The following is a 72,089-nucleotide window of genomic DNA, read 5'->3' as shown; positions in this document are numbered from 1 at the left end:
CGCTTTTCTCCCGGAATGTAAGCAAAAGCTTTGCTTCCAAATACCTTGAGGTGTCCTATGCTTGGTTTTCGACTGTGCCATAGCTCGTATGGAGTTTTGGTTGTTGCCTTGGATTGTAATCTGTTTTGTAGGTAGGTGGCCGTTTGTGCTGCTTCTCCCCAATATTTTTCAGGGAGTCCAGAATCAGTCAACATGCATCTGATCATTTCAGTCAGGGATCTGTTTTTCCTCTCTGCTACCCCGTTCTGCTCTGGAGTATATGGGACAGTCTTTTGATGTTCTATTCCTAGTTCCCTGAGTGTATTCTCAACTTGAAACCCGGTGTACTCCCCACCATTATCACTTCTGAGTACTAATGGTTTTCTGTGAAATTTATTGCTTACTTTGGTAACATAGTCCTTCAGCTTGTCGAATACTTCTGACTTATTCTTCATTAGGTATGTCACTGTAAACCTTGAGTAGTCGTCTATAAAAGTTAATATGTATTTATTTCCTCCTGGGGTGGTTGTTCTCATAGGCCCGCATACATCTGTGTGTATTAGGTCGATCGGTCTTGTTGCTCTGCTTTCACTTGCCTTTGGTGGGGTTACTCTGGTGGCTTTGGCCTTGATGCAGCATTCACACCTTAGCGTGTTTGGGCAGCCTGTTAACTTGAAGCCTTTCGTTAAATCCCGTCTGGCCAGCTCCTGTATGCTGTCAGAGTGCCTGTGGCCCAGACGTCTGTGCCATAAATGAATACAGTTCTTGTGTTTATGTGTGCAGAGCTTTGTTTCTTGCTCAACAACATCAAGTTCATAAAGGTGCTTGCCCGCTTTAGCTGTTGCTATCACTCTTTCCCCATCTTGGATAGTGCATTGGTCACCTTTAAACGTTGTGGTTAGTCCTTTGCTTGCCAGTCGCCTGACTGATATAAGGCCGCCATTGAGTCCGGGAACATACAGTACATCCGTCATTGGTATTTTTAACACTTGTCCATTCTCATTTTTACAAGTGACTATTCCATATCCTGTTCCTTCAGCAGTTGTGCAACTCCCGTCTGCAAGATATATGGCTTCTTTCTTGTCTGGATTGAGCTCTACAAAGAATTCTCTGTCGTTAGTCATGTGACTTGTTGCTCCAGAATCTATATACCATTTATGATTGGTGACGGCATCTGTCACTTTAAAAGTTCCGTGCCACGCTGCTTGGTCGTTGTTTTTCATCATGGTTATGAGTGCCTGATTGGGATCTTTTTCCCTCTGCTCATTCCTCCACAATGGACAGTCGCGCTTGAAATGCCCGGCCCTGTTACACCGGAAACATAGTTTGGCCTTCCAGTTTGGCATCTTAGTGTCTGTTGCTTTAAGTGCTGCTCCTGTATCGCTCTCTTGCCTGTGAGAAGTTTGCTCCTTTCTGCGCTTGTATTCATCTGAAAGTCGAGATTTCACTAACTGTAATGGGAGTTCTGCTTCAGATCTTGTCTCTAATGCATTAATCAGAGGGTTGTATGACTCTGGCAGGCTGCATAAAAGTATTGCTGTCACATGGTTATCTTGGATCTCCTCTCCGAGGTCCCTGAGTTGTGCAACAATCTCCAGCACGCTTCTTATATGTTCTTGCATATCCCCTTCTGGAGTCAGTTTTGACTGGTACAGTTTCCTTAGTAAATATAACTTGTTGTTTAAGCTAGAGCTCTCATGTAGTCTACGGAGTGCATTCCACATACCTTTGGCAGTATCTTCCCCTTTTATGTGGATAAGCTGTTCATCTTCTACCAGTAGGGCTATTGTGGCTCTTGCCTGTCTGTTTTTCTTATCCCACTCCTGGTTGTCTACATCCGGCCTGTCTGTGGTGAGGACATCCCATGTGTCATCTTTGCTCAGCAACATCTCCATCTTGAACTTCCACATCTGGTAGTTGTCACTATTTAGCTTAGTGATCCCCAGTTTAAGATCCCCGCTGCTAGCCATGATTGATGTACCTTGCTCGTATTCCAAACACCTGGATACCTCAGAGCAGATTTCCTCCGCAGCTTGATCAAAGATGGTGTGCAGGTGAAGACTAGGCCTCTGTTCCGGCTGTCTGATGATTCACGTTGTCTGGGCCCATAACCTTTGTTGGCTGGTGCAGATGATGCAAAGAATAATCAGACACATATGGATGGCTGTAGTTTACTTGGATTCATTTGTATTGAAGAAACATACAGCAGAGAGCATGGTGCTCATGTTAGCACACGAGATATAGAAAAACAACGACCATAGATAACAGGAAAATGCAGTAACAGATAGTTAACACAAAGAACATTATGATAGAGTATCTGTGTATAGTGACATCTAGTGGACATACTCCAAATACACAGGGAAATAAACCAAGCAATGTATAACATAGCATGAAACAATGTTCAGTCTCCAACACATGTCAGGGAAGATAGTCTTACCCGGGTTTCAGCAGCAAGCGAGTTGGTTCCAGCAACGCGGGTTGGGGCACAGGTAGTCACTGTGTGGGCTTCAGCGGGACACATTGGGGCGTACGCAGAAACAAGGGGGGCCAAATCATTCCCCAGTAGTACATCTGCTGGCAAATCCTTCATCACCCCCACATTCACATGTCCCGAACCAACCCCCCAATCCAGGTGAACCCGGGCAACGGGTAGCCGGAGCCTCCCGCTACTCTTACGGCTACGGTGTCTCCGGTGTGCTGGCTCTCTGGGATGAGTTTCTTCTGTAGCAGGGTCATCGTGGCCCCAGAATCGCGTAGTCCATTGGCTACCTTTCCATTGACCCGGACAGTCTGCCTGTGTTGCTGCCTGTTGTCCTGGTTAGCTGCTTGTATCGGATCTGCCTCGTGCAGAACGCCCCAATGTTCTTCCTCCTCAACGCAGTGGCATGGATGTGCGGGGGTTCCCCCTTTCTGGCTGTCTCCATGACTGTGACTGCCTGGGTGGATTCAATGGACAATCAAGCTTTCTGTGTCCTAGCTGTTTACACCCAAAACACCTGATGGGCTGTGAGTAGTCCTGGGAGTTGAACCTGGGCTGCTGAGGATAAGTGGCCGCTGGAGGTGGTGTTGTAGGACGGTCCGACTGGGGTTTGTAGGCAATAGCAGGCGGGGTGCCGCTGATCGATAATCCACCCGAGCTGTGGTCTTGACCACAGAGTTGTCCAGTTTGCGGGCGTCTGTGTATTCGTCTGCCAGGCGAGCTGCTTCAGACAAGGAGAAAGGGTTTCTGTCCCGGACCCATTCTCTGACTTCCCAGGACAGTTTGTCAAAGAAGTGCTCCAGTAGGAACACCTGCAGCACCTCTTCCCCGGATTCTGCTTGGCATCCATCGACCCAGTGGGATGCTGTGCGGTGTAGGCGGCATGCCCACTCGGTATATGAGTCTCCAGTCTGCTTGCTCGTCTCTCGGAACCGCCTCCGGTGTGACAGCATACCTGGCCAAAAGTGCTTCTTTTACCAGTCCATAGTTCATAATATCCTTGTCTGGGATGGCCCTGAATGCTTCACTGGCCCGGCCGGACAATTTCCCAGACAAAATGGTAACCCATTCCTCTGTGGGCACCCGGTGTAGGGCACATTGCCGTTCAAAATCCGCCAGGTACCCATCAATCTCCCCTTCAGTTTCAATGAAGTTCTTAAAAGCAGCAAAATGTATCTTTCTCCTTTCAGTTGGTGCTGCTGTGACTTCTGCTGCTGCAGAAAGTCTTTGCCGTAGCCAATTTGCGTCCACAGCAGCTATAACTCGATCTATGATCTCCGGTGGAGGGTTAGGACCATAGTGTGCCAGTCTTAGTTTGACAGCCCGATCAAAGCTTGCCTCCTCCGGGGTCCTGTCTGTTACGCTGGGCCTTTGCGTTAAGTTGGGTCTTTCCGCTCCATCCATTTGGACAAGTTCTGTGATCACGTCCATCTTCTTATGGTTGCTGGCTGGTCTGCCGCGGTTCTCCAGTAGTCCTTGTAGCTGTCCTTTAAGCGATGGAATTATCCCACTGCAGTGCCACCACTGTAACGGTCACCACCGTTTACGACCTTCCATCCCATCCAAGACAGCTTATCGACACTCCACAATCAGGCAAACGAACCCGACCCATAAGAATTCCCCCCAGAAACGAGACACAGCTCTGTTTGAGGTTTAAAACAGGGAATGAATCTTTATTATCTGCACATAGTAACACATTTCTCCTCAAAATACATCCCTCCCACCCTTGGGAAACAGGGTGGGTTAAATTGTCCAATGACAATGGTGATACAGGTCAGGTGTGTTCAAACTTCTCCTTCAGTAAACCGTCTTAGCGGGGGGGGGGGGGGTTGCTGGAGTGATTCCCCCCCCCCTTTCCTCACAGCAAGACACTTAAACATCCCATAATAGGTATCCAGACTGACTACCAAGCTCCAATCCACATAGCAGACTTAATTACCACAATAGACAATGGAATGCAATCACACCCCACCCCTTTCATCACAGCAAGCTTACTAGTATACATCAGCCAACACACAATATATATACAATATATACAATATCTGACCGCATTAAATGTGACTAGCACAGACCATAGTGGGGTTCTCATTCACCCTGTGCCCCTAAAGTTAATCCTGTTACAACGACTTTTTAACATTGCCGGCCGCCGTCTGCATCTGCATGTCACGGAGTATCACGGAACAGGACAAGGAGCGCGACTTTTTAATACTGCACGGCCGCCGTCTGCATCTGCATGTCACAGACTATCACGGAACAGGACATGGAGGAGCACGACTTTTTAACACTGCCCGGCTGCCGTCTGCATCTGCATGCCACGGACTCAGGTATATGGCAAAGTGATTCTGCAATAGGCACAGTGAAGTCTGGCTGCAATGGGCACGGTGAGATCTGGCTGCAATGGTCCCGGTGAGGCATTCAAATGGGCATTGTTGACCCTCTTTTCCAGTAGCTGCTGCATTCTCACCCTCGGGTAATATGTAAATGGAGTTGATCCGCGCTATCCCCAAACAAAAAAGAAAGTGTTGATTGGTGCCACAAAGTGCATGGTTTTAACACAAAAAACACAAGTGTGTGTTCCAATTAAGGACACAAATTAGACGTGACATAAAAATGTGACAAGGTGCTGCAATTAAATATTAGTTCGAATAGTGAACTAAGATGATATGCGAAAAGGAATAAATAATAATGCGCAACCTAAAAATCGCATATACCAGCGACTCTCATGATACAATGTGAATGTGTGAAGATAATCATTTAAATTAAACCAGATAGGTAAAGGGGATATCAATAACCACAAAAAGCAAAAAATGAAAAAAAAATGAAAAAGGAGCACACAACAATGTCCCTTTAAACCCTCAGCATTCATGGTGAATGGTCATTCAAGTCCACATTAGCACAAAAAAGTTGTAAAAAGTGAAATTGGGCGACTAGTGACACCTTGGACCAAAACAAAGACAAAAATGGAAGTCCAAAAAAGATGTAACACTATAGCAAATAGACCGCAGATATTCAATCACAAGACATGGGAGCAAGGGTGTATATCTTCAGATCTAGACGCTTCTCTCACATAAGGTAGACAAATGGCCGCTTACCAGAACAGGTGGACCCCTATTACAGAGATCATGTCAGCTCAGCACATAAGGAATTGTTCATCAGGCTCCAAGCGTGGAAATCAATCCCCAACCGAGACAGATCTTTGCTCTTCTTCCAAGGAACACCAAAGATGAATCCCCCATATCAGTTGAATCCTTAGTGCACCTGCACCGTCTCCTCTCAGGACAGCAGAGGGGGCAGTCAGTAAGCGGTAGGTATGGTAGTAAAGAGGAGATAAAACTTCATGGTGCAGTATGAAAAAATTGGTACCCTTTATTTTGAATTATGCGGGTTACTGACATCCAAACAGATTAAAATAACAGACTTCCAGTGTTGGCTCACGCCAGACCAGCTGGAGTGTGATGACGTCAGTGTGAAAAAAAAAAAAAAAAGAACAAAAATTTCATATGGGTACAGTGTTGCATGACTGAGTAATTGTCAGTCAAAATGTGAGAGCACCGAAAGCTGAAAATTGGTTTGGTTAAGAAGGGGGTTTAAGTGCCCAGTGGGCAAGTGGTTAATGTTCTAAATGTTATTGAAGTGTTATATTTACTGGCTAACATTAGAGATAAAGTAGAGAAGGAGCCAAGACATGGCAGAATAAAACTGCTTGCATTCATTCTAAATTTATTGTCTCTCACTCGTTCATGTCCGAGACTGGTAACATTTTTGGGTGCTCCGTCCAATATGTGGTACCACCAGTAAGATGGAAGCGTGACACCAGCACAAACCTGTGGGCGGAGCTAAGGAGAACTGTTAGGCCGGGTACTCACGACCAAACATGTATGGTGAAAGCGGTCCGTCGGACCGTTTTCACCATACATGTCTGCCAGAGGGCTTCTGTACGATGGTTGTACACACCATCGTACAGAAGTACGCGCGTAAACAATACGCGGGGCGTGTCCGCGGTGTCGCCGCGTCGATGACGCGGTGTCGCCGCGACAATGACGCAGCGACGTGGGCGGCCCGCCTTTAAAATGCTTCCACGCATGCGTCGAAGTCATTCGACGCATGCGAGGGACGGCGGGCGCCTGGACATGTACGGTAGGTCTGTACTGACGACCGTACATGTCCGAGCGGGCAGAATTCCAGCGGACTGTTTTAAAACAAGTCCAGGAATATTTGTCTGCTGGGAAAAGGCCCGGCGGGCAAATGTTTGCTGGAATTCGGCCCGCTCGCGCCCACACACGACCAAACATGTCTGCTGAAACTGGCCTGCGGACCAGTTTCAGCAGACATGTTTGGTCGTGAGTACGGGGCCTAAGTGCCGCCTGCCCCGTGAGGTGCAAGTATTCGGGTTTCAGCAGAGATGGTATCTCCTCTTCATGCACTGTCGTGGAACATTGAATGAATGAATGAATGAATGAATGAATGAATGAAAACTTATATAGCGCAGCACATGCGAATTTAATCGCCTCTGGGCGCTTGTTGTTCCTGTCTCCTTTGGTATCAAAAGAGATGAGTCTTGATCTTTCTCCTGAATGCTAAGTGATTCTCCTCCAACCGAATGCTGGTTGGTAAAGCGTTCCATAGTCTAGGCCCTTGGACCGCGAATCTCCTTTCTCCTTTGGACTTGTATCTGGCTTTGGGTATCTGAAGCAGATTTTGATTGGTGGATCGCAGAACGCGATTGGGATTATGAGCTTTTATTTTTTCGCACAGATAATGGGGAGCGTTCCCATGGATACATCTATGCGTTAGACAGAGTGCTTTAAAAGTGATTCTGTCTTTTACTGGTAACCAGTGAAGGGCTCTCAGTGAAGGTGAGATTGATTCCCAAGGTTTTTTCCCAGTCACAAGTCTAGCGGCCGTATTTTGAACGACTTGTAGACGAGCGATTTGGTACTTGGGGAGTCCGAGGTAAAGGGCATTTGCATAGTCCAATCTTGAGTTTACAATAGCTCCCACCACGACCGCTATGTCTTCCTTGGGGATAAAAGGAGTAAGTCTGCGTAGTAGGCGCAGCAGATGGTGAGATCCGCTGACTACTGACCCTATTTGTGCGTCCAATGTCATGTGAGAGTCAAAGATGACCCCGAGACTTTTGACTTTGGCGCTAGGGGTGATGATTTTGCCCAGAATGGGCGGGGGGGTCCAAGTTGTTGTAGGTTGATTCATACGCTTGGCGTGAAACAGGAGAAGTTCTGTTTTCTCTCCGTTGAGTTTAAGATAACTCTTTGTCATCCAGTCCTCTATCAAAGAGAGGCATGTCTCTAGATTGATGTGATGATCCTTTTTATTGAAAATGCGGAAATATAGTTGCGTGTCGTCTGCATATGAGTGGTAGAGCAGTTTTTGACTGCTAATAATCTCAAAAAGAGGGCGAAGATAGATGTTGAATAACACCGGCGACAGGGGGGATCCTTGAGGGACTCCGCACGATACCGTGCGTTTCTCAGAAGTGAAAGGTCCTAACTTCACTATTTGCGATCGGTTTTCCAAAAAAGAGGAGAACCAAGATAAATCGCCTTCTGCGACTCTGGCTACTTCAGCTAGCCGAGTCAATAAAAGCTTGTGGTCTACTGTGTCGAAGGCTGCGCTCAGGTCCAACAGAACCAGAAGACAAGATTCTCCTTCATCTGCGGCCTCGAGAGCGTCGTCCCATATTTTGAGAAATGCGGTTTCTGTCCCGTGTCCAGGCCGGAATCCCGATTGAAATGGGTCAAATAGGTTGTGGGTATCTAGATGATGTTGCAGCTGTTGTACCACTACTTTTTCCATTACCTTTGAGAGTACATTTAGACCTGTTATTGGACGACGGTGGAGTGGGTCCTTAGGGTCCAGGTTGGGTTTCTTCAAGATGGGTCGAATTATACCCTCCTTCAACTGGGAGGGCACTATGCCTTCCCTGAAGGATTGGTTGATAAGCTGCGTGATAGGAGGTGCCAGGATGTCGGCGCATTCCTTCAGCAGTTTAGTGGGGATGATATCATTCGGCGCGGTGCTGTTACGCAGAGTACCGATGATATTTTTAGTGGCATGGATAGAGATAGGTTCCAGCGTGAACTTACCTGGTTGTGGTGAATTGCTGCAGGTATTGTGTAAATCATTACGGGGAGAGTTGAGGGGGGAATTATTTTGCTGAATGCTTTGTCGGATCCCCTCGATTTTATTAATGAAGTAATCCGACAATTCACTGCAAAATTCTTGTGAGTCCGAATTGGGGGCTTCAAGACATCTTGGATTCATGGTCTGAGTGACCAATTTAAATAGTTCGCGTGGGCGATTAAGGGCGCTGTTGATAGCCTCGGAAAAATAGTTTTTCTTGGCTTTGAAGATTTCTTTGTGGTATTTTCTTGTTGTTGCTTTGTAGACGATAAGGTTCTCATCTGAAGAGCTTCTTTTCCAGGCGGCTTCCGCCCTTCTACGCTCTTGCTTCAGTAATGCCAGTTGGTTATTGAACCAGCTGGAGTTATTTTTCCGGATGCGGGTTTTACGTTTCGGCGCTATTAAGTCGGCTGACTGTAATAGGGCTGTGTTTATGGTATCCAGCGTTTCTTCAGCCGTTTGATGCGGCTGAATTGTATTTATTTTTTTCCTTAACGTGGTTTTGAAGAGTTCCGAGTGGAGCTTCTTCTGACATCTAGTCCAGTGTGTTGTCACTAGATTTGATGTTTTAGTTAAGGGTGGGAAATCGGAAATAATGAATTTAATTGCATGGTGATCTGTCCATGGCAATGGTTCATTTTCCAAGATTTTTATTTCCAGATGTTGTCTGAAAATAAGATCGAGTGTGTGACCTGAAGCATGTGTGGGCCCACATACTAGTTGCTGTAGCCCTAATCCTTCGAAGTGATCAATGCAGGCGTCGGCAACGGGGTCTTGCGGGGAGTTGGCCCAGAGATTGAAGTCCCCGAGCAGCAAAAGGTGTTTGCTGTTAAGGCTATAGGTGGAGATAAAGTCCGTCAATGATGGGAGAAACTGCGATTTTGGGCCAGGTGGCCTATAGCAGAGTAGAATCCGGACGGTCTCCTGGGAGTTTGTTTGTAGTTGCAGGGTAAGGGTTTCCATAAATGGAAGAGGGTTTTGAAGGACAGGTTTAGTGATTGCAAGATGAGTCTTATGGATCACCGCCAGTCCTCCTCCTCTTTGCCCTATTCTGTTTTCAGTTATGATACAATAGTTTTCTGGCACCAGTTCTCCGAGAATGGTGTTAAAGTCAGCTGTAAGCCAGCTCTCTGTAATAAAGAGGCAGTCTAAAATCATATTGTAGAATGAAATCATGGATTTCCAGTCGGTGTTTTACTGCCGATCTTGTGTTGATCAAAGCACACGATATATGCTTAGGCTGGGGTAAACGGCTGAGATTTTTGATAGTCGATCGTCGATCGATTCTCAAAAGTCGCTCAGTTCTTAGGGCTTTTTTAGTGATGGCTGGTAGTATTGCGGCAAATTGTCTCAGATCCCCAATGGTTTCTGCAGAATATTGCAGATTAACCATAGTCGCCAAACACCAGGGGGAGGAGGGAGGGGGGATTAATCAAGGATTAACTTAATCCTCGATCCTGACTTGGTCCAGAGGAAGGCAAAAAAAAACCTGGTTGTGCTACGCCAATATGCTACGACAGGGAAAAAAATTCCTTCCTGACCCCTTGAGATCGGGCGAACCCTGGATCAAGTACAAATGGTATTTGAGAGAGGGGGAGTGGGGCTAGGGTGTTGCAAGATGGCCACCACTCCGGCTGCAAAGAGCCAAGGTGGTGACCTCGAGGGGGGGGGGGCAGGGGGGGGGGTAGCCAACTGGTAGTTATTGAGTTAGGAGATGGTGGTAGGTGACCCAATTACAAGGGGGTAGCAGGCTGGTATCTGGAGGGGAAGAGTGGGGAGCCACTCGGTCGCGGCGATGAAGGGAGGGGGAAGGGGCCCTACCTATCTACATCCCGTGGGCCACACGTCCTACTCCTAGGAAGCGTGCGCCGGTAGCTGCCGGGATGCAGTTCTGGCCCTAGGGAAGAGGGGGGTCCTGCTGGTGTCAGGGGGGATTGATGTGCAGCTGGCAGGTGAATGGTGTATCGGGGGGGGGGGGGGGGCGCCAAGCCGGGGAATACAGAGTTGCCGCCGGGGGCTCTCGGTATATCAAGAGTTCCAACGTTATTAGCTGCAAGCTTGTTCTGTATCGGTGATTGGAAAAAATAATGAAGACTCCTGTCTTACCTCCTGTTTCAAACTCCAGGTTTTTAACTCCGGCACTTTTGATCAAAGAATGCACTTCTGGTCAGAGAATGCACATGTGAGGCCACCATCAACTGGGAGCCAGTTCAAAAGAACAAAAAGAGTACACCTGTCATGGACATTGGAAAGTCACAAAGACATAGGTAGTGGGTCCTCTGCGACAGAACATGTATCTGGGATGGTTAGACTAGCTGATGTTGCTTTCTTATTACCACGCAGAGAATTCAAAATGCCTGGTGGTGTGATTTCAGATTGTGGTTCAGACGTGTGTTACAGCAATATATGTAGACAAATTGATGAGGGTCTGAAAGAAAAATTCTCAGAATCTGAAATTTTACAGACACTTCCCGCCCGGCCTATAGCAAAATGACGGCCGGGCGGTGGTTCAGTTATCCTGACTGGACGTCATATGACGTCCAGCAGGATTACAGCCGCCAGGCACCCCTGGGGGCGTGTTAGTCCGACACACTAGTCTCCGACGGAGGCTCTTTACCATGTGATCAGCCGTGTCCAATCACGGGCTGATCACAATGTAAACAGGAAGAGCCGTTGATTGGCTTTTCCCTCACTCATGTCTGACAGACGCAAGGAGAGACGATCTGCTGCTCTTCTGACAGGGGGGGGTCTGTGCTGATAGTTTATCAGCACAGCCCCCCCTCGGATTCCTGCCCAGGACCGCCAGGGATGGGCATCCACACTGGACAACCAGTTATGCCCCCTAGACCACCTGGGAAATGCCAATCTGTGCCAAGGCCACTGCCAACCAGTGCCCACCCAAAATTCCTACCAGTGCCTTACTTACCTGCAGTATAGGAATGGTTGAATTTCTGAAATATAGACGTTCTGCCTAATCGTGTATAATTTATATATACACACACACACACATAATAAATATATATATATATATATATATATACACACACACACACACACACACATACACACACACACACACACACACACACACAACATACACACAGGGCTCAACATTTCAAGTCCTGAGCTACTAGCCAGGACTCAATGGTTACTCGCCACCAATATTTTAAATTATATACTTAGTCTAGGTGCGGGAAACCCTTTCTCTCCCTTTCCCTTCCCCTCCATGCTGACCATCATGTGGACTCCTTCCTCCATTACCTGTGACTCCTTGTAGGCTGCTTGGTAACTTTTTCCCTATTGTTCGCCCCTCCTTGGACGCCATCTTGGCGGAAGGTTGACCTGGGATCCTCGGGAATTAGATTTTTAATGGAAACCTTGGTCTCTAAGCCATCCTTGTTAACACTAACCAATTAGCAAAAGCTACTTTATTACAACATTTCAATATATAGAAATTTTTAGGGCATATTTTTTGTACACTGTTGGTCCATCCATATACCATTTCAAACTAATACAATTTGTATGGAAGCATGAACAATGCATCCTATAATAACGCCCTTGATGCTTCACTATAGGTGCCGATCCTATCCTCGTGCTTGCCCCCAGGGGTGCCTCTCTCCCTAGCATGACTCTCTGCAAGTCACATACGGCTTGGCGGCACCACGTTCTGGGAGGTTCAGTGGCCGGGAGACCACCGGGATCTCTTTTTAACATATTTGGTGGGACTCCAGTTATTAATACTGTTCCTACAACACATTTGATTTTATAACTATATATTCTTGTTTTCGAACCATTGGGCATACACCTAGGTATAGAATTTAAATTCATTACTTATTCCTTTACAGCAAACTATAAATTCTCTGAAGAAGATCCCGCATCAGGGATCGAAACACGTCAGCGATGAAACACATACAGATGTCCTTGTTATGTACAACTGTAATTGCAATGTTGTGTTTGTAACTGTATGTATTTTTATTCTTGTGACTGGAGATTATACTTTTTTTTATTATCATGACTGTGTCCAAATGTACACATTTAATAAACCCTTTTAACATATGATTTTGGAATTGTTTGGAATTTTCGCTGCTAAAAAATCCCACTTGGGAAAAATTTCCTTGCCACTCGCCACCAGTTGCCCTACCCAGCCCGCCCGCCTCTAAATGCACCCTCATAAATGTCATGAAATAACACAAATGTTTTATGCAGAATTAGGTTATAAAAATAAATATTAACAACAATTTTATCCGTGCCCATCAATGCAGCCTTGTGCCCACCAATGCAGCCTACCAGTGCAGGGGAGGAGAGGAACAGGAGTCACCCAGGTGATCAAAGCGCAACGCAGGGAACACAGTGATAACAGTTTCATTTCAATTGCTGTGTTCCCTGCCGCTTAACATCATATACACCCCCGCCACCTGGCTGGAGAACTTTGACAGATCACCGTCGCCGGGATTGGACGGGTGATCAGTCTAACAAAGTCCCAGGACCAGGAGGCGGGGCTGTATCTGACAGCGAGCGGCGGGGAACACAGCGAATGAAAGCTGTTATCGCAGTGTTCCCTGCGTTGCGCTCTGATCACCTGGGCGTCCGTCTCTATTCTACTCCGTGATCGCTGGGAAAATAACTCCCATTCCACCCAGGCTGTCAGCGGTGCTCGCCCCCCCCCCCCCGTTCCCGGGCAGCCATACCTCGCCAGCCCTTAAAATTTATTTTGCAAAATAAATATATATACACACACACACACACACACATATATAGATATTGACTTTACAGGAAAGTTTTAGAATTTTTGTGCCATTCAGAAAGTACAGCACTCCCATTAGTGTTTCAATTGGTATTAAATATTTTGTGTAAATTTTATTTTTGTCAACCATGAATAAATCTTCTCTTTTTAGTCTGTGTTCATATTGATTGATCCTGTATCTTAAATATATTATCGTTTAAAAATGACTCATTCACAATCATCATGTGGGAAAATTATTTTCAAAAGCACAACAGAATTAAAGGAACACTAAAGGTTCGTTTTTTATTAGATCAATTGATTGCTGTAAGCAAGAGCATTTAAATATCACTTACCTCGTTTTTCCTTTTGATCTCCAAAATACAGTAATCCAGGTTTGAAAATGCCATTTCCTGTCTCTTTTCTTCTTGCTTTCCACCAGCATCTGAGCCGTTTTGCATGGTGGAAAGCAGAATGTTCTCACCCCCTCCCTATGACTACAGCCCTGCGTGAAGATGCTCTCTTATCCCTCACAGGCATGGAGGCTAAGCCTGATGGGAACTGTAGTTCTCATTAGGCCGTGATGTAGCAAGAATGAATGCGCACCGCAAACCAGGAAGTCAGTGAGAATAACGAATCAGGAGTGCTGGAGGGGAATAAAACAGCTCGATTTCAACAGATATCAAACTAGTTATAATGCAAAACATTACTTTTTACTTTATCAGCTACTGTCAGACTTTAATTTAAGAGGAAAATATTTTTGTCTTTACAACCCCTTTAAGTAAAAAAGAAGGTGCCTGTATGTATCTTCAAGTGTATCTAAACCCAAGAATAAAAAATGTAATATATTATAGCTTACCAGTTCTTGGTGGCTGCATGAATGTTTATATTTTCACCTGGTGATCCTGCCAGTAACATACTTCTTATCCTAGGGTGACAACGCTCACTAACTGTACTGTATCTATGAAGAAGCAGTGTTTTCACATAGGACTACAGAACATATACTGAGCGCAGTACACTCGGGTACATTCGGCCAGGCTCGGCTTCGCTCGCGGTCACGCTCTGTGACGCCTCCTAGAAGCCGAGCGTGCCCGAGTGTACTGCGCTCGGTATATGTCGGCGGTGGCGGCGTTCAAACACAGCGCGGGAAGCGGGAATTCGACTCAGACAGCGCGGGAGGACACCACTGAGGCCGCAGATGGACGCCGGGCAAGACACCGACGAGGGGCATTCAAACTGTAAGTATTTATTTTTTTTCTGAAATTTCCCTTCCAGGTTGGGGGTGCGTGCTATACGCGGGTGCGCGCAATACCCCGATAAATACAGTACTTGATTCCCCAATCCACACACTGCAGGTTGGTTGCACAGAAGTTGACTGGTAGATCATACATGGATCCCTGAAAAAACAATAATACTAATGCGCTGCCAAATTGACTCAACCACCATAAATCATTCTTTGACCCGGCTGCTGCAATCACTGAGTTGTGTGGGGATCACATGAACCAAAAATAACAAAAATAGTATAAAGTGATGCGCTGCTGTAAATAATTCAATAAAACAAAACTACAATAAATATACAGATAATATTATAAATGTACAAATAATATAAATATACAATAAAGTAAAATAATACTACTAAAAACCTTCCACCAATTATTAGAATCACACAAAAGTGAATAAATAATGCAAAATACATAACTAAGTGTAATTCCTGTTTTATAATCTGCTGTCCTGCTGGGGTCTGGCCCGGCACTCCCAGTGCAGTGATCAATGAAGTCTCATAAAGTTAAATAGTGATTCAGTCCTTCACCAAATAAACTTTATGTCAGGGGAAATAGCTGGTAAATAAACCAAAGTCCCAGTGCTGTAAAACCCAAAAACCTTTCCATGATGTGCAACACCATGCAGTGATTTCAGATGGACCCATACTTGTTATCTCCACTTACCTCCACTCCACTCTCATACAGCCATTTCTTCTGGTAAAGTGGAGTGGGGGACACAGCTGAGAAGGAAACTTTAGGGGATGATTGTGGATTATTTGGCAGCTGTGTGACTGATTCTCCTTAACCACTTAAGGACCGAGCCTCTTTTTCAGACTTGGTGTTTACAAGTTAAAAACAATTTTTTTTTGCTAGAAAATTACTTAGAACCCCCAAACATTATATATATTTTTTTCTAACACCCTGGAGAATAAAATGGCGGTCATTGTAATACTTTTTGTTACACCGTATTTGCGCAGCGGTCTTACAAAAACACTTTTTTTAATTAAAAAAATAAGACAACAGCAAAGTTAGCCCAATTTTTTTTATATTGTGAAAGATAATGTTACGCCGAGTAAATTGATACCCAACATGTCACGCTTCAAAATTGCGTCCGCTCGTGGAATGGCGACAAACTTTTACCCTTAAAAATCTCCATTGGCAACGCTTAAGAAATTCTACAGGTTGATTGTTTTGAGTTACAGAGGAGGTCTAGGGCTACAATTATTGCTCTCGCTCTACCAATCGCGGCGTTACCTCACATGTGTGGTTTGAACACCGTTTTCATATGCGGGTACTGCTCACGTATGTGTTCGCTTCTGCGCGCAAGCTCGTCGGGACGAGCACCGCATACTAGCTCATTATGAAATACTTATCTTGGAACGATGCGTAGGGAACTTACCTGGTCCACGCCGAGGGAGATGTCATCTTGCCTCGGCGTGTCTTGCCTCGAGTATCGCTGCTTCAGCGCTGTGATTGGCTGGAGCGGCGATGACGTCACTCCCGGGCATGCGCGCGGGAGATTTCTTTCCGGCAAGGTCTTTAGCCAAAGATCCCCGCTGCGCATGCGCTGATACAGTCAGCGGCGCAGCATTGCGATGGGAATATCTCCTAAACCGTACAGGTTTAGAAAATATTCTTTATACCTACAGGTAAGCCTTATTATAGGCTTACCTGTAGGTGAAAGTGGCAGTACAGAGTTCACTACCACTTTAAATATGAGATCTGGGGTCAAAAAGATCTCAGATCTCATATTTGGACTAAAATGCAATAAAAAATTAAAATAAATACATTTGAAAAAAATGACAAAAAAAGTCCCTTTAAGAGCTATGGGCGGAAGTGACGTTTTGACGTCGCTTCCGCCCTGCTATCGTATGGAGGACGGGTGGGGGCCATCTTCCTCCCAATACTGGTTGTGGACTGACAACACAGCTTTTTTGTGCATGGATTGCTGTCAGCCACGTGGTAGGGTGGCCACGTGTCCTGGATTGCCCGGGACAGCCCTGCAATTAGCAAGTCTGTCCCGTGTCCCGGACACCTTCATTCCGGGACAATACAGTGTCCCGGAATGATACTGACACAGTAAGAAAACCCAGCGGTAGCGCTGGTGCTCACTCCACCTCTGCCTCCACCTGATACTTTACTGGCCACTGGTTGCTACAGCTGCCCGGCGTCTAACAACCAGTGACGTCATGGATGGGACTCCTTGCTCAGCACTCAAAAGGAGGAGGAGTTAACTTCCTCCTCCTCTGCGCCTAGTGCTCTCCACCATGCTGGATGACCTCTATCTTCTGGCAAGTGACACTGCATCTGGTCTAGGTGTCAGTGAGGGCCCCACTCACGGCATCCCTAAGAAGAGTCTCTGCTTCTTCACTTCAGTCTCCATGGGGATCTCTACTGGGCACCTGACCCTTCACAGCACAGAGCAGCTGTCCCCGATCAGTGTGATCGCACAGTGAGTGTTATTCTAGTGGGGGGAGCCGCCAGCCTCTGCCCCAGGGGTGTATTTAGGTTTTGTGCTGCCCTAGGCCTGGTGAAACTCACGCACCCCCTACTTTATATATGACGCACCCCTTCCTTTTTAAGACCCGCCCTGTCATTTTCATGGGATGAGGACAGAGGGACAGGGTGGGATGAGGACAGGGCGACAGGGTGGGATGAGGACAGGGCGACAGGGTGGGATGAGCACAGGGGGAAAGGGTGGGATGAGCACAGGGGGACAGGGTGGGATGAGCACAGGGGGACAGGGTGGGATGAGCACAGGGGGACAGGGTGGGATGAGCACAGGGGGACAGGGTGGGATGAGCACAGGGGGACATGAGGACAGGGGGACAGGGTGGGATGAGCACAGGGAGACAGGGTGGGATGAGGACAGGGTGGGATGAGGACAGGGAGACAGGTTGGGATGAGCACAGGGGGACAGGTTGGGATGAGCACAGGGGGACAGGGTGGGATTGCTTTTTCGCCGCCCCCCGCAAAGTGCCGCCCTAGGCCTGGGCCTTGTCGGCCTAGGCCATAATACATCTCTGCTCTGCCCACACCATAAGGAGAACTGCCGGGGACACTGGATTGTCAGAGGGAGTGGTAGGAGTTCTATAGTCTGTTGGATAGATGAGCCTCCTTGTCGGTCATTTTCTTCACCTTTTCACCTCCCTAACCTGCCAGCTTGGAATGCTCCGCGGTGACCATGCTAGAAGAATCACAAATCACTGTGAGTGTCAGGGGACCATGGACGAGTGCTCAGGAGGGAGGGGGCAATCCAGGACACGTGGTCATCCTACCTGTGCGCCCTCTGGTTAACCATTTGGAAGCCAATTAGAGCCCACAGGCTGTAATCATGAAGCGTATCAGAGCCTCTGGTTCTGATAGACACTTCCAAAACACACCTACCGCTGTTATTAGGTCATCTGAATAGTGGGCGGCAGCGACGACAATACATAGATTCATGCAATGCATGATACTATGTATTGAGTGAGTGGGTGCAGGAGAGAGAGGGCGGCGCTCCTGCGCTCACTATGGATGCACCGCCACTGTGAGGGAGACTCCAGAGTGTGTCCAGGGCAAATCGATTACCTATATAGTCCTTCCTGCTGTGATATACTATATACCTCCATATAGGGTGACCACATTTCCAAACTGCCATTCAGGGACACCCCCCCCCCCAAAAAAAATATGTTTTTTTTACTAATTTTTTTGCCAGTTTTGGGGGCAGGGGCGTATCATGAAATCAGCCGGCCCGTGACAGAGGGCTGGGTGACAGGGGACTGGGTGACAGAGGGCTGGGTGACAGAGGGCTGGGTGACAGAGTGACAGAGGACTGGGTGACAGAGGACTGGGTGACAGGGGACTGGGTGACAGGGGGCTGGGTGACAGGGGGCTGGGTGACAGGGGACAGAGGGCTGGGTGACAGGGGACAGAGGGCTGGGTGACAGGGGACTGGGTGACAGGGGGCTAGGTGACAGGGTGACAGGGGACAGGGGACTGGGTGACAGGGGACTGGGTGACAGGGTGACAGAGGAGTGGGTGACAGGGTGACGGAGGGCTGGGTGACAGGGGGCTGGGTGACAGAGGGCTGGGTGACAGAGAGCTGGGTGACAGAGGACTGGGTGACAGGGGACTGGGTGACAGGGGACTGAGTGACAGGGGACTGGGTGACAGAGGGACTGGGTGACAGAGGGACTGGGTGACAGAGGGACAGAGGAGCTGGGTGACAGAGGAGCTGGGTGACGGAGAGCTGGGTGACGGAGAGCTGGGTGACGGAGAGCTGGGTGACAGAGGGACTGGGTGACAGAGGGACTGGGTGACAGAGGGACTGGGTGACAGAGGGACTGGGTGACAGAGGGACTGGGTGACAGAGTGACTGGGTGACAGAGGGACTGGGTGACAGAGGGACTGGGTGACAGAGGGACTGGGTGACAGAGGGACAGAGTGACTGGGTGACAGAGGGACTGGGTGACAGAGGGACTGGGTGACAGAGTGACTGGGTGACAGAGGGACTGGGTGACAGAGTGACTGGGTGACAGAGTGACTGGGTGACAGAGTGACTGGGTGACAGAGGGACTGGGTGACTGGGTGACAGAGTGACTGGGTGACAGAGGGACTGGGTGACAGAGGGACTGGGTGACAGAGGGACTGGGTGACAGAGTGACTGGGTGACAGAGGGACTGGGTGACAGAGGGACTGGGTGACAGAGGGACTGGGTGACGGAGAGCTGGGTGACGGAGAGCTGGGTGACGGAGAGCTGTGTGACGGAGAGCTGGGTGACAGAGGGACTGGGTGACAGAGGGACTGGGTGACAGAGGGACTGGGTGACAGAGGGACTGGGTGACAGAGGGACTGGGTGACAGAGGGACTGGGTGACGGAGAGCTGGGTGACGGAGAGCTGGGTGACGGAGGGACTGGGTGACAGAGGGACAGAGTGACTGGGTGACAGAGTGACTGGGTGACAGAGTGACTGGGTGACAGAGGGACTGGGTGACAGAGTGACTGGGTGACAGAGGGACTGGGTGACAGAGGGACAGAGTGACAGGGTGACAGAGTGACTGGGTGACAGAGTGACTGGGTGACAGAGTGACAGGGTGACAGAGTGACTGGGTGACAGAGGGACTGGGTGACAGAGTGACTGGGTGACAGAGGGACTGGGTGACAGAGGGACTGGGTGACAGAGTGACTGGGTGACAGAGGGACTGGGTGACAGAGGGACTGGGTGACAGAGTGACTGGGTGACAGAGGGACAGAGTGACTGGGTGACAGAGTGACTGGGTGACAGAGGGACTGGGTGACAGAGTGACAGGGTGACAGAGGGACTGGGTGACAGAGGGACTGGGTGACAGAGGGACTGGGTGATAGAGTGACTGGGTGACAGAGGGACTGGGTGACAGAGGGACTGGGTGACAGAGGGACTGGGTGACAGAGTGACTGGGTGACAGAGGGACTGGGTGACAGAGGGACAGAGTGACTGGGTGACAGAGGGACTGGGTGACAGAGGGACTGGGTGACAGAGGGACTGGGTGACGGAGAGCTGGGTGACGGAGGGACTGGGTGACAGAGGGACAGAGTGACTGGGTGACAGAGTGACTGGGTGACAGAGGGACTGGGTGACAGAGTGACTGGGTGACAGAGGGACTGGGTGACAGAGGGACTGGGTGACAGAGGGACAGAGTGACAGGGTGACAGAGTGACTGGGTGACAGAGTGACAGAGTGACAGGGTGACAGAGTGACTGGGTGACAGAGGGACTGGGTGACAGAGGGACTGGGTGACAGAGGGACTGGGTGACAGAGTGACTGGGTGACAGAGGGACTGGGTGACAGAGTGACTGGGTGACAGAGGGACTGGGTGACAGAGGGACTGGGTGACAGAGTGACTGGGTGACAGAGGGACAGAGTGACAGAGGGACAGAGTGACTGGGTGACAGAGGGACTGGGTGACAGAGGGACTGGGTGACAGAGTGACTGGGTGACAGAGGGACTGGGTGACAGAGTGACTGGGTGACAGAGGGACTGGGTGACAGAGGGACTGGGTGACAGAGGGACAGAGTGACAGGGTGACAGAGTGACTGGGTGACAGAGTGACAGAGTGACAGGGTGACAGAGTGACTGGGTGACAGAGGGACTGGGTGACAGAGGGACTGGGTGACAGAGGGACTGGGTGACAGAGGGACTGGGTGACAGAGGGACTGGGTGACAGAGTGACTGGGTGACAGAGGGACTGGGTGACAGAGTGACTGGGTGACAGAGGGACTGGGTGACAGAGGGACTGGGTGACAGAGTGACTGGGTGACAGAGGGACTGGGTGACAGAGGGACAGAGTGACTGGGTGACAGAGGGACTGGGTGACAGAGGGACTGGGTGACAGAGTGACTGGGTGACAGAGGGACTGGGTGACAGAGTGACTGGGTGACAGAGGGACTGGGTGACAGAGGGACAGAGTGACTGGGTGACAGAGGGACTGGGTGACAGAGGGACTGGGTGACAGAGGGACTGGGTGACGGAGAGCTGGGTGACGGAGGGACTGGGTGACAGAGGGACAGAGTGACTGGGTGACAGAGTGACTGGGTGACAGAGGGACTGGGTGACAGAGTGACTGGGTGACAGAGGGACTGGGTGACAGAGGGACTGGGTGACAGAGGGACAGAGTGACAGGGTGACAGAGTGACTGGGTGACAGAGTGACAGAGTGACAGGGTGACAGAGGGACTGGGTGACAGAGGGACTGGGTGACAGAGGGACTGGGTGACAGAGGGACTGGGTGACAGAGGGACTGGGTGACAGAGTGACTGGGTGACAGAGGGACTGGGTGACAGAGGGACTGGGTGACAGAGTGACTGGGTGACAGAGGGACTGGGTGACAGAGGGACTGGGTGACAGAGTGACTGGGTGACAGAGTGACTGGGTGACAGAGGGACTGGGTGACAGAGGGACAGAGTGACTGGGTGACAGAGGGACTGGGTGACAGAGGGACAGAGTGACTGGGTGACAGAGGGACTGGGTGACAGAGGGACTGGGTGACAGAGGGACTGGGTGACGGAGAGCTGGGTGACGGAGGGACTGGGTGACTGGGTGACAGAGGGACTGGGTGACAGAGTGACTGGGTGACAGAGTGACTGGGTGACAGAGGGACTGGGTGACAGAGTGACTGGGTGACAGAGGACTGGGTAGAGAGAGATTATACAGTCTAGATTACAATTTGCAGGGGCAGCAAAGGTGACAGAGAAAAGGGGGGTGCACCATGCAACCCCCCCCCCCCCCTCTCTCACTGTCACCTCTGCTGCCCCTGCAAATTGTAATCTGGACTGTATAATATCTCCCCCATTGCATGGTCAACCCCCCCCCCCTCCCCTGCACCTACCTTTTCTGCCCCTGCTCCAGGGATGGCCGGCGCGGCGCAGCGGAAGTCGGGACTCGCGGGAGGTCGGGACTCAGGACGGACGGCGGATCGAGTCCAGCTGAGCAACCGAGGCCTGGAGGGGAGGAGGAGGAGGTCTTGGTCTGTGCCGCGGTACTGGTAGGTGACGGTGAGTGACTCACTGTCTCTGCCTGCCCTGTAACGATGCTGCTGCTCTCTCTGCAGCAAGAACCGCGGCTGGCCGTTGGAGGAGGAGGAGGTGGGGGTGGAGTCGGAGCCGCAGAGAGAGCGGGACACGGTGACGTCACTGGTTGCTACAAGCCAAGCGGGGCTTCCCTAGCAACCAGTGATTTAGAATCATTTAATTACAGCGACAGCAGCGGCAGTGAGTGTGGCAGGCAGTTGATTCCGGGACTCTCTATTGTCCCGGTTTGAAGGCTCCCGGGACACGGGACAAAAATGTATATTACGGGACGATCCCGGGCAAACCGGGACACGTGGTCACCCTAGGGTGAAGGATACTCACATAAAGCAAGGTTAGACCCCTTAGGGTCTTATTTTTTTTTTAAGAGGCCATTTCTTATCTGTCTTGGAGTGCATCACTCATTACACCGGCACATATTGGTGTAAGACACTGTATATATGACATATACTTTTATTAACCACTTCCATACAGGGAACTTACGCACCTTCCCGCCCAAGCCAATTTTCAGCTTTCAGCACTGTCGCACTTTGAATGACAATTGCGCAGTCATGCTACACTGTACCCAAACAAAATTGGCGTCCTTTTTTCCCCACAAATAGAGCTTTCTTTTGGTGGTATTTGATCACCTCTGCGATTTTTTTTTTTTGCGCAACAACGAAAAAAAGACTGAAATTTTTTTAAAAAAAATATGTTTTTATTTTTTTCTGTTAAATTTTTTGTAAATAAGTAAGTTTTCTCTTTCAATTACGGGCACTGATATGGCGGCACTGATGGGCACCGATGAGATGGCACTGATGGACATCGATGAGGTAGTACTGATGGGCACAGATGAGGTGGCACTAATTGGCGGCGCTTGTATGCGGCACTGATGGGCACACATAGGCGGCACTGATGGGCACACATAGGCGGCACCTCTGCGATTTTTATTTTTTGCGCAACAACTAAAAAAAAAGACTGAACATTTTGAAAAAAATTACGTTTTTATTTTTTTCTGTTAATTTTTTTGTAAATAAGTAAGTTTTCTCTTTCAATTACGGGCACTGATATGGCGGCACTGATGAGATTGCACTGATGGACATCGATGAGGTAGTACTGATGGGCACAGATAAGGTGGCACTGATTGGCGGTGCTGGTATGCGGCACTGATGGGCACACATAGGCGGCAATGATGGGCACACATAGGCGGCACCGATGGGCACACATAGGCGGCACCGATGGGCACTCATGGGCGGCACCGATGGGCACTCATGGGCGGCACCGATGGGCACTCATGGGCAGCACTGGGCACTCATAGGCGGCACAGATGGGCACTCATGGGTGGCACTTATGGGTGGCACTGATGGATACTTATGGGTGGCACAGATGGGCACTGATAGGTGGGCACTGGGCATGGATGGGCACTGTGGGGTGGCACTGATGGACACTGTGGGGTGGCACTGATGGACACTGTGGGGTGGCACTGATGGACACTGTGGGGCGGCACTGATTTACCTATGTTGCCAGTCAGTGCCCATTTGTGGGCACTGATTGGTATCTTTTATTTTTATTTTTTAATGCTTTTTTTCAGAATTTTTTTTTTGTTCCCAGACTTTTTTTTTAGTTTGCCCTTCCCTGGTGGTCCAGGGTGGGCTTCCCTGGTGGTCCAGTGTGGCGATCCGAGGGGGGCTGTGCTGATAAACAATCAGCACGAACCCCCCGTCAGGAGAGCCGCCGATCGGCTCTCCTCTACTCGTGTCTGTCAGACGTGAGTGAGGAAGAGCCATCAGCGGCTCTTCCTGTTTACATAGTGATCAGCCGTGATTGGACACAGCTGATCACGTGGTAAAGAGCCTCCGTGAGAGACTCTTTACAGAGATCGGTGTTGCGGGGTGTCAGACTGACACCCTGCAACAACGATCGCCGCGATGCGTGCCCCCGGGGGTGCGCAGCGGCTCAGAATCCTGAGGACGTCATATGACGTCCAGTCAGGATTCTACAACCACTTTGCCGCCGTCAATTTGTCATTGGCAGGCGGCAAGTGGTTAAAGTGGTGTTCCACCCAAAAGTGGAACTTCCGCTTAATCCACTCCTCGCCCCCTTACATGCCACGTTTGGCATGTAATTTTTTTTGGGGGGGGGAGTGGGGGCTTCAGTGCAGCTGTCAATACTTATAATTATAATTATCACTTGATTGCTTATTTCACACTGAGCGCAGATATTACCCATTAGATTTGTGGTACTTTGCAGAAGGAAAACTAAGTGCAGATGTGATTTTTTTTTTTAATGGGAGACCATGCAAAGGGGGTAGGACTTTGTGAGCAAAGGTGGGGCTTAGCTACTGTTTGTGGGTGTGGCTTAACATCACAATTCCAAAACATCCCAAACCTTTGTAAGAGAAAGCTACAATGCTTTCAGTTACTACCACCTCCTTCATGTCTTGTTGCTTGTATTTTCTGAAATAAAGAATCTTCAATCATTGCATACATGACATAATCATTTTATTCTTGCAAAGAAAAGCAGATCAAATACAAAATATACAGAAAGCATATCCAGCATTCCACTTTCACACAATCGGATAGACACCGTATCCGGCGATTCCGCAATGGTTGTAGCGATTTCTGGCCATTTTGATGTACCCTCCATCGCCCCAGGCTGTGCTCCAGCTGCAAAGAATGTATACAAATAATATTACAGATGCATACGTTTAATATTCTATACTTAACCAATTCCATACTGGGCATTTTCACCCCCTTCCTGCCCAGACCAATTTTTAGTTTTCAGCGCTGTCGTACTTTGAACGACAATTGCTCGGTCATGCAACACTGTACTCAAATGAAATCTTTATGTTTTTCCCCCCTACAAAATAGAGCTTCCATCTGGTGGAATTTGATCACCTCTGCGGTTTTTATTTTATGCGCTATAAACAAAAGAAGAGCGACAATTTTTTTAAAAACACAAGGGCCCCGATTCAGAAAGAATTTACGCCGGCGTATCTATACATACGCCGCGTAAATTCAAATCTGCGCCGGCGTATCTTCTTTCTGTATGCAGAAAGCAAGATACGCCGACATTAGCCTAAGATACGACTGGCATACGTCTCTTACGCCGTCGTATCTTAGGGTGCATTCTCACACTGGCCGCTAGGTGGCGCTTCCGTCGTTTTTGGGGTAGAGTATGCAAATTACCTAGTTACGCCGATTCACAAACGTACGTGCGCCCGGCTGTAGTTTTTTACGTCGTTTGCATAATGCTTTTTCGGGGTAAGGTTGCTCCTGCTATTAGGAGGCGCAGCCAATGTTAAAGTATGGACGTCGTTCCCGCTTCGAAATTTGAATTTTTTACGTCGTTTGCGTAAGTCATTCGCGGATAGGGCTGGACGAAATTTACGTTCACGTCGAAACCATTACGTCGTTGTGGCGTACTTGAGAGCAATGCACACGGACGGCGCATGCGCCGTTCGTAAAACACGTCAATCACGTCAGGTCATCGCACATTAGCCTAAACACGCCCCCCTTCCACATTTGAATTACGCAGGCTTACGCCGACCCCATTTACGCTACGCCGCCGCAACTTACGGAGCAAGTGCTTTGTGAATACTGCACTTGCTCCTGTAAGTTGCGTCGGCGTAGCGTAAATACAATACGCTGCGCCGCCGTAACTAGGCGCGCAGCTACGTGAATCTACCCAATATTTTTTACTTTTGATTTAATAAATATCATAATTTAAAAAAAAAATTAAAAAAATGTTCCTCAGTTTAGACCGATACGTATTCTTCTACATATTTTTGGTGAAAATAAGTATGTAAGTGTATATTGATTGGTTTGCGCAAAAGTTATAGCGTCTACAAAATCGGCGATAGATTTATGGCATTTTTATTCATATTTTTTTTTACTAGTAATGGCGGCGATCTGCGATTTTTATTGTGACCGTGACATTGCGGCGGACATATCGGACACTTTTGACACATTTTTGGGACCATTCACATTTATACAGTGATTAATGCTATAAAACTGCACTAATTACTGTGTAAATGTGACTGGCAGGGAAGGAGTTAACACTAGGGGGCGCTGAAGGGGTTAATATGTTCCCTGGGAGTGATTCTTACTGTAGAGGGAGGGGACTCACAAGGGGAGGAGACCGATGTGTGTTCCTGTGTACTGGGAACACACATCGGTCTCCTCTCCTCTGACAGGAGGTGGATCTGTGTGTTTACACACTCATATCCATACTCCTGCCGTGATGGCCGGCAATCGCGGGTGCCCGGTGGACATGGCGGCGTGCCGGGCATGCGCATCAGGTCACGAGCGGTGCCGCGGGCGCACGCACCCTAGATTGCTTGGAAAAATGGCGTCCATATGACGTCCACCCGGAGGGAGGGTTCCTGCCGGCGTCATTTTATAATGGCCTCGTAAAGAAGGGGTTAATTCCAGTAGGATACTGCTTTTAAAGTGGAACTATCATTAAATATGAGCCCCGACTGTTCCAGCACTACCACTCTGAACTCTAATCCTTCCCTTCCATAGACCACATGTGACCAACTGCCTAGGAACTTGGCCACATGACTGGCCAATGTGGGATCTCCAGGCATTGTTTTTTGAGGCCATATTAACTATTTTAGGATAGTAGGGAGAGTAGGATAGTCATGTTTCATGAAAGGTCTACTTTAATTTTAAAAGAAGGAACTGCTGAATTTACTGATACATCCAAGTAACACTTCTCTATACCTTTCTTACAATTGTAGCGCTACCCCCGCAGGAGCCGCTGGTTAGATTTGGGATCTACTCTCATTAGTTGATTCACCCACTTTAATTGGCTCGAACCCTCCCTTGGCACACCAGATAAATGCAATAGTATTGTGACCCCTACTTGGCTGGGGCCACAATAGCATACATAAAACATGCAATGGTAATACAATAATATCGTTACCTTTTCCAGTTGGCGGCTCCCAAAAGTAAACACACCTCACACAATTGATATAGTCAAACCAAATGAATAGTTTTACTTTGTGTATAGTAAAGAGGATAAAGGGGTTTGAATAACAGGTTAAATATACACAAATATTAGCATAAAAATGACTCTGCAAGGGCCCTTTGCAAGAGTCAACAAATAAAGAAAAGAAAACCCAAAACTAAAAGGGTACAAAAGAAAACCCAAAACTAAAAGGGTACTATTGTTAGATATTATAGGCAGTCTATGCTTTCGAGTTCCCCCTAGCGGGCAGTTCTGCAGAACAGCTAATGTAGAAAACCTTTGCCAGGCCTGGCTCAAACAGCTCCCGAATGTCTCCTAAGGACAAAGTCTATGTTGCAACCGTTGGTACACTTTTGAATTGTAATCCAAAGGGTAAAGAAGGGAATAAACTCAGTCAAAAGGGTATGATGAACACCAATGCTGATGAACCGATCTCCAGTCAGCGTCAGTCAACTCTGCTGATATAACTCTCAACTTGTTAGGCCTCTCTGATTCAGTCAGAGATCAACACGTGGCTCCGGTTTATGGAGTAACGTTAAGTTATAAGCTGAAATGGTATTGAAACTTGGGCATGTGCCCTCTCACCCGAGCAGGCCCGATTCACGAACGTACTTGCGCCCGTCGTATTAAGCTACGCTGTTTACATAAGGCTTACGTCCGGTGTAAGTTTACCCCTCATAAAGCAGGGGTAAGTCATGTTAAGGTATGGACGTCGGAACAGCCGTCGATTTTTACGTCATTTACGTAAGTCGTACGTGAATGGGGCTGGGCGTAGGTCACGTTCACGTCACAGGCATTGAGCCGGCGTATGTTAGGGAGTAAATTCGACGTGATACTGCGCATGCGCGCGCATGCGCCGTTCGTTCGGCGCTTCATTTACATGGGGTCACGATTCATTTAAATACATCACGCCCACCTTCCACCTACTTTGAATTAGGCGGGCTTACGCTGGCCTATTTACGTTACCCCGGCGCAACGTTGACGGTGAGTGCTTCGTGAATAGTGATCTTCCCTCTCTATGTTACGTCGGCGTAGCGCATATCAGATGCGCTACGCCGCACTAAAGATACACCGATGTATCTGAATCTGGCCCTATAAATTTATTTTCTAACACCCTATAGAATAAAATGGCGGTCATTGTAATACTTTGTCACACAATATTTGCGCAGCGGTCTTACAAGCGCACTTTTTTTGGAAAAAATTTAAATGTTTTAATTAAAAAATAAGACAACGGTAGCGTTAGCCCAATTTTTTTTATATTGTGAAAGTTAATGTTACGTTGAGTAAATTGATATGTCACGCTTCAAAATTGCGTCGTGGAATGGCAACAAACTTTTACTCTTTAAAATCTCAATTGGTGACGTTTAAAAAAAATTCTACAGGTTGCATGTTTTGAGTTACAAAGGAGGTCTAGGGAATTATTGCTCTCGCTCTACCAAGTGCGGCGATACCTCAAATGTGTGGTTTGAACACCGCTTTCATTTGCGGGCGCTACTCACGTATGCGTTCTCTTCTGCGCGCAAGCTCGGCAAGACGGGGTGCGTTCCTGGCTCCTAACTTTTTTAGCTGGCTCCTAGATTCCAAGCAAATTTGTCAAGCCCTGCACTAATCTGTTGAATTTACTTTTCTACCAATAAAAACTTTGTAAAAGAAGAAGTGTGTGCTTTTTTGTGCTTTTGTGCACGTTGAGCTTCTTTGAGCATAAACTTTTTTTTTCTCCACAAACCCTCCTTAAAGTCTATGGGCACCATTCTGCACAAGTTGCAAAGGAAACTTTTGTAAAGTCGGAGTGACTTCAGGAGTGCTAGATAAGACAGCTAAAATGGGATTTCTCTTCCCTTTTATACTTTGTTGTGATATGACACTACAGCACTCGTATTGCAAGACCTCGCTCGCTTACATTAAGATTTATAAAAAATTTGCTTGTCTTGTAAAACATTTGCAGACCAAGTTGCTCGCTATCCAAGGTTTTACTGTATTTATATGCAATTGATGTTAGTTCGAATGGCATACAGGAAGGGCTTATATACCTGTTTTTAACCAGCCAGTAGTCCACTCCATTTTCTGTACCATATCCGGCTGCCAGTACTGCATGGTCAGGTTTCTGTGGATTGCAGTTGGGGTCATAGTACACACCTAGTACACATAAACAGAGTATGTTAAAAAAAAAAAAGGGTCAGCTTAAACTCCTATACATACTAATAACTGGAATTAAAAAAAAAATGTACTGCTATATTATACCTGATTTCTCCATCTACACACTCAATGTGGATGCAAAAAATACAGGTATATGCGCAAAAAGCTAATAGTCCTGTCCTCTTCCAATTAGCAGCATCTGGTATCATAACAGGACATAGGCTGGGTTCACACTATACTACAGAACTTTCATCCTACTTTGCTCTGCGACATTGGTCCTACACTGATCCTACATTGGTCCTACATTTATCCTAAATCCATCCAACTTTCATGAACAGGATACTACTTTGATCCTACTTTGCCCTGGACTTGAAGTCCGACTTTCAACGAGTGGGGATCCGACTTGGATCCCTGCTAATATCAGGCACTGTGTTTGATATGAATCTTGAGGGGGAACTCCACGCCAAATTTTAACAAAAAAAACGGTATGGGTTCCCCTCTAAGAGCATACCAGGCCCATGGGTCTGGTGCAGATTTAAAGGGGAACCCCCTACGCCGAAAAAACGGCATAGGGGTCCCCCCAAAATCCATACCAGACCTTTATCTGAGCAGCAGCCCGGCCGGTCAGGAAAGGGGGTGGGGACGAGCGAGCACCCCCCCTCCTTAACCGTGCCAGGCCGCATGCCCTCAACATGGGGAGGTAGGTGCTCTGGGGCAGGGGGGAACCCTGCGGCCCCCCCCACCCCAAAGCACCCTGACCCCATTTTGATGAGGACATGGCCTCTTCCTGACAACCCTGGCCGTTGGTTGTCGGGTTCTGCGGGCGGGAGGCTTATCGGGATCTGGGAGCCCCCTTTAACAAGGGGGCCCCCAGATAACGGCCCCCCACCCTAGGTGAATGAGTATGGGGTACATCGTACCCCTACTCATTCACCTGGAGGAAAAGTGTAAAAAAAAAAACACACTACACAGGATTTTAAAATATTTTATTAGTCAGCTCCGGGGGTCTTCTTCCGACTACTCCGCTCTCCCGGGGTCTTCTTCTGACTTTGGGAGTCTTCTTCCGTCTTCTCCGCCCTCTTCTTCTGCTCTCCGCGCTCCCCGGTTCTTCTCCTGCTCTCTGGTGCCTTCTGCCGGCCTGCGCCGCTGCTGCTTTCTTCTTTGTAGCTCTTTTACTAGCGGCAGCGGCCAGCCCGGGCTTCCTCCATCGTCTTCTTCCTCGTCGCCTTCTTTCTCCCTCTGTTGACTCGACGCTCCCTCCCGCTGTAATGCCGGGTGTGCGGCTCGCACCGATTTATATAGGCCTCTTATGACGTCACAGTCCCAGAATGCTCTGGGTGACGTCATAAGGGGCCTATATAAATCGCCGCGCACTGCGCACCCGGCATTACAGCGGAAGGGAGAGTAGAGTCAACACCGGAAAAGAAAATAAGAGGGGAGAAGAAGGCGACGAGGAAGAAGACGACAAAGAAGACCGACCTGGCCGCTGCCGCTAGTAAAAGAGCTACAAAGAAGATAGCGGCAGCGCAGCCCGGCAGAAGGCACCGGAGAGCATGAGAAGAACCGGGGAGCGCAGAGAGCAGAAGAAGAGAGCGGAGAAGACGGAAGAAGACCCCCAAAGTCAGAAGAAGACCCCCGGAGAGCGGAGAAGTCGGAAGAAGACCCCCGGAGCTGACTAATAAAATATTTTAAAAACCTGTGTAGTGTTTATTTTATTTTAACACTTTTCCTTCAGGTGAATGGGTAGGGGTACGATGTACCCCATACCCATTCACCTAGGGTGGGGGGCCAGAATCTGGGGGCTCCCTTGTTAAAGGGGGCTCCCAGATTCCGCTAAGCCCCCCGCCCGTAGACCTCGTAAACCAATGGCCAGGGTTGTCGGGAAGAGGCCCTGTCCTCATCAACATGGGGGCAGGGTGCATTGGGGTGGGGGGGGCCGCAGGGCGCCCCCCTACCCCAGAGCACCTAGCTCCCCATGTTGAGGGCATGCTGCCTGGCACGGTTAAGGAGGGGGGGGCGCTCGCTCGTCCCCACCCCCTTTCCTGACCGGCCGGGCTGCTGCTCGGATACGGGTCTGGTATGGATCTTGGGGGGACCCCCACGCTGTTTTTTCGGCGTAGGGGGTTCCCCTTTGAATCCGAACCAGACCCATGGGCCTGGTATGCTCTTGGAGGGGAACCCATGCCGTTTTTTCTGTTAAAATTTGGCGTGGAGTTCCCCCTCAAGATCAGCAGAGTACAAGTCGCATGCCAAAGTCGGAGCGTGCAAGACTGCGGTCCGACTTTGATCCAACTTCAATGATATTCAATGGAGTGAAGTAGGATCAAAGTCGGACCAAAGTAGGACAGGGAGCATCTGCAAAGTCGCTCCGACATGTGTCGGACCAGTTAAGACGGCTACCATAGGGAAACATTAATTTTCACACGTCATGCGACATTAGCTCCCAATGTCGGAGCATTTGTCGGACTAGTGTGAACCTGGCCATAGTCTCTAAGAGTCCATGTGAAACTAATTATAGTGTGGAAAGGATGGGAGCACAATGTCCAGGGCTTCCGTCATAGGGGAACAGAAACCTGATTCCAGACTGCAAACAAACAAGAGAGGCGCCTCTAAGAGTAGACGTTGGATAAACACTTTAATTGGCATATAGTATATGCACTCACATTTAGGTGTGTAAAAACGAGCATATCAATTTCCAAAATGAAGTCAGGGTTAGGGTGACCACGTGTCCCGGATTGCCCGGGACAGTCCCGCATTTTGTCCTGGGCACCTTCATTCTAGGACAATACAGTGTCCCGGAATGAAACTGACACAGCCTGCCCCCGGGCCAATCTGATGCCCCAAAAAAAGGTTGCCACATCACCACTTTACTCACTGACAGCACTTGTCCTGGCCGGGAATGCTTGGAGGAGTACAATCCCCACCCCCTGCGTGTGATTGGATAAATCATAAATCCCGCCTCGTGTCCAATCACTGTGCTGTGATTCGTTACAGCACAAGCTTATTTTTGGGAAGGGAGGGTGTCCCTGAATGGTAATTAGGAAATGTGGTCACCCTAGTCAGGGTGACCACTTCTGCGACCTGTTTTCTGAATCCAAGCAGCTGTGGCGCGCTCGCAGGGCTGGTATTACTCCATCAGGTGGAAGCCGGCAGTCTGTTGTTGAAAAAGGAGTGCGGCTTGCCTTACCATTGCAGCGCGCCAGCTCAGAAAACGCGTCCATTACCAGGTGACGCCATCTCCCTGCTACCATCCCTGCTTAGCTTATCAAGCCCCGGTCTGACGCCGAGTTCCTCCAGACGCTGACTTCCATCTGATGGAGTGATACCAGCCCAGCGAGCGGCGCCGCAGCTGCTTGGATTCAGGAAGCAGGTCGCAGAAGTGGTCACCCTGACTTCATTTGGAAATTGATATGCTCGTTTTTACGCACCTAATGTGAGTCCATATACTATATGCTAATTAAAGTGTTTATCCAACGTCTACTCTTAGAGGCACCTCTCTTCTTGTTCAATGTGGATGCAGGAATTGTGCCTACTATGTGATTGTATTCTGACAGCAGGGGGACTCCCCCGACTCCCTGTTATCAGAATACACTGATTACAGCCGCTTCCTATTGGCTGCAGTGCTCTTCGGACTAAAATTTTCCAGCAGTCCAGTGCAGTTCCATAGACGGGAAGGACCAAACATGGATTGAAATTTGGCCAGTTCCTGCTGAAGATCCAGGCCACTGCTCAACATAGAATGCTGCTGCCTGGTTCATCAATGGTTCAACATGCCTTTAATCACTTCCTGCCAGGTCTATAGCAGAATGACGGCCGGGTGGTGGTTCAGTTATCCCGACGTCCAGCAAGATAACATGGCGGCGTGTGCCCACGGGGGGGGGCATGCAGCGCGGCCGCTGGCGATCGGAGGTGCTGTGTGGCAGTCTGACACACTGCATCTTCGATCGTGGTATGGAGCCTCTGACGGAGGCTCCTTACTACGCGATCAGCTAAGACCAATCACAGCTGATCATTGCATGAACCAGGAAGTGCTACATTGCCCTTATTTTTTATTTTATTTTATTTTTTTATAATTTTTTATAATTTGAAAATGAATTCACTGTGGATTGCTTGTCTATGGCAGAGGATGGTAACAATTACTGCCTGCCTGAAAGAGCCCCAAGATTGTGACTTGTACATTGGGTACAAATATTTCATACACACCTCTGTTGTACACTTGGAAGGATCTTTGAGAAGCATCTATTGCCACAGACACAGGTCCCACGGTTCCCACCGCTTGTTGAAGTGCCAGTTCATTCCCAGATGGCAACATCTTATAAGACTGGCATGTAGCATATCTAGGAGCAGAGTGGCAGGTGCCTTCCTGGTGAATGGATAAAAGCATAATTATTGAGTACAGGATTCATGGTCAGAAGTGTATGAAAACTTGTGCCCATACCAACTATTTAATTCTGAACTCCAGGCATATATAAAAGACACCAAATTATTTTACACTCTGGGTCCTTAACTTCTTGCCGACGAGCCGCCGCAGTTATACGGTGGCAGGTCGGCTCTGCTGGGCGAGAGCACGTAGCTATACGTCACCTCGCCCAGCAGCCAATAGGGGCGCGCACGCGCACCCCCTGCTTGCCCCTGACACCGACGCACGTGCCCGGCGGTCGCGATAAACACCGGGCACCCGCGATCGCTCGTTACAGAGCGAGGACCGGGAGCTGTGTGTGTAAACACACAGCTCCCGGTCCTGTCAGGGGGGGAAATGACCTATCGTCTGTTCATACAATGTATGAACAGCGATTTGTCATTTCCCCATGTCAACCCCCCTTCAGTTAGAACACACCCAGGGAACATGATTAACCCCTTCCTCGCCTCCTAGTGTTCACTGCCAGTGGCATTTTTATAGTAATCAATGCATTTTTATAGCACTAATCGCTATAAAAATGGGAATGGTCCCAAAAATGTGTCAAAAGTGTCCGATGTGTCCGCCATAATGTCGCAGTACCGAAAAAAAACACTGATCGCCGCCATTACTAGTAAAAAAAAAAATATTAAGAAAAATGCCATAAATCTATACCCTATTTTGTAAATGCTATAACAGTGCCGAATCGCAAAAAGTGGCCTGGTCTTTGACCAGCAATATGGTCGGGGGGTTAAGTGGTTAATATATCAATACATTTATTTTTTAGCCCCATTCGTATGTTGTCCCTCTGGGCGTCGTGCTGCCGGCATGTGCTCTGTTCACATTGTGGTTGACATTGGGGAGTGTGTGTCTGAGCAGGGGCCACCCCGGCAAGTACGCCAATCCATTGTGCCAGCGTGACGCTGGTGCGGGTCATGTTGAATCAGCTGGGAGCATATAACATGCTCACTTGGTGGCATTACCTCCTGCATTCGCTTGCACTTGCTTTTTGGATCAGAGTCATTTGCAACTTCAAGGTAATCTTCATGAGTGTTTTTTCACTCTCTTTTATATTTTTCCAGCATCTTTCAGCTATAGAGGATTGTTTCCCACTCCACACCATTGCTAGTTTTCAACTCTGTTACTTCCACCATGGTTATGCTTCTTGGTCACCACTCCACTCACCACTATCAGTTCTTGTTAATGTTATTTATTCCTACTTTGGGATTTGTATTACTTTACCATAGACCACACATTTACATCACTTTTAATTTACTTATATCCAGTTGTCACTGCCAGGGGCAAGGCAAGTAATTTGCGCCCCCTAACCTGCAGACTTTTTGCACTCCCTGTGTCTCTTTACTGCACACTGACCATTACACACTAACCACTACACTGCACACCACACTGACCATTACACTGCACACATGACCATTACACTGCACACATGACCACTACACTGCACACATGACCACTACACTGCACACATGACCACTACACTGCACACATGACCACTACACTGCACACATGACCACTACACTGCACACTGACCACCACACTGCACACTGACCACTACACTGCACACTGACCACCACACTGCACACTGATCACTACACTAAAGTGTAGTGGTCAGTGTGCAGTGTAATGGTCAGTGTGCAGTGTAGTGGTCAGTGTGTAGTGGTCAGTGTGTAGTGGGCAGTGGGGTGTAGTGGGCAGTGATAGGCACTTCCAAAGCCAACCAGCTGCCGTTATTCAGATGGCCGGCGCTCACCAGGGGGCCCGCCATCTGAATAGTGGGCGGCAGCAACAATACATGGATTCATGCAATGCATGAATCTTTGTATTGTATTTCAGTGGCGGTGCAGGAGAGAGAGGGGGCGGCGCTCTCTTTGGACGCACCGCCACTGGATTTCATATAACAAGACACGCGCCATTTTTTTCACAATGGTTCACATCTGTGCAATCTGGGGTTTTACAACACAAGTGCAATGCAGCATGCACGCTAGGTGGTTTGGGGGTGCCAAATTAAGACAAATACCGCTGCAATGTGTATTTTAGCTGATGGTTTTCAGAAACAACCTTCAAAGGATCCTGATAGTATGTCACAACTGTGTTTCATTACCTTTCCTTGATATGGGTATGATGATTCTAGTGCAAGTCCATGATCAATTACGTATTTAAAGGCCCATCTCATCCATCCTCCATTACATCCTTGGTTTCCATAGCTTCCGCTGCAATCCACAAGCTCCTGTTCGCTCAGTGACTGCAACCTTCCTGTCTTCAGCTTCATCTGGCATTCCAGAGCGCCTGTTGCACTGAAAGACCAGCAAGAGCCACAGCCTCCCTGCAAATATGTACAATGCTGAGGATCAGATTATATTGTAAATGTCACAGGACACCAACTAAAGGAACAGTACTAATGCAATTTATCGTACATTTTTCAGCAAAATTACCAGAAGTATCATCTATAGAAATTTGTAAAGAGAAAGAAAAAGAAAGAAAGAAAGAAAGAAAGAAAAAAAGAAAGAAAGAAAGAAAGAAAGAGAGAAAGAAAGAAAGAAAGAGGGATGGAGGGACAGCAGGCCCAGATCCTACACCACAATAGAAATATGTGTATTCCAGAAAGTTTAACAAATCAGCACATAAAGATACTCCAAACACCTGGTGTTGGCGCTTCAATCATCCCGGCACCATGGTTGTTATGGCGTCAGGATGATTAAAGTGCATTATTTCTATTATTACATTGCAATACATTGTAAGATAAAATGAAATTATTCAACTCACCATAATGCAGAACCCGTGGAAGCCCAGAGTCCCTCCTTACATCAGGCATTCCCAGCGGAGCCCCTCCTTACATCAGTCATTCCCAGCGGAGCCCTTCCTTACATCAGTCATTCCCAGCGGAGCCCTTCCTTACATCAGGCATTCTTAACGGAGCCCTTCCTTACATCTGGCATTCCCAGTGGAGCCCCTCCTTACATCAGGCATTCCCAGCGGAGCCTCTCCTTACATCAGGCATTCCCAGAGGAGCCCCTCCTTACATCAGGTGTCCCCAGCAGAGTCCCTCCTTACACCAGGCAATCCCAGCGAGTCCCCCCTTACACCAAGCATGACCAGCGGAGTCCCCCTTACACCAGGCAATCCCAGTGGAGTCCCCCTTACACCAGGCAATCCCAGCTGGAGTCCCCTTAAACCAGGCATTCTCAGCAGAGTCCCCCCTTACACCAGGAATGACCAGCGGAGTCCCCCTTACACCAGGCGTTCCCAACAAAGTCTCCCCTTACACCAGGCATTCCCAGCGGAGGCCCTCCTTACATCAGGCACTCCCAGCAGAGTCCCCCCTTACACCAGGCATTCCCAGCGGAGTCCCCCCTTACATCAGGCTTAAAATATAAAGGTTGTGATTTAGAACAAATTATCGGTAGAATTGTTTCAAAATGCCTATCAGTGTTCTCTAATGCCACGTACACACGATCGGAAATTCCGACATGAAAAGTCAGATGTGAGCTTTTAGTCGGAAATTCAAACCGTGTGTAGGCTCGATCAGAATTTTTTGGTCGGAATTTATGTCAAGAAAAATTTGAGAGCTGGTTCACAAATTTTCCGACAAGATGTCACAAACTACGGTGAACGGGAGTGAACCACAACTGCGGTTAAGGAAAGAATTCAATGCACCTCCCTATGTTATGTGAGATTTCAGTACTAGGCCCCAGGCGTCACTCCAATCAGAGAACAGCAGTTTGGGGGGTCACTACATCATCTCTCTCACATATAGGAATGCGTTGAGCTACTAAGGGCAGAGGTATTACAACATGCCTCCAACCTCTAGCATAGAAAGATTACAATAAGGTCAACGAGCACAACTGCATTAAAGATTCCAATGCACTTCTTTTATGCAAGTGATTATCAGTACGGGACCCCAGGCGTCAGTCCAATCAGAGAACAGGAGTTTGGGGGTTCTCTACATCATATCACTTTAACATAAAGGAACACATTAGGCCACTAGGAGTGGAGGTATTACAACATACCATGCAACCTTAGTATACAAGTAACAACGATATGTCAAGCACGTAGAAAATGAAAATACTGTACTCAAATGACATATACTTGAGAGAGGCAACTATAGCTCAGATGGTTCCAGAGTGTATGTACCTTTAAGATATTGCACAAGTAATGCTAGAGGGCACATTAGGTAATTCCAAGCTGCACGGTAGTAAAAACGAAAGCAGATTCAAATACAGTACTAAGTAAAGGCTATATGTGATCCAGGTAAATACAAAGTAATACATGTAACATAGTAGTGGTACTTATCCATTTTGCAGGGATAAGTGTTTTCCAGAGTATTGCAGCAGCAATGGGATTCTTCTATGGAGGGTCCCCTGATGCCAGATATCTTACGGTGACCCCAGCCACAGCAGTAAGATGGGCAGCATGGATGGAGGCAATGGATAGCTAAGAGGCATCAGGGATCCAGATTGTGCTGCTCGTTCCGTTTAGGGGATGGATGGTACCAGTAGTTTGTATGTTTTAAAAATAGCCAGGTCGGCTATGGTCGACAGTAATAGAACGGTGTGCAGTCTGCACACTGCTCTGTTTATAGGTGAGAGGCAGGTGCAGTGCATAAGCACTGATTCCAGCGCAGAGGTGATGCGCGGCGCACTTCCGTGCTTCACGTGGAACGCACGCGGCGCCAGGCGATTCCATCATTGTGCGGTCGCTGTATGCATTCCAGTGGAATGCATTATAGGTGAAAAGAAGAGCAGTGGCGTCACTAGGGTTGGTGTCACCTGGTGCGGTAAAATATGGTGTCTCCCCCCCCCCCCCCCGATTACTTTTTCAAAATATTTTTGACCCTACCGTTTGCTCTCTGTTCTTTCTTTCTCTCCCTTTTTCTTTGTTCCCCCCCGCCTCTCTTTCTCCAGGGCCAGAATTCATATCTGAAAGAAGGTCACCGCTCCAGGTGGGTCTACTATATGGTCATGCACTGGTACAGGATTCCAAGGGTGCTGGCGGTGCACTAGGCAAGCATAAAGGTTGAATGAAGGATGGATGGCCGCACTCCAAAAACCATACACGTTGTCTTTTATTAAATGTACAGCAAAAGCATTACCAGATCACAGCAACAGAAACAGGGGACAGCCGACGTTTTGCACAAAATCATGAATAAGCACTGATTTTGTGCGAAACGTCGGCTGTCCCCTGTTTCTGTTGCTGTGATCTGGTAATGCTTTTGCTGTACATTTAATAAAAGACAACGTGTATGGTTTTTGGAGTGCGGCCATCCATCCTTCATTCAACCAGAATTCATATCTCATGAGCCATCCCCCTACAACTTTTTTATACCCTGAAAAAACATGGAAAATCTACTAACAGAATGCATTTCTTTACTGAGAACCTGAAATGACAGCATGCTGCCTGACATTTTGGAGAATAAAATTTACATTATACACACTTCAAACAAATTTTGTACAAAAAAGGAGGGGGAAGTATGATGCACCTAGCAGCCTGCAATGCAGAGTGGCTGGAGTGCCAAATTGCTCCGGCTGCTCTTTGATTTCATGCTGATTTAGTGGGAATTTGCCCTAAAAGGGAAAGAGGGGTGGAAGGTTAGAGACAGAAGGTGGTGGGGGTGAGAGAGAGGTAGATGGGATGGGACAGAGATGGTGGGGTGAGACAGAGATGGAGGGGGTGTGGGTGAGACAGAGATGGAGGGGGTGGGGGTAAGACAGAGGGGGGTGGGGGTGAGACAGAGATGGAGGGGGTGTGACAGAGAGGGAGGGGGTGGGGTTGAGACAGATGGAGTGTGACAGAGAGGGAGGGGGTGTGACAGAATGGGAGGGGGTGGGGGGTGAGACAGAAGGGGGGGTGACAGAGGGAGGAGGGGTGACAGAGAGGGAGGGGGTGGGGGTGAGACAGAAGGAGGGGTGACAGAGAGGGAGGAGGTGGGGGATGATACAGAAGGAGGGGTGACAGAGAGGGAGGAGGTGGGGGTGAGACAGAAGGAGGGGTGACAGAGGGAGGAGGGGTGACAGAGAGGGAGGGGGTGGGGATGAGACAGAAGGAGGGGTGACAGAGGGAGGAGGGGTGACAGAGAGGGAGGGGGTGGGGATGAGACAGAAGGAGGGGTGACAGAGAGGGAAGGGGTGGGGATGAGACAGAAGGAGGGGTGACAGAGAGGGAGGAGGGGTGACATACAGAAGGGGGGTGACAGGGAGCGGTGGGGTGTGAGACAGAATAGGGGGTGACAGAGGGAGGAGGGGTGGGGGTGAGACAGAAGGGGGTGACAGAAGGGGGTGACAGAAGGGGGGTGACAGAGAGGAAGGGGGTGGGGGTGAGACAGAATGGGGGTGACAGAGAGGGAGGGGGTGACAGAGAGGAAGGGGTGAGACAGAAGGGCGATGACAGAGAGGAAGGGGGTGAGGCAGAAGGGGGGTGACAGAGAGGGAGGGGGTTACAGAGAGGAAGAGGGTGAGACAGAAGGGGGTGACAGAGAGGAAGGGGGTGGGGTGAGACAAAATGGGGGTGACAGAGAGGAAGGGGGTGAGACAGAAGGGGGATGACAAAGAGGGAGGGGGTGACAGAGAGGGAGGGGGTGATAGAGAGGAAGGGGGTGAGACAGAAAGGGGGTGACAGAGAGGAAGGGGAAGGGGGTGAGACAGAAGGGGGGGTGACAGAGAGGGAGGGGGGTGACAGAGAGGAAGGGGGTGGGGGGTGTGACATAGATGGATGAGACCCCCCCTCCTCACCTTTCCTGGCTTTTTACCCCTCAGCTGTTTCGGTGTTACCTGCAATATTCTATACATGCACAGTGCCGCGGCTGGCAGTGGACTCTGTGGACACAAACCCCCCCCGTTCCTATTATCCCTGCTGCTGTGGCCGGCGATGGATTCTGTGGACACCCCCCCGCCCCCACCCGGGCCCCCCGCACCTGTTCCTAACCGCGTCTGGAGACAGAGGACTGGTGTGGGCACTGGCAGCAATCTGAACCATCACAGCAGGTGCCAGGGCAGGTCACACGTGCAGCCGTTGAGCACCCGCCGCGTCGCTCGGGCGGAGAAACTGAAAGTACTGTGTATGACGTGACTAACGTCACATCATCACATAGTGCAGTGTGACAGGCAGGCACAGGCTGAGCTCTGCTGAGGCTCGCCTCGCCGCTCGCTGATCTGGCTGGCTCAGTAGGGGAGCGGAGGAAAAAGTACAAAGTCCAGTCGGAGAGACACACACGCGGCGGCGCTGCAGCGCTGGGCATGTCATCTAAAAAAAAAAAATCCTCAATGTCAGGATGGTGTCACCCCTCTAGCGTGTGTCACCCGGTGCGGATCGCACCCCCTGCACCCCCCTAGCAACGCCTCTGACGAAGACTGCCTGTTACACAAGAATAGTTCTTGGAGGAAATTCTGATCGTCTGTATGCAATTCCGACGCACCAAAAACCATGCATGCTCGGAATCAAGTCGACGCATGCTCGGAAGCATTGAACTTCATTTTTCTCCGCTCGTCGTAGTGGTGTATGTCACTGCGTTCTTGACGGTTGGAATTTTGTGCGACCGTGTGTGCAACACAAGTTTGAGCCAGAATTTTCATTGTCGGAATTTCTGATCGTGTGTATCTACTGATACATCGGCGTAAGTCTCTCTGAATCTGGCTAATAGTATATTAATATATAAAACTTATTGTTGCAAAACAGGAACAACAAATCCAGTAATAAACTCAAACAGCAGCTCTAGACTTTAGCTGTGCCGACCCCCCCCACTCCCTCCCTCATTTTCAATGTGGCCATCTATTGATATATACCTGCACTGTACCGGAGAATTTCCGCCGCTCGCACAGAAGGTCAGTCTGAGTGGGGTCTGGGCAGAGTCACAGCAGGTGGCGGGGGCTTCAGATTGGTGGGCAGTGTTTGGAGTTTGTACTGTGGGCGGCAGGGGAGGGCTGGCAGCCTTAGGCCAGTGAAGTGGCCCATTGAACCACCTTTTTGTATTTGTAATGTTATATTTTGTCATAAATCTTCTTTCTTTTTTAGCTGCCATCTTTAAGCATAAATAAGAAGCAAATATAGCGAAACGCATTGATTAATATGCTTGAATTGTTTATTAAGGTCTGTTTTGACCACACTAGCGCATATGCCCAATGGTTTTAATAGATGGTAGTTTAAAAAAAAAAAAAGAGAAACAAATCAATTTGTCACTATAGGTACAAGTGACAGAGGAAGAAACTTCACAGAGCGGTTGAAGACACAGACATCCAACACTCCCTTAACCACTTGCCAACCGATGCACGCCTATTTACGTCAACAGAATGGCACGGACAGGCAGATTGGCGTACAGGTACGTCCATTTGAATCTGCCGCCCAGCGGACGCACCCGCGCCTGCCGCGTGCCTCTTGAGTGTGGCCGCGGGTCCTGGAAACTCGATGTTCCCAGGAGTCCCGCGATTGCGGTCGGCAAGAGCAGAACGGGGGAATGCCTTTGTAAACAAGACATTCCCCTATTCTCCCTAGTGACACTGTCACTGATGACGTGATCGGAAACGGTCATCAGTGATATGTCACGCCCCCTAACAGTAAGAATCACTTCCTAGGGAACACCTAACCCCTGCAGCGCCACCTAGTGGTTAACCCCTTCACTGCCAGTGTCATTTTTACAATCGCTTACTGCGATTTTTTTAACCAAAAATATGTAGAAGAATACGTATTGGCCTAAACTGTGGAAAAAATATGTTTTTAGATATTTTTGGGGGATATTTATTATAGCAAAAAGTAAAAAATTTATTTTTTTTCCAAATTGTCGCTCTTTTTTTTGTTTATAGCGGGGAAAAAAAAATTGCAGAGGTGATCAAATACCATTAAAAGAAAGCTCTATATGTGGGAAAAAAGGACGTCAATTTTGTTTGGGAGCCACTTCGCACGGCCGCACAATTGTCAGTTAAAGCGATGCGGTGCCGAATCACAAAAAGTGGCCCGGTCATTAACCACCAAAATGGTCTGGGCTTAAGCGGTTAAAGAGTGGCTTAAGAAGGCTTAAAGGGGAGTTCCACCCACAATTTCACTTTTTAAATATAAATACCCCTGTAATACACAAGCTTAATGTATTCTAGTAAAGTTAGTCTGTAAACTAAGGTCCGTTTTGTTAGGTTGTTACAGCATTTAGATAGTTTATAATCTAGAAATAGACCGTGGCCATCTTAAGTGTGGGCATCATGAAGCCAGACTGTATGACTTCCTGGATTTCAGCTTTGCATATCTCGCACATGCTCAGTGCACAAGCAATGTAATAGGTTTCAGTCAGGTTTGCAAGGACTACTGGGAAACATGATGCCTATCCCAGAAACCCTTGCAAATAGCCTAGGCTAATAAGGAGGAGGAAGTAATGAAGGACTACAAAATAAAGGTATTTACAAGCAACAAATTAAATAAAAATTGTCCATTCTGAACACTATAAGATTAGAGCATGCAGCACAGACAAACATAAAAAAATGGGTGGAACTCCACTTTAAGGAGGCTACAGAGGAGAAGTAGGAGACACGGGCCACCATAGCTGAAGTGTGGCTATAAATCTCTTGCCTATTCAGTTACATATGTGACATTAGCAGTTCTTAGCTGTTAGCATGTCAAATAAATATAGACAATTTTAAAAAAGTGTTGGCGAGAGGCACTGGATTCAAAATGTATTTAGGGCCAGATTCAGGTAGAAGTGCGGCGGCGTAACGTATCGTAGATACGTTACACCGCCGCAAGCTTTCATCGCAAGTGCCTGATTCACAAAGCACTTGCGATGAAAACTACGCCGGCGGCCTCCGGCGTAAGCCCGCGTAATTCAAAGGGGCGTGTGCCATTTAAATTAGGCACGCTCCCGCGCCGGACCTACTGCGCATGCTCCCTTTTGAATTACCCGCCGTGCTTTGCGCGACGTGACATCATTTTTTCGAACGGCGACGTGCGTAGCGTATTTTCGTATTCCCGGACGTCTTACGCAAACGACGTGAATTTTTAAATTTCGACGCGGGAACGACGGCCATACTTTATACAGCACATACGTGTGCTGTGTAAAGTTAGGGCACCCAAAATGACGACTAACTTTGCGCCTGGAAACTATACTAGCAGCGACGTAGCGAACACGAAAAACCGTTGTGGATCGCCGTAACTCCTAATTTGCATATCTGACGCTGGTTTACGATGCAAACTCCCCCCAGCGGCAGCCGCGGTACTGCATCCTTAGATCCGACAGTGTAAAACAATTACACCTGTCGGATCTTAGGGATATCTATGCGTAACTGGTTCTATGAGTCGCATAGATACTCTGAGGCCCCGTACACACGACAGAGGAACTCGACGTGCTTGGCACGTAGAGTTTTGGGATGAAGCCGCCGAGGAGCTCGGCGGGCTGCCTTCTCCCATAGAACAACGAGAAAATAGAGAACATGTTCTCTATTTTCTCGTCGAGCTCCTCGGCGGCTCCATCGAGCCAAAACTGTACAGACGACAGAGTTTCTCGGCAGAATCCGGGTTTTGACCAAGTTTCTCTGTGAATTCTGCCGAGAAACTCTGTCGTGTGTACGGGGCCTCAGAGATACGACGGAGTATCTGAGATACTCCGTCGTATCTCCTTTGTGAATCTAGGCCTATATTTCTGTGTGAAGATAAGTCCAAACTGTAGAGCACAATGACTCTCTAACACAAAGCATCCTCAAAGGCCCTAATAAAGGAGCAACCAAAAATGTTAGAAACTTGTTGGATTTTTTGGATGAAATAAGTACTCTTGGACTCCTGATGGTGTGATGCTTTTGTTTTTCATATACTTTCCAAAGTAATAAAACACCAGTATAGTCTTAGAAGAAATGCAAGTGACCGGGACCTTACTGTAACCCACGTAGTATTTGGGTGTGGGTACAACGCTAGTCTAAAGTGGGAAACGTCTGTAAATGTGACATACCTGGTTCTTCACTCCTGTGACACAGTCTTTACTTCTCCAGTCAATTGAATTTGGAACTTTAACATTCTGTTTAACAAATTCACCTGTGGAATTCAGATCTGTGATGGCAGGAGCCCTAATGCCAGTCATTGTGGCCACCACTTCCTCCGATGTCTGGAATGAAAAGATAAAATTAACGAACAATATCTCAGACCTTTATACTTTCATTTATAAAAGGCTACAAGAGTGTTCTTCTCACTTTTATGCACAGTATGTTTTAGTGTGCTTATACCCATTTATAGAGAAATACCAAGATAATATAAACATGTAGGTATGTGCAATGCATGCAACACACAACTCTACAGTGCGAATATGAACAGAGCGGCAACGGCTCAAATCTCTACCAACGTGGATCACACACAGAGTTCAAACTTGGTTGCTATCAATAAGTAGGTGTATTGCATGCAGGCCGTTCAGGTGAATTCATCCCCCTATCACCCGGACCACCAATGCAAGGAGACACCTCTTTACTGACCACCAATTCAAGGAAACACCTCTTTACTGACCATCAATGCAAGGAGACACCTCTTCACTGACCGCCAATTCAATGAGGCACCACTTCACTGACCACAAACGTAAGGAGGCACCTCTTCACTGACCATCAATTCAATGAGGCACCACTTCACTGACCACCAAATTAAGGAGGCACCTCTTCACTGACCATCAATTCAATGAGGCACCACTTCACTGACCACCAAAGTAAGGAGGCACCTCTTCACTGGCCATAAATTCAATGAGGCACCACTTCACTGACCACCAAAGTAAGGAGGCACCTCTTCACTGACCATAAATTCAATGAGACACCACTTCACTGACCACCAAAGTAAGGAGGCACCTCCTCACTGACCATCAATTCAATGAGGCACCACTTCACTGACCACCAAAGTAAGGAAGCACCTCTTCACTGACCATCAATTCAATGAGGCACCACTTCACTTACCACCAACGTAAGAAGGCACCTCTTCACTGACCTCCAATGCATAGCTCCCAACTGTCCCTGATTTTGAGGGACTGTCCCCGATTTGAAAGAAGGTTCCTCTGTCCTCCTCCTCTGTCCCTCATTTTGTTCTGATCTATATAGCTATATATAAAGTGCACAATTTATCCTTCAAAGGGTGTTTCCCTGTGCTAAACCTGTCATCCTATTTCAAAATGTTGCTGAATTTGAAAATGTCAAACCTTCCAACCTTCCCTTCAGCCTTGCACAGCTGTACATGTTCCTCTCCTGTTCTGAAATTTCATATTCTGATTTCCCTGCTCACAAAGTGTATTAGAAGCTGCAGCAAGTCAGCTAAAGCCTCCCTCATTTTTAGGCTGGAGGATGTCCAGCATCATCTGGCTCTTTCCTGCTCAGCCTGTCCCTGGCCCAACCCTTTCACTCATCAGGTTTCAATCATGAAGGCTCAGCATCACATGTCTGCATTACACGCAATTTCAGCCTGCCCAGGAACGCCCATTTCTCCAAATGGAAATCCACGCGTTAGGCTCCATTCACACCTAGGCGTTTTTACGCCTGAAGCACTACGCTCACAAACGCCAGAGGGATGAAATAACATTATTTGCTATGGTGACTGTTCACACCTGAACGCCGAACGCCCAAACGCCTGTCGCGCGAAGCTCAAACAAGTCCCGGACCTTTTTTTGTCGCGCGTATCGTGCGGTTTGGGCGTATTTGAGCGTTTCCATTTCCCATAGAAAGTAATGGAAACGCTCGATTCAAGCGACTGTTTGCAACGGGCGTTTCGTCGCTTTAATCAATAGAACTTGTCGCCCATGCAGAAGATTATAAAAATCTACCAACATAGCAACAAGCGATGAAAAGATGATACATTTTCCCATTGGCTAAAATAAAAAACGTCGAAGTACAAAAACGTCGGACAACGCTGTATGCAAACGCGCAAATAAGCATGAATACGCGCGACAAAACGCCGGAAAAAAACGCCCAAAAAAACGACCGAACGACCGACACTCAGGTGTGAATGCAGCCTTAGGGGTTTTGATATTTGCATAACCCCTCCCATTGCTTGCATCAGGGTCGGAGGCTCTTGAGAGGAGTACTGAGGCAGGGTGCTGTGATGTTTTCAGGAAACTGTGTACAGCACCCTGCTGGCCCCTCCCACTAACTATAATCTGCATGCATTGCACAGAGAAGCACAGAGGCTCAGTGATGATTTCACCTGGTCTAAACTAAAAAATATAATAAAAATGGAAAGGTGTTATTTATTTTCATTTTATTTTAATTTCAAATTACTGCAACGTTTTTACCATGTCTGCCAGATGGTTCATTCCGACCTCATAAGTGTGAAGCCCCAGGCTGTACTCCAGATTGTGGATGGTGACAAATTTCAGAGTATCTTCCCAGATCATCCGTCTTTCCAAATCTTCTATCTATGATGTGAGGAAATGAATATCATCATCACAACATCCAAGACAAAATTAATACAGATGCAGAGTCATATAGAAATGGCGTATACACGAGTCACAGGTAATATTTCAGTTTTTTTCTGGTGGGAAGATTCGACAATGACCCTAAGCAGGCGGCCACGTTGACCCTCCAGTGGTTACATCACTGGCTACAAAAAAACTGCCAAAGGGAACCAGGGCAGTGTGATGCGAACCGCACCCCCATGCACCCACCTAGCGACGCCACTGCTTGTTCTACTAATTTACAAAGCAATTATCACATTTTAAAAAACAAAGGCAAGATGTTTTCATTCTAAAATGGTATAAAAACAAACACTGAGTAAAGATCCTCATCAACATTTATATATTACCGCATTCATGTAGCCTTTCTGGTTTTGCAGAACCCATAGCTTCCAGTGCTTATCCAGAGTGGGATCAGGACCGCCATGGGCAGACATTATAATGATGAGCAAGCATGCAAGAATGGTTACAGGGGAGACCATTATTTTACAATGCTGACCTGTTAAAAAAAAAAAGATATTGATTTAACATTTAGAAATGTTTACAAGTTTATACCAACATGTCTGTCTACAGCAATACTCCAGGGAGACTGCCCTACAAAAACTCTCTAATAATTTACTAACTTTTAAAGCCAAAGGCCTCTACTCCATTTGACCACTCGCTTCTCCTCCAAAAAAACTCCACTCCTCTGTCCTCCAAGACCCCGATTCATTTCCTACCTATCCCAGCACTCCCTCAGTGTCATCTACAACTCTATCTCCTCCTTCCTCTTTCTGCAGGGGTCTCCTAAGACACTGTCCTGGACCGCTTATATTCAATATCTACACCCCCTTTCTTGGTCATTTGATAATCTCACCTGTCTTCCAGTACCAACTCTATGCCAACAGTATCTAACGCTTTACTCTTCAGATCTCTCCTTCAAAATCACTAATTTACTGACTGACATAACAGTATGGATGTCACCAGGGCTTTTTTTCAGGGGGAACTTGATGGAACTCAGTTCCACCACCTCTGGCTCAGACCCTTTGGTGCCTGCTCACCACAATCACTTGTAAACACAGAAGTCTGGTTTCTGTGTTTACAAGTGACAGCTCTGCACTCTGTATGTAATGCAATCCTGGATTTTAATACCCCTTTAAGACCCTCCTACTGTTTTCGTGAAATTTGACTGAACACACCCACTATTTGATGTGATTTGGAGGAGGTGTTTAGGGGGAGGGGTTTTGTGGGGCCGTGGTTAAGTTCCAGCACCTATTGTTTGAGAAAAAAAGCTCTGGATGTCACACCACTTCCTATAACTTAAAGTGGAGGTTCACCCTAAAACTATTTTCTAGTATTGCAATGTCCCGACACATTACAACACAATTAGGCCTATTTTTTTTTTTTATGCTGTACATACCTGTACATACAGCTAATTCACCCGCGGCTTCCGGGTTGCGAATCCCGCGGGAGTGGGCGTTCCTAACTTGCTGGTAATTGACGTGATGACCAAAAACTTGCTCCCCCCGTCGCATAAGCTGCGTCACGATTGCCGAAAGAAGCCGAACGGTGAGTCGGCGCTATACTGCGCACCGCCGTTCGGCTCCTTTCAGCAATCGTGACGCAGCTTACGCGACGGGGGGGAGCTCGTTTTTGGTCATCACGTCAATCACCAGCAAGTTAGGAACGCCCACTCCCGCGGGATTTTTATGTACAGCATAAAAAAAAAAAAAATAGTCCTAATTGTATTGTAATGTGTCGGGACATTGTAATACTAGAAAGTAGTTTTAGGGTGAACCTCCCCTTTAATATTTCCAAAACAGAGCTGATGTAATTTCCTACCTGCACCCCTTCCCATGACTTTTCCATTAAGATCTATAGCACAACTATCAGCCCCTCCCCCCATGCCAGGTTATCAAGTATATACCAGGACTCTGACCTGCCCCTATAGACCCATATCCAATCACTGCCCAATCTTGCTGCCTTCTCCATTGTAACCTTTCCAAAATACACCCTTCTTAACCAATGACACCACCAGGCTACTAATTTACTTATTTTCTCTCACCTCCACTATTACAACTCCCTCCTCATTGGCCTAACTCATCCACACTACCCATACCCCCCAACTTTTCGAGATGGGAACGAGGGACACCTATTAGCAAAAGTATGTAGACATAAGACACACCCCCTGCCATTTCCCCTTAAAGGAGAATTAAACAAAAAAATGATTTGTTTTTGTATAGGTTCGTTTTTTTAAAATAACAAACATGTCATACTTACCTCCACTGTGCAGTTCGTTTTGCACAGAGTGGCCCTGATCCTCGTCTTCTGGGGTCCCTCTGTGGCTTCTGATAACCCCCTCTGGGAAGGGCTCTCCCAAGGGGGTTACCTTGCGGGCGCACTCCTGAGTCCTGTATTTTGCATCTACAGGTCATTCTCAAAAAATTAGCATATTGTGATAAAGTTCGTTATTTTCTGTAATGTACTGATACACATTAGACTTTCATATATTTTAGATTCATTACACACAACTGAAGTAGTTCAAGCCTTTTTATTGTTTTAATATTGATGATTTGGCATACAGCTCATGAAAACCCAAAATTCCTATCTCAAAAAATTAGCATATCATGAAAAGGTTCTCTAAACGAGCTCTTAACCTAATCATCTGAATCAACTAATTAACTCTAAACACCTGCAAAAGATTCCTGAGGCTTTTAAAAACTCCCAGCCTGGTTCATTACTCCAAACCGCAATCATGGGTAAGACTGCCGACCTGACTGCTGTCCAGAAGGCCATCATTGACACCCTCAAGCAAGAGGGTAAGACACAGAAAGAAATTTCTGAACGAATAGGCTGTTCCCAGAGTGCTGTATCAAGGCACTTCAGTGGGAAGTCTGTGGGAAGGAAAAAGTGTGGCAGAAAACGCTGCACAACGAGAAGAGGTGACTGGACCCTGAGAAAGATTGTGGAGAAGGACCGATTCCAGACCTTGGGGGACCTGCGAAAGCAGTGGACTGAGTCTGGAGTAGAAACATCCAGAGCCACCGTGTACAGGCGTGTGCAGGAAATGGGCTACAGGTGCCGCATTCCCCAGGTCAAGCCACTTTTGAACCAGAAACAGCGGCAGAAGCGCCTGACCTGGGCTACAGAGAAGCAACACTGGACTGTTGCTCAGTGGTCCAAAGTACTTTTTTCGGATGAAAGCAAATTTTGCATGTCATTCGGTAATCAAGGTGCCAGAGTCTGTAGGAAGACTGGGGAGAGGGAAATGCCAAAATGCCTGAAGTCTAGTGTCAAGTACCCACAGTCAGTGATGGTCTGCCATGTCAGCTGCTGGTGTTGGTCCACAGGGTGAATGCAGCTAGCTATCAGGAGATTTTGGAGCACTTCATGCTTCCATCTGCTGAAAAGCTTTATGGAGATGAAGATTTCATTTTTCAGCACGACCTGGCACCTGCTCACAGTGCCAAACCACTGGTAAATGGTTTACTGACCATGGTATTACTGTGCTCAATTGGCCTGCCAACTCTCCTGACCTGAACCCCATAGAGAATCTGTGGGATATTGGGAAGAGAAAGTTGAGAGACGCAAGACCCAACACTCTGGATGAGCTTAAGGCCGCTACCGAAGCATCCTGGGCCTCCATAACACCTCAGCAGTGCCACAGGCTGATTGCCTCCATGCCACGCCGCATTGAAGCAGTCATTTCTGCAAAAGGATTCCCGACCAAGTATTGAGTGCATAACTGAACATAATTATTTGAAGGTTGACTTTTTTTTTAATTAAAAACACTTTTCTTTTATTGGTCGGGTGAAATATGCTAATTTTTTGAGATAGGAATTTGGGGTTTTCATGAGCTGTATGCCAAAATCATCATTATTAAAACAATAAAAGGCTTGAACTACTTCAGTTGTGTGTAATGAATCTAAAATATATGAAAGTCTAATGTTTATCAGTACATTACAGAAAATAATGAACTTTATCACAATATGCTATTTTTTTGAGAATGACCTGTATATCCGCCAACTACAGGACTCGGCTCCCCCCCCCGGCCCTTGCATCATTGAAGTTGATTGACAGCAGCGCGAGCCAATGGCTGCATAGGATGCATTAAGAAAAAACGGGAATCTTTACAACCCCTTTAAACTCACAAGTACTTTTATTTTTTTAAAGCCACTATTCCTTTATACTGACATTTGAAATGTATAAATGCAGCAATGTAGAAATTGGATGAAAGGTTTGGCACTGGGAAAAACTTTTTGAAATCTAAAAAGTGCATTTTATCCACAACTATATAGATCAGGCCAAAATGAGGGACAATCCCTTGAAATCAGGGACAGTTGGGGTGCCTTCTAACTGCTTGGTGCCCCCCCCGCTAATTAAATGTAAAAAAATAATACCAAACAAAGCCATGCACAATCCTGCCCCACACTACATCACCAACCTCATTTCATAATATCACACAGACTATCCTCTTTTCTCTTTCCAAGTGCTGCTGCCTTCTAGTCCCCTCATTACCCCTTCTAATGCCGCGCACACACGATCGGAAATTCCGCCAAGAAAAGTCAGATGTGAGCTTTTGGACGGAAATTCCGATTGTGTGTATTGCTCCATCTGACTTTTTCTGTCGGAATTTCTGCCAACAAAAGATTGAGAGCAGGTTCTCTATTTTTCCGACGGAAAAAGTTCCTATCTGAAAATCCGCTCGTCGGTATGCAATCTCGGCTCGTCGTACGTCTTGTACGTGACCGCGATCTTGACGGTCGGAATTTCTGTCAACATTTGTGTGACCATGTGTATGCAACACAGGTTTGAGCCAACATTCCATCAGAAAAAAGTTTTTCTTGACGGAATTTCGGATCGTGTATAATGCTTGCATAATGCTTGCCTCCAGGACTTTTTCAAAGCCTCTTGCATCCTCTGAAATTCCATACAGTACCTCAATCAATCCAGCTATCTTCTACCCAATCTGCCTTTAGGCAACCCCTAAATACTTATCTCTTCATGGAAGCTTGAAGAGATTAGTCTTTTACTGTGGGTAAAAGGGCATATTCCAACATAGATCATAACAAATAAAATTAATATAAGCAATCTATGGTCCAGCAAGACCGTACTATACATGGTATGTTTAGTTGCACTGGCTTGAAAACAGAGTGTCTCTGGATACCATTAAAATGCTGATAGTTATGGTTACTACTCACCAAGACAGGTTTATTCAGAGTTGCTTGTGTCGGAATGGTAATGTTGGGCTATTCACTGCTTTATATATTCCTCACAATTAATTCAGCAACTTCCGCATACAACGCCACCGGGCCATGGCATATGATCAGTGATGGTTAGTGCCTAAAGAATGCAGAAATTCTGCAATCTGAAACCTTCAATTCTTCGAAGGATCAGTTATATAAAACGTATGGGGGAAAGTTTTTTTGACACATGACCATTATACCTATATAAACTTGTCAGACATTCCAAATCCAGCTGTTGGCCTCCTGTTTGTGGCTATAACAGCCTTCAATTTGGGAATAGCAATTTGTGCCTATTCAGTCAAAAGAGCCACGTGAACTCAGGTACTGATATAGAATGAGAAGACTTGACTCGCAAACTGTGTTTCAGTTTCATCCTGTCAGGAACCTGAATCAGACAGAAAATACAGTAAAAAAAAATCACACGTTTTAATATAATGGTACAAGAGGTACAAATCAGTAAACTTTGGCTACCATACCCTGGCTATGTTTTGACTAAGTGGGTAGTCAGAACAAGAAAGCCAGAGATCAGAGTAGTCGGAGGCAGCAGACAGAATTAGGAACCAGAAGGGACATCAGCCAGGCAAGGCTTCAACAGCAGAGAATTTCCAGATATGTTTGACAAAGGCGAAGGAATGAACCAGGCAGTTTAAAGCGGAGGTTCACCCTAAAAAACATCTATTCACCATTACATCCAGCATACTTCGGATATATAAAGTATGCTGGACTTTTTTTTTTTTTTGGGGCACATACCGTTTAAAAGTTCTGTTTCACTCAGTTCGGGTTCTCTCTGCTGCGGGGAATATGCGTTCCTAGGCAGCGGTGTAGATGATTGATGTGCTGTTATGGCGCGTCACACTTTCCGAAAATATCTGAGCTGGACTCGGCTCTGTACGGTGCCTGCGCCTGCCGTGTAGAGCTGACTGCGCAGGCGCCGTACAGAGCCAAGTCCAGCTCGGATATTTTCGGAAAGCGTGACGCGCCATAACAGCACATCAATCATCTACACCGCTGCCTAGGAACGCCTATTCCCCCACAGCAGAGAGAACCCGGAAGTCAGATGAAAAATAACCAGAAAAAAAAAAAGTCCAGCATACTTTACATATCCGAAGTATGCTGGATGTAATTGTATATAATTCTTTTAGGGTGAACCCCCGCTTTAAATAGACAGGGGGCTGGCTGACGAGCAGGAAATGATCACCAGGTAAGCCACTGTGGAACGATGAGTGCTACCTAGGGATGAGCTTTATGTTCGAGTCGAACATGAGTTTGACTCGAACATTGCATGTTTGCCCGTTCGCCGAATAGCGAACATTATGGGGGGTTTTGCGCCTAATTCGAGTGACGCAGAACTCCCCATAATGCACTGCGATATCGCAGTGCATTGCTGTCTGATGATTGGCCAAGCATGCACTATGACCCGCATGCTTTGGCCAATCACAGCGTCGTCAGAAAAGAGGTGCCTTTGGCCAATTATGGCTCAGGGGGTTAAGTACACGCCCCATACTATATAAGGCCGCCTGCACGTCGGCCCTGTGTAGTGTGTTGCTGGCTCTGAGAGAGAACCCTCTGTCCGGTGACCAGCGCTTAAGCTGGGGAAGTTCCTTGCAACTCCACAGATACTACTGTTGGTGATGGGCAGAGCATAGTGAAGTGTGGCCCTGATACCAGCTCTTCTGATAGAGGCTACTCAGGTTGTTCTTCCTCAGCAGAAAAGTCTATCAAATCCCCTGTCTCTGCAACTGGTGTCTGGGGGTAGAGGTTCACCATCTCCTGTCCGTGGAACCCAGAAGATGCTATCCGTGCTGGGCAGAGGTTAGCAGTACAATGCCCTGCTGTCAGCACTTCATCTTTGGGGATGGCAATATCCAGATTTTTCACTGCCGATTCTCTGGCATACTGCTGGACAGGCACATTCCTCCATCCAAGATCATGCCATGCAGAAACAGGATCATCAAAGTCAGTCAGCACTTGCTGCATCCGCCATAAGACCTCTGCGTCCGTCGTATCTATGCGCCATGCTCACAAACCGAGATACGCCTAAAAATAGGCTTCATCCGACCGACGTAACTTGCCTACGCCGGCGTATCGTGGGCGCATATTTACGCTGGACGCAAGTGGCGCTCCCATTGATTTCCTATTCAAATATGGAAATGAGGGAGATCCGTCAATTCACGAACGTACTTGCGCCCGGCACATAATATACGCGGTTTGCGTAAGTCGTATGTCCGGCGTAAAGTTATTCCCCATATAAGAGGCGCAAACCATGCAAAGGTATGGACCAGGGAACACAAGCTGTCGTATCTTATTTCGTTTACGTTGTACGTGAATATGACTAGGCATAGGTTACGTTCCATCGTATCTTAGGGAGTAGTTCCGACGTGATTCTGAGCATGCGCAGTGGGATGCGTCCACGGGACGGCGCATGCGCCGTTCGTTATTCTATCTTTATGTCGGTCGGCCCATCATTTGCATGGGGTCACGCCTCATTTGCATGGCTCACGCCCACTTCCACTTACAAAGACTTGCGCATAGGAAACCCAGCGCAGATTTGGCAGCACTGGCTTTGTGAATCCAGTGCTTGCCTCTCCGGGCCAATGTGTTCCAAAAAAGTCCACTGCTAGTAGTGCTCCTTATGTGAATAAATACCAAAAACATAAAAAACATTTAAATATAATCAGGATCCCATAAATAACGTGCAATGTGCAAAAAAATGCTTAAAAATTTCAATATGAAACAGCAAACAGTTATCAATATGGAACAGCAAAGAAAAATCCAATTCGCAATGCGTTCCACTAAGGAAAAAAAAGTTCACTGCTGGTGGTGCTCCTTATACTGGATATTAAGAATGGGTTATTAAAGGTGCAACTGATTCTTCCACCCGATAAACACGTGCCACCATCACCAACTGCTGGATTGAACCCTCACCAGACCCCGAACAATAAAAGGCCTCAAAATATTTGCTGTTCTGATAGCCACTGAATTTGTCCTCCTTCTCCCTCTCACAAGGATTCCTAATGTCTCAAAAACAAGGTGCTCTTCATGGTGTAGTATATCAAAAAGATTTTAAATAAAAAAATAAAAACCGTAGTACACTTACAAGAAAAGTGCCTATGACCGGCACTGAGTCTCCTTAGCAGTGTCGAGCGCTATAGCCGCTCACCAGCGTTTGTACTGCTCCTTGAGCGGCATGCGTTCCACGCTTCTATTGCCCTGTATTTCTACAGCCAGTTGCGACGCGTGGCGCACTTCCACTCCATGTGTATCCAAACAGCTTCTGCAGGCGATTCAGTTAGCTGCAGTGCATTTAGTATATATATACACACATCCCGGCTTTGTATAATGTGGAATCACATGTGGAGGGCAATGTCTTGGCCTCGTTGGACAGGGCGGCCAGCGGTAGGTGCATATTACCGCTGACTCATGGTTAGGGTGACCACGTGTCCCAGATGGCCCGGGACTGTCCCGCATTTTGAAGGTCTGTCCCGGGCACCTTCATTCCAGGACAATACAGTGTCCCGGAATGAAACTGACACAGCCACCCCCCGGGCCAATCTGATGCCCCCAAAAAAGGCTGCCACATCACTGCTTTACTCACTGACAGTACTTGTCCTGGCTGGGAAAGCCTGGAAGAGCACAGTCCCACCCCCTGCTTGTGATTGGGGAAATCATAAATCCCGCCTCCTGTGTCCAATCACTGGCTGCGATTCGTTACAGCACAAGCTGATTTTTGGGAAGGGGGGTGTCCCTGAATGGTAGTTTAGAAATGTGGTCACCCTACTCATGGTCCAGCAAGCATGGACAGGGACGTTGCCTTTCTTTCACGGCGCACTGGGTAACTCTGCTGGCAGCTGGGAAGGATGCAGGACAGGGTGCAGTATTGTTGGAGCTTGTTCTGCCACCATGCCTCCAAAATGCTGGTAGTGGTGATTCTGCCACACTTCTGTCCTCCACACCCTGCTCTTCTTCTTCCTCTATGGCCTTTTTTTGTGCAGATTTGTCCTCGGAACCAGCGGTGCTCCGTAGGAGTTCTAGGGGCTACACAAGCCGCAAGGCAAAAAGATGCCGTGTGGTGCTTGAGTTGGTCTGCTAAGGGGACCGGGAGCCACACAGGGGCAGAGATTCTGTCAGCTCTGCAGGGGCAGGCTCAGAGGTGGCTAATGCCACGCCAGCTGTAGCCAGGAATGGTGGTTTGCGACAATGGCACCAACCTCCTCTCCGCCCTCCGACAGGGACACTTGACCCATGTTCCCTGTTTGGCTCACGTCCTTAATTTGGTGGTACCCTGGCTTACAGGATCTCCTAGGGCAGGCCAGGAAAGTCTGTGGGCATTTCTCCCGGTCATATAATGCCAGTGCTGGGCTGGCTGACCTTCAAAAAGGCATGCAACCTGCTCAAGAACCGCCTCATCTGTGACATGCCCACCAGGTGGAACTCAACGTTGGCAATGCTGCAGTGGCTGCCTGGACAATGTGTTGCTGAGGCTTCGGTCACTCACAGAAGGAGCGATGCAGAAGGTGGCCGCCTGACCGATGCGTTCAGACAAGTTTTTAGTCCGCAGCCCCAAGGTCTGATTGGTTCCAGCAACCATCGCTAGCATCTGATTTACATGGTTCAGGAATGCCTAAGGGCAAGATCAGACTTGGAGACCTTTCCAACCTAAAATCCACTGGCTTACTGGGTCTTGAGGATGGATCACTGGCCAGAGCTTGCACAGTATGCAATTGAGCTACTGGCCTGTCCTGCATCCAGCGTCCTATCTGAACGCACATTCAGTGCTGCTGAAGGCTTTGAAACTGATCACAGAGTGTGCCTGTCCACAGACTCAGTTGATCGGCGCACCTTCATAAAAATGAATACATTTTGGATCACCAGCTACCAAGCACCCGATGCTGATATAACCAAATAATTTTATTATGAATGCGTGATCCCTTGAAGACTGCCTATGTTGATGCTGAGTGACTATCCTATTATGCTGAGTGACTATCCTATTCCTCCTCAATGTTCATGTTGATATCTTCTAAGAACATTTTTGTTTCTGGGCACCACCACCAGTGGCTAAGGCCCAATTTGTGTGCTCCTGTTTAACAGGGGCATGTATTTCAATTTGTTGCTGTAATATTTCACAGCAGGGCTCGTTCCTTCGCTCAGCTAGAGTATCTGTGAGGGGTTGCAGTGTTGTGGCACCAGCATCAGTGCCTAAAGCCCAATTTTGTGGGGCTTTAACAGGGGCGTGTAATTACAATTTTTGATCTAAAATTTCTCAGCAGGGCCCGTTCCTGTGCTCAACAAGAGTATCTGTGAGGCTTTACAGTGTTGTGCTATCACCACCACCATACCTCCCAAGTTTTTGAGATGGGAATGAGGGACACCTATTAGCAAAATATATGTAGGCATATGACATACCCTCTGCCACACCCCCTTAAAAAGGAAAAGATATATATATATATATATATATATATATATATATATATATATATATATATATATATATATATATATAATTTAACATTTCACACACACACACTCACTCCCAAGTGCTTATTTTTTTTACCACTACTAGGTGCTTTATACTGGGTTTTGGTATTTATAAATGCAACAATTTAGAAATTGGATGAAATGTTTAGCACTGGGAAACACGTTTTGAAAGCTAAAAAGTGCATTTTATATACATCTATATAGATCAGAAAAAAATGAGGGACAAATGAGGAGGAAAGAGGGACATTGCTGCAAATCAGGGACAGTTGGGGGGTATGCATGTATTGAAAAAACACAACAAAAAAAATGCACCTGGACTATGCAAATTGCAACCTGCATAGGTGTGAACCAGGCCTTAACAAGCACACCCATCTACACCTGCACAGCCAACAATCCCAATCCTGGAAATGTATTCTATATGTGGATAATATGGTGCTCATGGACAAAGCCAGAGAAACGGTAGCGAAACCCACCTGAGGCTGATCAGAGTCAGGAGCTATGCCTAGCAGGGTTGATTCTCTCAAAACAATAAAAATAAACATTATTTGGAACATACGTGGAAGACTATTGCACAGAAGAGGTAATTGTGTCCTCCATACACGTGTGGCCATGTCAGCACTAGAGCAATAGACGGCCCAGTCCTACCTCTACAAGGTGGATCTCTTCTCGCTCCCATGATGCTCTTAGCCATACCTCCCAACTTTCTGAGATGGGAATGAGGGACACCTATCAGCAAAAGTATGCAGGCATAGGACACACCCCTTGCCACGCCCCCTTAAAGGAGAGTTGTAAAAAAACAAGATTGGTTAAACCCACAAGCTTTTTTTTTTACCAATTCTATTCCTTTTGTATTGGCTTTTGGAGATTACATATGCAGCAATTTAACCACTTTTCGATATACGTCGGCAGAATGGTATGGGTGGGCAAATGGGCATACCAGTTCTGTCTAGTGACATACTGCTCCCTGTGATCGGGTACAGTGATCACTGATGTGTCACTGGTAGCTCCTCCCCCTAACAGTTAGAATCACTCCCTAGGACACACTTAACCCCTTTAGCACCACCTAGTGGTTAACCCCTTTACTGCCATGTCATTTTTACAGTTATCAGTGCATTTGTATAGCACTGATCGCTGTATAAATGACAATGGTCCCAAAAATCCATCAAATCACGATAAAAATCGCTGATCGCCACCATTACTAGTAAAGAAAAACTAAAATAATAAAAATGTCATAAAACTACCCCCTATTTTGTAGACGCTATAACTGCCGCTATAAAACTGCAGAGGTGATCAAATACCACCAAAAGAAAACATCAATTTTGTTTGGGAGCCACATCGCATGACCACGCAATTGTCAGTTAAATCGACGCAGTGCCGAATCGCAAAAAGTTGCAAGGTCATTTGGCAGCCAAATGGTCCGGGGCTGAAGTGGTTAAAAATCTGATGAAAGGTTTAGCACTGGAAAACACGTTTTGATAGCTAAAAAGGGCATTTTATTTACATCTATATAGATCAGAACAAAATGAGGGACAAATAAGGAGGAAAAAGGGACAAAGGGACATTGCTCCAAATCAGGGACAGTCCCTCAAAATCAGGGACAGTTGGGAGCTATGTTTTAGGCAAAGTGAAAATCCCAAGCCAAATAAAAAAAAAAAAAAGTGTTTTGTATCTAAGTCTAGCAATAATAAAGTTCAAATGTTTGTAGAAATATGTATACAGACCGGAGGACGCTACGAAAGGTTGGTACAATTTGCTGTTATGATAAAGATGGAAATTTCTATTTTATCTTCAAATTGTGCTCTGCCTCTCTAGAAGTACATCATGCAGCACAACGCCATTCTAGATTGTATTCTCTTGTGCTGGTTTAGGCTAGAAGGGCTCATTGACACCAGGGGGTAGATTCATGTACGGGCGCCTAAAATTAGGACGGCCTAGCCTACTCTTTTTAGGCTACACCGCCTTAAATTATTTAGGTTAAAAGTGATTCTCAAACCACTTACCTTCAAATTTTAGGCCATACGGGCCTATTGATTTCGACGCGTACGTAAACAACGTAAATCCCGATTCGCGGACGACTTGCGCAAACGACGTAAAAAATTCGAACCTCGCTGCGGGAACGGTGGCCATACTTAACATTGTTATTCCACCTCATAGGTGGAATAACTTTAGGCGGCCTATCGCGTACGGAAACGACGTAACTTGACGGTGTAGGCCCGGCGTACGCTCGTAAATCGTCGGGAATCGGCGTAGCCCCTCATTTACATAATCTAGGCCGGCCGCAATGGCAGCGCCATCTAGCGGCCAAAAGAAACATTGCAGCCCAAGATAGAATGGTGCAAGCCAGCCTATCTTAGGTATGTTTAAGTGTATCTCTGTTAGAGAATACACTTAAACATAGGACGGCTTAGATTCAGAGTTAGGTCGGCTTATCTGTAGATAAGCCAGCCTAACTCTTTGTGAATCTACCTACAGGTGTGCTGGGACTGCACTAGGCCGCCTTGCATGGTCTAAGCTCATGACAAGGCAAAAAAGGCTCAAGACTTAAATCACTGAAAGATTTCTCATGCAATATTTGGGTTATGTATCCAAACATCGCATGCGATAATGAAAACGTCGACTCACTACAGGTCTATGTTGTATTTCCTAAAACAAATCTAACGGAAACAAAAACATTCTATGTCACCGCTTCAATACCGGGCACTTTCACCCCCTTCCTGCCCAGGCCAATTTTCAGCTTTCAGCGTTGAAAATGCCAATTGCATGTTTATGCAACACTGTACCCAAATGACATTTTTACATTTTTTTTTCATGCAAATAGAGATTTCTTTTAGTGGTATTTAATCACTGCTGGGTTTTTTATTTTTTTGCGAAAAAAGTCTGGAATAAAAAAACAAAGTTTAGGTCAGTAAATTTTGTAAAAAAGTAATTTTTCTCCTTCACTGATGGGCACCGATGAGGAGGCACTAAAATGCTGCACTGGTGATGGGCACTGATAGGTGGCACTGATAGGCATACCTCCCAACTGTCCCTGATTTCGAGGGACTGTCCCTGATTTGGAGCAATGCCCCTCTTTGCCAAATATCTAACCCGCGGGGCTTTTGTCAAAAACGGTCCAAAATCTAACCCCCAATTTTATTCCCCAAAATGGTTCAGAATGGTCCAAATATCTAACCCGCGGGGCTTTTGTCAAAAACGGTCCAAAATCTAACCCCCCAATTTTATTCCCCAAAATGGTTCAGAATGGTCCAAATATCTAACCCGCGGGGCTTTTGTCAAAAACGGTCCAAAATCTAACCCCCCAATTTTATTCCCCAAAATGGTTCAGAATGGTCCAAATATCTAACCCGCGGGGCTTTTGTCAAAAACGGTCCAAAATCTAACCCTGAATTTTATTCCCCAAAATGGTTCAGAATGGTCCAAATATCTAACCCGCGGGGCTTTTGTCAAAAACGGTCCAAAATCTAACCCCCCAATTTTATTCCCCAAAATGGTCCAGATATCTAACCCGCGGGGCTTTTGTCAAAAACGGTCCAAAATCTAACCCCCCAATTTTATTCCCCAAAATGGTTCAGAATGGTCCAAATATCTAACCCGCGGGGCTTTTGTCAAAAACGGTCCAAAATCTAACCCCCCAATTTTATTCCCCAAAATGGTTCAGAATGGTCCAAATATCTAACCCGCGGGGCTTTTGTCAAAAACGGTCCAAAATCTAACCCCCCAATTTTATTCCCTAAAATGGTTCAGAATGGTCCAAATATCTAACCCGCGGGGCTTTTGTCAAAAACGGTCCAAAATCTAACCCCCCAATTTTATTCCCCAAAATGGTTCAGAATGGTCCAAATATCTAACCCGCGGGGCTTTTGTCAAAAACGGTCCAAAATCTAACCCCCAATTTTATTCCCCAAAATGGTTCAGAATGGTCCAAATATCTAACCCGCGGGGCTTTTGTCAAAAACGGTCCAAAATCTAACCCCCCAATTTTATTCCCCAAAATGGTTCAGAATGGTCCAAATATCTAACCCGCGGGGCTTTTGTCAAAAACGGTCCAAAATCTAACCCCCCAATTTTATTCCCCAAAATGGTTCAGAATGGTCCAAATATCTAACCCGCGGGGCTTTTGTCAAAAACGGTCCAAAATCTAACCCCCAATTTTATTCCCCAAAATGGTTCAGAATGGTCCAAATATCTAACCCGCGGGGCTTTTGTCAAAAACGGTCCAAAATCTAACCCCCCAATTTTATTCCCCAAAATGGTTCAGAATGGTCCAAATATCTAACCCGCGGGGCTTTTGTCAAAAACGGTCCAAAATCTAACCCCCAATTTTATTCCCCAAAATGGTTCAGAATGGTCCAAATATCTAACCCGCGGGGCTTTTGTCAAAAACGGTCCAAAATCTAACCCCCCAATTTTATTCCCCAAAATGGTTCAGAATGGTCCAAATATCTAACCCGCGGGGCTTTTGTCAAAAACGGTCCAAAATCTAACCCCCCAATTTTATTCCCCAAAATGGTTCAGAATGGTCCAAATATCTAACCCGCGGGGCTTTTGTCAAAAACGGTCCAAAATCTAACCCCCCAATTTTATTCCCCAAAATGGTTCAGAATGGTCCAAATATCTAACCCGCGGGGCTTTTGTCAAAAACGGTCCAAAATCTAACCCCCCAATTTTATTCCCCAAAATGGTTCAGAATGGTCCAAATATCTAACCCGCGGGGCTTTTGTCAAAAACGGTCCAAAATCTAACCCCCCAATTTTATTCCCCAAAATGGTTCAGAATGGTCCAAATATCTAACCCGCGGGGCTTTTGTCAAAAACGGTCCAAAATCTAACCCCCCAATTTTATTCCCCAAAATGGTTCAGAATGGTCCAAATATCTAACCCGCGGGGCTTTTGTCAAAAACGGTCCAAAATCTAACCCCCCAATTTTATTCCCCAAAATGGTTCAGAATGGTCCAAATATCTAACCCGCGGGGCTTTTGTCAAAAACGGTCCAAAATCTAACCCCCAATTTTATTCCCCAAAATGGTTCAGAATGGTCCAAATATCTAACCCGCGGGGCTTTTGTCAAAAACGGTCCAAAATCTAACCCCCCAATTTTATTCCCCAAAATGGTTCAGAATGGTCCAAATATCTAACCCGCGGGGCTTTTGTCAAAAACGGTCCAAAATCTAACCCCCCAATTTTATTCCCCAAAATGGTTCAGAATGGTCCAAATATCTAACCCGCGGGGCTTTTGTCAAAAACGGTCCAAAATCTAACCCCCCAATTTTATTCCCAAAATGGTTCAGAATGGTCCAAATATCTAACCCGCGGGGCTTTTGTCAAAAACGGTCCAAAATCTAACCCCCCAATTTTATTCCCCAAAATGGTTCAGAATGGTCCAAATATCTAACCCGCGGGGCTTTTGTCAAAAACGGTCCAAAATCTAACCCCCCAATTTTATTCCCCAAAATGGTTCAGAATGGTCCAAATATCTAACCCGCGGGGCTTTTGTCAAAAACGGTCCAAAATCTAACCCCCCAATTTTATTCCCCAAAATGGTTCAGAATGGTCCAAATATCTAACCCGCGGGGCTTTTGTCAAAAACGGTCCAAAATCTAACCCCCCAATTTTATTCCCCAAAATGGTTCAGAATGGTCCAAATATCTAACCCGCGGGGCTTTTGTCAAAAACGGTCCAAAATCTAACCCCCAATTTTATTCCCCAAAATGGTTCAGAATGGTCCAAATATCTAACCCGCGGGGCTTTTGTCAAAAACGGTCCAAAATCTAACCCCCCCAATTTTATTCCCCAAAATGGTTCAGAATGGTCCAAATATCTAACCCGCGGGGCTTTTGTCAAAACGGTCCAAAATCTAACCCCCCAATTTTATTCCCCAAAATGGTTCAGAATGGTCCAAATATCTAACCCGCGGGGCTTTTGTCAAAAACGGTCCAAAATCTAACCCCCCAATTTTATTCCCCAAAATGGTTCAGAATGGTCCAAATATCTAACCCGCGGGGCTTTTGTCAAAAACGGTCCAAAATCTAACCCCCCAATTTTATTCCCCAAAATGGTTCAGAATGGTCCAAATATCTAACCCGCGGGGCTTTTGTCAAAAACGGTCCAAAATCTAACCCCCCAATTTTATTCCACAAAATGGTTCAGAATGGTCCAAATATCTAACCCGCGGGGCTTTTGTCAAAAACGGTCCAAAATCTAACCCCCCAATTTTATTCCCCAAAATGGTTCAGAATGGTCCAAATATCTAACCCGCGGGGCTTTTGTCAAAAACGGTCCAAAATCTAACCCCCCAATTTTATTCCCCAAAATGGTTCAGAATGGTCCAAATATCTAACCCGCGGGGCTTTTGTCAAAAACGGTCCAAAATCTAACCCCCCAATTTTATTCCCCAAAATGGTTCAGAATGGTCCAAATATCTAACCCGCGGGGCTTTTGTCAAAAACGGTCCAAAATCTAACCCCCCAATTTTATTCCACAAAATGGTTCAGAATGGTCCAAATATCTAACCCGCGGGGCTTTTGTCAAAAACGGTCCAAAATCTAACCCCCCAATTTTATTCCCCAAAATGGTTCAGAATGGTCCAAATATCTAAACCGCGGGGCTTTTGTCAAAACGGTCCAAAATCTAACCCCCAATTTTATTCCCCAAAATGGTTCAGAATGGTCCAAATATCTAACCCGCGGGGCTTTTGTCAAAAACGGTCCAAAATCTAACCCCGAATTAAATTCCCCAAAATGGTTCAGAATGGTCCAAAAATCTAACCTGCGGGGCTTTTGTCAAAAACGGTCCAAAATCTAACCCTCCAATTTTATTCCCCAAAATGGTTCAGAATGGTCCAAATATCTAACCCGCGGGGCTTTTGTCAAAAACGGTCCAAAATCTAACCCCCCAATTTTATTCCCCAAAATGGTTCAGAATGGTCCAAATATCTAACCCGCGGGGCTTTTGTCAAAAACGGTCCAAAATCTAACCCCCCAATTTTATTCAACAAAATGGTTCAGAATGGTCCAAATATCTAACCCGCGGGGCTTTTGTCAAAAACGGTCCAAAATCTAACCCCCCAATTTTATTCCCCAAAATGGTTCAGAATGGTCCAAATATCTAACCCGCGGGGCTTTTGTCAAAAACGGTCCAAAATCTAACCCCCAATTTTATTCCCCAAAATGGTTCAGAATGGTCCAAATATCTAACCCGCGGGGCTTTTGTCAAAAACGGTCCAAAATCTAACCCCCAATTTTATTCCCCAAAATGGTTCAGAATGGTCCAAATATCTAACCCGCGGGGCTTTTGTCAAAAACGGTCCAAAATCTAACCCCCAATTTTATTCCCCAAAATGGTTCAGAATGGTCCAAATATCTAACCCGCGGGGCTTTTGTCAAAAACGGTCCAAAATCTAACCCCCCAATTTTATTCCCCAAAATGGTTCAGAATGGTCCAAATATCTAACCCGCGGGGCTTTTGTCAAAAACGGTCCAAAATCTAACCCCCCAATTTTATTCCACAAAATGGTTCAGAATGGTCCAAATATCTAACCCGCGGGGCTTTTGTCAAAAACGGTCCAAAATCTAACCCCCCAATTTTATTCCCCAAAATGGTTCAGATTGGTCCAAATATCTAACCCGCGGGGCTTTTGTCAAAAACGGTCCAAAATCTAACCCCGAATTAATTCCCCAAAATGGTTCAGAATGGTCCAAAAATCTAACCCGCGGGGCTTTTGTCAAAAACGGTCCAAAATCTAACCCCCCAATTTTATTCCCCAAAATGGTTCAGAATGGTCCAAATATCTAACCCGCGGGGCTTTTGTCAAAAACGGTCCAAAATCTAACCCCCCAATTTCATTTCCCAAAATGGTTCAGAATGTTCCAAATATCTAACCCGCGGGGCTTTTGTCAAAACGGTCCAAAATCTAACCCCCCAATTTTATTCCCAAAAATGGTTCAGAATGGTCCAAATATCTAACCCGCGGGGCTTTTGTCAAAAACGGTCCAAAATCTAACCCCCCAATTTTATTCCCCAAAATGGTTCAGAATGGTCCAAATATCAAAAAAGGTCCAAAATCTAACCCCCCAATTTTATTCCCCAAAATGGTTCAGAATGGTCCAAATATCTAACCCGCGGGGCTTTTGTCAAAAACGGTCCAAAATCTAACCCCCCAATTTTATTCCCTAAAATGGTTCAGAATGGTCCAAATATCTAACCCGCGGGGCTTTTGTCAAAAAACGGTCCAAAATCTAACCCCCCAATTTTATTCACCAAAATGGTTCAGAATGGTCCAAATATCTAACCCGCGGGGCTTTTGTCAAAAACGGTCCAAAATCTAACCCCCCAATTTTATTCCCCAAAATGGTTCAGAATGGTCCAAATATCTAACCCGCGGGGCTTTTGTCAAAAACGGTCCAAAATCTAACCCCCAATTTAATTCCCCAAAATGGTTCAGAATGGTCCAAATATCTAACCCGCGGGGCTTTTGTCAAAAACGGTCCAAAATCTAACCCTCCAATTTTATTCCCCAAAATGGTTCAGAATGGTCCAAATATCTAACCCGCGGGGCTTTTGTCAAAAACGGTCCAAAATCTAACCCCCCAATTTTATTCCCCAAAATGGTTCAGAATGGTCCAAATATCTAACCCGCGGGGCTTTTGTCAAAAACGGTCCAAAATCTAACCCCCCAATTTTATTCCCCAAAATGGTTCAGAATGGTCCAAATATCTAACCCGCGGGGCTTTTGTCAAAAACGGTCCAAAATCTAACCCCCCAATTTTATTCCCCAAAATGGTTCAGAATGGTCCAAATATCTAACCCGCGGGGCTTTTGTCAAAAACGGTCCAAAATCTAACCCCCCAATTTTATTCCCCAAAATGGTTCAGAATGGTCCAAATATCTAACCCGCGGGGCTTTTGTCAAAAACGGTCCAAAATCTAACCCCCCAATTTTATTCCCCAAAATGGTTCAGAATGGTCCAAATATCTAACCCGCGGGGCTTTTGTCAAAAACGGTCCAAAATCTAACCCCCCAATTTTATTCCCCAAAATGGTTCAGAATGGTCCAAATATCTAACCCGCGGGGCTTTTGTCAAAAACGGTCCAAAATCTAACCCCCAATTTTATTCCCCAAAATGGTTCAGAATGGTCCAAATATCTAACCCGCGGGGCTTTTGTCAAAAACGGTCCAAAATCTAACCCCCCAATTTTATTCCCCAAAATGGTTCAGAATGGTCCAAATATCTAACCCGCGGGGCTTTTGTCAAAAACGGTCCAAAATCTAACCCCCCAATTTTATTCCCTAAAATGGTTCAGAATGGTCCAAATATCTAACCCGCGGGGCTTTTGTCAAAAACGGTCCAAAATCTAACCCCCCAATTTTATTCACCAAAATGGTTCAGAATGGTCCAAATATCTAACCCGCGGGGCTTTTGTCAAAAACGGTCCAAAATCTAACCCCCCAATTTTATTCCCCAAAATGGTTCAGAATGGTCCAAATATCTAACCCGCGGGGCTTTTGTCAAAAACGGTCCAAAATCTAACCCCCCAATTTTATTCCCAAAATGGTTCAGAATGGTCCAAATATCTAACCCGCGGGGCTTTTGTCAAAAACGGTCCAAAATCTAACCCCCCAATTTTATTCCCCAAAATGGTTCAGAATGGTCCAAATATCTAACCCGCGGGGCTTTTGTCAAAACGGTCCAAAATCTAACCCCGAATTTTATTCCCCAAAATGGTTCAGAATGGTCCAAATATCTAACCCGCGGGGCTTTTGTCAAAAACGGTCCAAAATCTAACCCCCCAATTTTATTCCCCAAAATGGTTCAGAATGGTCCAAATATCTAACCCGCGGGGCTTTTGTCAAAAACGGTCCAAAATCTAACCCCCCAATTTTATTCCCCAAAATGGTTCAGAATGGTCCAAATATCTAACCCGCGGGGCTTTTGTCAAAAACGGTCCAAAATCTAACCCCCCAATTTTATTCCCCAAAATGGTTCAGAATGGTCCAAATATCTAACCCGCGGGGCTTTTGTCAAAAACGGTCCAAAATCTAACCCCCCAATTTTATTCCCCAAAATGGTTCAGAATGGTCCAAATATCTAACCCGCGGGGCTTTTGTCAAAAACGGTCCAAAATCTAACCCCCCAATTTTATTCCCCAAAATCGTTCAGAATGGTCCAAAAATCTAACCCGCGGGGCTTTTGTCAAAAACAGTCCAAAATCTAACCCCCCAATTTTATTCACCAAAATGGTTCAGAATGGTCCAAATATCTAACCCGTGGGGCTTTTGTCAAAAACGGTCCAAAATCTAACCCCCCAATTTTATTCCCCAAAATCGTTCAGAATGGTCCAAAAAACTAACCCGCGGGGCTTTTGTCAAAAACGGTCCAAAATCTAACCCTCCAATTTTATTCCCCAAAATGGTTCAGAATGGTCCAAATATCTAACCCGCGGGGCTTTTGTCAAAAACGGTCCAAAATCTAACCCCCCCAATTTTATTCCCCAAAATGGTTCAAAATGGTCCAAATATCAATAACGGTCCAAAATCTAACCACCATTTTTATTCCCCAAAATGGTTCAGAATGGTCCAAATATATAACCCGCGGGGCTTTTGTCAAAAACGGTCCAAAATCTAACCCCCCAATTTTATTCCCCAAAATGGTTCAGAATGGTCCAAATATCTAACCCGCGGGGCTTTTGTCAAAAACGGTCCAAAATCTAACCCCCCAATTTTATTCCCCAAAATGGTTCAGAATGGTCCAAATATCTAACCCGCGGGGCTTTTGTCAAAAACGGTCCAAAATCTAACCCCCCAATTTTATTCAACAAAATGGTTCAGAATGGTCCAAATATCTAACCCGCGGGGCTTTTGTCAAAAACGGTCCAAAATCTAACCCCCCAATTTTATTCCCCAAAATGGTTCAGAATGGTCCAAATATCTAACCCGCGGGGCTTTTGTCAAAAACGGTCCAAAATCTAACCCTCCAATTTTATTCCCCAAAATGGTTCAGAATGGTCCAAATATCTAACCCGCGGGGCTTTTGTCAAAAACGGTCCAAAATCTAACCCCCCAATTTTATTCCCCAAAATGGTTCAGAATGGTCCAAATATCTAACCCGCGGGGCTTTTGTCAAAAACGGTCCAAAATCTAACCCCCCAATTTTATTCCCCAAAATGGTTCAGAATGGTCCAAATATCTAACCCGCGGGGCTTTTGTCAAAAACGGTCCAAAATCTAACCCCCCAATTTTATTCCCCAAAATGGTTCAGAATGGTCCAAATATCTAACCCGCGGGGCTTTTGTCAAAAACGGTCCAAAATCTAACCCCCAATTTTATTCCCCAAAATGGTTCAGAATGGTCCAAATATCTAACCCGCGGGGCTTTTGTCAAAAACGGTCCAAAATCTAACCCCCAATTTTATTCCCCAAAATGGTTCAGAATGGTCCAAATATCTAACCCGCGGGGCTTTTGTCAAAAACGGTCCAAAATCTAACCCCCAATTTTATTCCCCAAAATGGTTCAGAATGGTCCAAATATCTAACCCGCGGGGCTTTTGTCAAAAACGGTCCAAAATCTAACCCCCCAATTTTATTCCCCAAAATGGTTCAGAATGGTCCAAATATCTAACCCGCGGGGCTTTTGTCAAAAACGGTCCAAAATCTAACCCCCCAATTTTATTCCCCAAAATGGTTCAGAATGGTCCAAATATCTAACCCGCGGGGCTTTTGTCAAAAACGGTCCAAAATCTAACCCCCCAATTTTATTCCCCAAAATGGTTCAGAATGGTCCAAATATCTAACCCGCGGGGCTTTTGTCAAAAACGGTCCAAAATCTAACCCCCCAATTTTATTCCCCAAAATGGTTCAGAATGGTCCAAATATCTAACCCGCGGGGCTTTTGTCAAAAACGGTCCAAAATCTAACCCCCCAATTTTATTCCCCAAAATGGTTCAGAATGGTCCAAATATCTAACCCGCGGGGCTTTTGTCAAAAACGGTCCAAAATCTAACCCCCCAATTTTATTCCCCAAAATGGTTCAGAATGGTCCAAATATCTAACCCGCGGGGCTTTTGTCAAAAACGGTCCAAAATCTAACCCCCCAATTTTATTCCCCAAAATGGTTCAGAATGGTCCAAATATCTAACCCGCGGGGCTTTTGTCAAAAACGGTCCAAAATCTAACCCCCCAATTTTATTCCCCAAAATGGTTCAGAATGGTCCAAATATCTAACCCGCGGGGCTTTTGTCAAAAACGGTCCAAAATCTAACCCCCCAATTTTATTCCCCAAAATGGTTCAGAATGGTCCAAATATCTAACCCGCGGGGCTTTTGTCAAAAACGGTCCAAAATCTAACCCCCCAATTTTATTCCCCAAAATGGTTCAGAATGGTCCAAATATCTAACCCGCGGGGCTTTTGTCAAAAACGGTCCAAAATCTAACCCCCAATTTTATTCCCCAAAATGGTTCAGAATGGTCCAAATATCTAACCCGCGGGGCTTTTGTCAAAAACGGTCCAAAATCTAACCCCCCAATTTTATTCCCCAAAATGGTTCAGAATGGTCCAAATATCTAACCCGCGGGGCTTTTGTCAAAAACGGTCCAAAATCTAACCCCCCAATTTTATTCCCCAAAATGGTTCAGAATGGTCCAAATATCTAACCCGCGGGGCTTTTGTCAAAAACGGTCCAAAATCTAACCCCCCAATTTTATTCCCCAAAATGGTTCAGAATGGTCCAAATATCTAACCCGCGGGGCTTTTGTCAAAAACGGTCCAAAATCTAACCCCCCAATTTTATTCCCCAAAATGGTTCAGAATGGTCCAAATATCTAACCCGCGGGGCTTTTGTCAAAAACGGTCCAAAATCTAACCCCCCAATTTTATTCCCCAAAATGGTTCAGAATGGTCCAAATATCTAACCCGCGGGGCTTTTGTCAAAAACGGTCCAAAATCTAACCCCCCAATTTTATTCCCCAAAATGGTTCAGAATGGTCCAAATATCTAACCCGCGGGGCTTTTGTCAAAAACGGTCCAAAATCTAACCCCCCAATTTTATTCCCCAAAATGGTTCAGAATGGTCCAAATATCTAACCCGCGGGGCTTTTGTCAAAAACGGTCCAAAATCTAACCCCCCAATTTTATTCCCCAAAATCGTTCAGAATGGTCCAAAAATCTAACCCGCGGGGCTTTTGTCAAAAACGGTCCAAAATCTAACCCCCCAATTTTATTCCCTAAAATGGTTCAGAATGGTCCAAATATCTAACCCGCGGGGCTTTTGTCAAAAACAGTCCAAAATCTAACCCCCCAATTTTATTCACCAAAATGGTTCAGAATGGTCCAAATATCTAACCCGTGGGGCTTTTGTCAAAAACGGTCCAAAATCTAACCCCCCAATTTTATTCCCCAAAATCGTTCAGAATGGTCCAAAAATCTAACCCGCGGGGCTTTTGTCAAAAACGGTCCAAAATCTAACCCTCCAATTTTATTCCCCAAAATGGTTCAGAATGGTCCAAATATCTAACCCGCGGGGCTTTTGTCAAAAACGGTCCAAAATCTAACCCCCCAATTTTATTCCCCAAAATGGTTAAAAATGGTCCAAATATAAATAACGGTCCAAAATCTAACCACCATTTTTATTCCCCAAAATGGTTCAGAATGGTCCAAATATCTAACCCGCGGGGCTTTTGTCAAAAACGGTCCAAAATCTAACCCCCCAATTTTATTCCCCAAAATGGTTCAGAATGGTCCAAATATCTAACCCGCGGGGCTTTTGTCAAAAACGGTCCAAAATCTAACCCCCCAATTTTATTCCCCAAAATGGTTCAGAATGGTCCAAATATCTAACCCGCGGGGCTTTTGTCAAAAACGGTCCAAAATCTAACCCCCCAATTTTATTCCCCAAAATGGTTCAGAATGGTCCAAATATCTAACCCGCGGGGCTTTTGTCAAAAACGGTCCAAAATCTAACCCCCCAATTTTATTCCACAAAATGGTTCAGAATGGTCCAAATATCTAACCCGCGGGGCTTTTGTCAAAAACGGTCCAAAATCTAACCCCCCAATTTTATTCCCCAAAATGGTTCAGAATGGTCCAAATATCTAACCCGCGGGGCTTTTGTCAAAAACGGTCCAAAATCTAACCCCCAATTTTATTCTCCAAAATGGTTCAGAATGGTCCAAATATCAAAAACGGTCCAAAATCTAACCCCCCAATTTTATTCCCCAAAATGGATCAGAATGGTCCAAATATCTAACCCGCGGGGCTTTTGTCAAAAACGGTCCAAAATCTAACCCCCCAATTTTATTCCCCAAAATCGTTCAGAATGGTCCAAATATCTAACCCGCGGGGCTTTTGTCAAAAACGGTCCAAAATCTAACCCCCCAATTTTATTCCCTAAAATG

The 72,089-nt window shown here is 46.7% G+C and overlaps 1 protein-coding gene across 1 annotated transcript; it reads right to left on the bottom strand.

Annotated features, from left to right (window-relative positions):
• Positions 1–24,588: 24,588 nt before the first annotated feature.
• On the bottom strand, positions 24,589–52,291 carry LOC120920158 (cathepsin S-like). The gene is made up of 8 exons (XM_040332076.1): positions 52,187–52,291; positions 47,357–47,505; positions 46,848–46,970; positions 44,544–44,696; positions 35,733–35,954; positions 33,418–33,577; positions 29,109–29,214; positions 24,589–24,770 (listed from the first exon to the last, which is right to left on the bottom strand). Exons 2-8 carry the CDS (start codon positions 47,486–47,488, stop codon positions 24,671–24,673), a joined length of 996 nt encoding a protein of 331 aa, XP_040188010.1. The 5' UTR covers positions 47,489–47,505; positions 52,187–52,291; the 3' UTR covers positions 24,589–24,670.
• Between the last annotated feature and the right edge of the window lie 19,798 nt (positions 52,292–72,089).

Source organism: Rana temporaria, chromosome 13 (genome assembly GCF_905171775.1).
Source record: "Rana temporaria chromosome 13, aRanTem1.1, whole genome shotgun sequence".
Taxonomy (NCBI): Eukaryota; Metazoa; Chordata; class Amphibia; order Anura; family Ranidae; genus Rana; species Rana temporaria.
The sequence above is the reverse complement of the archived record's forward strand: the minus strand, read 5'-3'. Positions and strand labels throughout refer to the sequence as shown.

What these genes read in the sequence shown, in the direction of transcription:
- LOC120920158 (XM_040332076.1), bottom strand. Translation starts at nt 47,488, where the DNA reads ATGGTCTCCCCTGTAACCATTCTTGCATGCTTGCTCATCATTATAATG. An exon ending in AGAAAGGCTACATGAATGCG is followed by an intron (nt 46,971 to 47,356) that starts GTAATATATAAA and finishes CTCACATCATAG; the next exon opens with ATAGAAGATTTGGAAAGACG. An exon ending in TCACAGGAGTGAAGAACCAG is followed by an intron (nt 35,955 to 44,543) that starts GTATGTCACATT and finishes ACATATTTGCAG; the next exon opens with GGAGGCTGTGGCTCTTGCTG.